General features: G+C 47.8%; 2 long non-coding RNA genes, 5 other non-coding genes and 1 pseudogene across 7 annotated transcripts; 5 read left to right on the top strand and 3 right to left on the bottom strand.

The window, feature by feature from the left end:
- The first annotated feature begins 13,286 nt into the window (after positions 1-13,286).
- On the top strand, positions 13,287-13,450 carry LOC144171217 (U1 spliceosomal RNA). The gene has a single exon (XR_013322891.1). It is a non-coding gene; the product is annotated as a U1 spliceosomal RNA (small nuclear RNA).
- Positions 13,451-13,967: 517 nt separating this feature from the next.
- Trnaf-gaa (transfer RNA phenylalanine (anticodon GAA)) lies at positions 13,968-14,040 on the top strand. The gene has a single exon. It is a non-coding gene; the product is annotated as a tRNA-Phe (tRNA).
- Positions 14,041-18,988: 4,948 nt separating this feature from the next.
- On the top strand, positions 18,989-19,128 carry LOC144171247 (U1 spliceosomal RNA; annotated as a pseudogene).
- Positions 19,129-29,622: 10,494 nt separating this feature from the next.
- Trnaf-gaa (transfer RNA phenylalanine (anticodon GAA)) lies at positions 29,623-29,695 on the top strand. Its single transcript has one exon. It is a non-coding gene; the product is annotated as a tRNA-Phe (tRNA).
- Positions 29,696-37,788: 8,093 nt separating this feature from the next.
- Positions 37,789-37,861, bottom strand: Trnaf-gaa (transfer RNA phenylalanine (anticodon GAA)). Its single transcript has one exon. It is a non-coding gene; the product is annotated as a tRNA-Phe (tRNA).
- Positions 37,862-38,331: 470 nt separating this feature from the next.
- LOC144171215 (U1 spliceosomal RNA) lies at positions 38,332-38,495 on the bottom strand. Its single transcript, XR_013322889.1, has one exon. It is a non-coding gene; the product is annotated as a U1 spliceosomal RNA (small nuclear RNA).
- Positions 38,496-40,374: 1,879 nt separating this feature from the next.
- Positions 40,375-49,870, bottom strand: LOC144169134 (uncharacterized). The gene is made up of 3 exons (XR_013322370.1): positions 49,755-49,870; positions 47,206-47,308; positions 40,375-40,868 (listed from the first exon to the last, which is right to left on the bottom strand). It is a non-coding gene; the product is annotated as an uncharacterized LOC144169134 (long non-coding RNA).
- A 204-nt stretch (positions 49,871-50,074) lies between these two features.
- Positions 50,075-59,914, top strand: LOC144169133 (uncharacterized). The gene is made up of 3 exons (XR_013322369.1): positions 50,075-50,185; positions 52,789-52,891; positions 59,785-59,914. It is a non-coding gene; the product is annotated as an uncharacterized LOC144169133 (long non-coding RNA).
- The last annotated feature ends 12,175 nt before the right edge of the window (positions 59,915-72,089 follow it).

The raw sequence follows: 72,089 nt of genomic DNA, 5'->3' as shown, positions 1-72,089 counted from the left end.
TAGACAATATTAAGTGTGCTTACAACCACCTGGCTGGCACACAGTGGAGATGTTGTAGGCAGAATGCACCTGCATGGACATCAATGTAATAAAATTAAATTCCGTGTAAACATTTCTGCACTGTCTTCACGGTCAGTGACCCTCCATTCATCCAGCTTCGACCGTAGCCTCACAGAAAAATTTAACAGTTTTGTCTGCTACTACACAGGCCCTTGGCTCTGGAGTATGCTAACAAGAGGCTTGAGGAGGCCTGTGCCAGTTTAAGTGAGCCGATTCCTCTGTGCAGGGGGCTGATGGTCATAAGCTCGCCAACAAAAGCTGTTGCAGCCAAAGGCCCTGGCCTTTGCAAAAAAAAAAAAAAAGCCGTCAAGTCACCAGGAACACCTTGCTTCTGACGACTAACCAAAAGCACTGCATTTGAATCGTGCTAAGATGAGGCGCAGGAAGAGGGGCAATACAGGCGCTTCTTAGCGCTGTTCAAAATGCAACCGTACCAATTTGCTCGGTTTTCTTTACAAAGGGGCACAGGTGTACAGTGCGCGTCAGGCTTGTCTAGGGCAAGCAAGAGCGCGGCTTCCGAACATGCTGGCGACACCTGCTGATAGTGGCTGGGTTGGAGATAGCTTGACATTGCGCGTGCGTGGATCTCTGACAGGCTCGGGTCGGTTGTAATCATGGGTCTCTCAAACTTAGCGACGCCACGCCCTACAAGGGGCGCTTTTATTCTGAAGTGCCAATCGTAGGCGGTGACACGGGGTAAGCGCGTAATTTTACGCCATGCATTATCAGTTCATTATTAATCGCAGAAAAGGTTTGACGGAAAGCGCTGCAGTGAGTTCTTGTTGCATGCTTTTCGTTTGCTAAACATAAGATTCAGAAGATTAGCGGAGGTCGTTTGCTAGCGTTGCGTAACCGCCTGATGATTTATTGCACCGCGTCGAACGACGCGTCTATCTGGCGTGTCAACGCTCCCGACTGCCACTGTGAGAGACAATCGCCACTCGAGGGTGGTGGCGCCTGCAAATTCGAGCGGCACATGCGAAACGAAGACCGGCCTCACCCTGTCCGAGAAAGGGCGCACGAGCAAGGGCAAGCTATCTCTAACCCAACCGCTATCAGCAGACGTCGCCCGCACGTTCCCAAGCCGCGCGCTCGCTTGCCAAGACTGACGCGCACTGTACAGAGGGCGTGCCGGGAAACGGTTTTCCCGTTTCCCTGCACGCACTCTACTTTTCCGTTTCCACGCACGCCCTCTAGTTCGCGTTTCCCGGGCGTGCCGGGAAACGGGAAACTAGAGCGCGTGCCGGGAAGAGGGCGTGCCGGGACATTGCAGCTGGCGATCACCAGGGCCGAGCCATGTTGAAAGACTGCTAAAATTAGGTTGCTGTGTGGTTCCTTCGAAGGCAGGTGACGCAGCAGCTTTGCTACGCTGAACAGGCGTGCTCAATCTCGAGTTTTGAACTCGGAGTTTTCCACATTTCTTTTCGCCTGAATGGATTTGGCTTTTCTGTAGTAGCACTCGGTGTGAGAAAATTCCTTTGTTAAATAAAACAGGGAATGAGTGGTCTGGTTGGCGGGAACCTTGATAGTTACTGAACTTCCGTGAATTGCATACATGTGTCACGACTGATATTAAAGCGGAGCTTTCTATCTGACTTGTGCCGTCCATCATCAAGCCAAAACGCAGCGCAGAAAAACCACCTTACACACTGAACGCCTCAAGAAAAAACGGCTGTGGCTTACCTGAGCTAACCTTCGATATGCAGTGTGAACGTTCGGCTTAGCTTGGTCTTGGTTTCACTTGGTTAACCTTTCATTTAGCTGGAACAATTATACTATTCGCCCGAAGCCTGCCTTTGTCTATGGTTGTGGTCCCGCTTCCGGCGATTTCCGAACCGAACGGTTCGCTGGGCGATATCCCCAGGGTAATCAGACGCCGCTTGCCGACGACGGCTCAAAGCCTCCAGCTTCCGCGCAAGGCTAGAAGAAGACGCCCTGGCCTCGCTCTCATCTATGACCAAGCTCACGTGAGCGCGGTGAGTCACGTGGTCAGGCAGCGACCCAGCTGCGGAGAGCTCATACGCCAAGCCGGTGGCGGCGGCGGCAAGCGAACGCGGCCGTCTGCGGAGCTCGGCCCGGCGAGTCACGTGGTGCGTTGCCAAGGGTGCGGCGCAGCTGCGTCAAATGAACCTGAAATAGGTGACCGGTAAAAAGCGCAAAGGCTCATGGGTGCTTTTTCTCCCGCGGAGAGCCGCCACTTGCGGTTCTGGAACTCTCCTGGCCTCCCGTACGCCGTCGGCTTTCACGCGCGTGCGTGCTTGTTTATCTTTTTCCAACGGGAAAAAAACGCTTATGAATCGGTAATTCCATAAATAACAACGATTGACCCTACTAGGGGTTTATCCGACAGGTAAGCACCCTGTGACGTTAAACAACACGCACACACGCGCCTGGCAGCCGCCGGCGCACGCAGGCGTACGGGAGGGCAGGAGAGATCTTGAACAGGAAGTGGCGGTAGCAGACGACTTACCCATGAGCCTTTGCGCTTTATACCGGTCACCTATTACCCGCGACGGCGAAATCGCTCGACGAGACTGAGTCCTCGTTATGAAGCCGACGTCTGTGCAATTGCGCCATTCCGGCAGGGTATTTGTATGCGAAGCGTTGGGGATGGCTAATATTGACTGGCGACCAGCTTCGCGCGCACCACTGTTCTCCTTAGGGGACGGGTTGTCACTTCTTGCGCGCTCCGTCGCAGGTGCGCACCCATCGTGTGCTGACGTTCGCGCTGTGCGGGTTCGCCAACGTGGGCTCACTGGGCGTGGTTTTTGCCGTGCTCAGCATCATGGCACCAAACCGCGCCTTCGACGTGGCCAGTATCGGTTTCAGTGCCATGGTCGCCGGCTGCGTGGCAAACTACCTCACCGCATGCACAGTGGGCAAGTACAATCATGACAGGAAACTTCTGCCTCGAAATCTCCCTCTCAGAGTTCATGCAGACTCTGGAGATCATATTGGGCAAAGGTTTCGAAGAAGGCTGTGAAGAAAGTTTGAATGAAGTGAGGCAGCGCTCTGGCCGCGAAGGAAATTTTTTTTGAAATACTTCGTTAACGCAAACTGAAACCCAGGAACACGTGGTTTTCATTGGTGTAAAAAAAATGAATAATCACATGAGCGTGGGCAGGATACCCATGTGCGCTAGCTATCACATTTTTCGCTCGACATTTTTGTTTTCGACGTGTGAATTTTACAAACTGCCCTAGTACTTATAACGTATAATTAGCAAGGCAAAGGACCTTTTCGTGCGCAGTGCGAACAGTAATACAAATGACCAGTTGTTCCAAGCAAGTGTACCTTAAAGTCCTGCGCACGGAGACCGTTTCCTTCCCTACTATGAAGGAGCCCCGATAGTAACAATAAAATGGCTGGTAATTAAGATGCTTCCTGATGCGAAATTAGGGCGAAACATGAACAGCAGTCTTCTCGGTGACGCCGCACAGCTGCTGCGTCTCAGGAAGTGATCGCGTCATCAGCGAACGCACGACGGCGCACGCTACTCTGGCGTTATCTCACAGCCTTGCCGCTGCCGAGCATGTTGTTATAAATTGTGTTTGAACCTACCGCGGAAATGTCGCGCGGTTGAGTTGAGCCACACGGTGAAGAAGAATACGCCGTACCGATGCACGCAGCGAGTGCTGAGCTTTTGTGCGTTTTGTGAAATCATTAGTGGCCAATGTGTCCGGGCTTGGCACTACCTCGGCCGCCATTATTGGTTGGTGTTTAATTGGGAAAGGTGACAAGCCAACAATTGCCCAAGCTCTGCAAGGCCAATATTGGGCTACTGCTTGGCAAAGCATATCTCATAAAATTGCCTATGCGTGGACCCCATGTCATTTTTGTCCACAAAGTTTCAAGCTTTCTGGCCAATCCTTATGGCCAATGCCTATTCTTAGTCGCCTTGCGGTCCGTTTTCTGCTTTATACATGCCATTATACAGAAAATTGTTTACTTCGAACCCATTAAAATATTTTTCATACAATGACATGTATAAAAAATAACTCAAGCCGGTTGCATCAACTTAAGGAAGCAATTACGTGACTTCCCAAAAACAATTGAGCACCATAACACAGCCGATCTCTCTGCTTACTATTTTATTATGCACATCAAATTTACAACGAAAAGCCTCACTTAACAGTGGCAAGAATACGAAATGTTTTTTCAAAACACGAAAGCAATAAGACCCAAACACAACAGTAGACAAACAATGAGAAAGCTCATGAAGCGCGAACCCATCCATTCTTCGTATAGCTGCTTCAGGTGCCTATACAAAACAGACATTCGGGTAAATGAAAACAAGGCCCTTCTCTTCGGTAATTCTCCGATCTGCCAGGATCACAATATGCAGTGCAACAGCACTTTTGTAGGATAGTCCAGCCTGGAAGACTTTTTCTCTCTTCTGCATCCGACACTTGTCCACGGGAAACACCTTTACGTTGTAGCGCTTGTAGTACGTGAAAAACAATCGTTCACTACAATGGTAAATGCACGCTGAATATTAAATACAGTACCTAGCACCATCTTTAACGCATGTACGTGTGAAAATGAATAGCCTTAACCTTTAACTCGTTAACACTCGCTCTCAAACATGAAACGTACTGCACTTAATGCTATTTATTTTTCAATACTGCGCTGTACAATAACAGTTACATAGCTCGCCCTTGAGAAGACAGTCCGCAATTGCACTGAAAATGTGCTTCACACTGCAGTCGCAGAAGTTAATTTAAAAAAGAAGCCCAAGAGACAAAGCATCACGCCAACGGTCCCGTATAACGGTCCCGTATAAGCTTACTAGGACAAGTATGGACAAATGCCATGCATTGGGTTCTCTTTGTCATGGAGAGGCTTGTACTGCCCACTTATGTTGCGATTACGCCAAACAAATAATTTTTATTTTATTGCCAAAGATGAAAGCAAAATACTCCACATTATTTGTATGCTCCATAATCGCTGTCTTGGAAGTAGTTGAAACTATAATTTGTTTCGGTAGGAAACATGCTTTAAACAGCGTGCATGCGAAGCTGCGGCTGCTGCGAATTGGCGGTCATTTCGCGGCTCCGAAAGCAGGGGCCCTATTCTCGACTGCACAAATTGCCGGCAATTTTGGCAATTTGCCGGAAGTCTTTTTTGATTGGCTTTCAATTTTGATCACGTGCTTCCGGTTGACAAAGCGGTTGTGTGTACTGTCGTCATTTTGACGCTTGATGTCGTTTACGGACACCAGTTCTAAAGTTTGCCTTATTTTTCGTTACTAAAGGCGCATAATTCTTGGCCGGCAATGAAAAACCAGACTAAATGCAGCGGACATGACAACGTAAGCCTGTCTTTACTATTCAACAACACTACTGCTTGTCATACACACCCCCTCTGTGATTGGCTGAGAAGGCGTGACGTAATAAAAACAGTTGGCGGGAACGATTACGTCATGCATTGGCAACTTCAGCCTGCGTAAAAGTGACGTAATGCTACGTAACAACTTGAAAATGGCGGCTGTTTTTGTCGCAAAATACAAGCAAAATAGGGCAAAAAATTGCCCCGGCTTACGGCGCCGCGAAATGTGCGGCAATTTGCAGCAGGCGTAGTTTCGCATGCGCGCTGTTTAAAGCATGTTTCCTACCGAAACAAATTATTGTTTAAACTGCTTTCAAGTCAGCGATCATGGAGCATACAAATAACGTGCAGTATTTTGCTATTATGTTTGGCAATAAAATAAAAATTATTTGTTTGGCGTAACCGCAACATAAGAGGGCAGTACAAGCCTCTCCATGACAAAGAGAACCTAATGCATGGCATTTGTCCATACTCATCCTAGTAAGCTGTTGGGTGACATGATCGAACTCAAGAGAAAAATAACAAAGAAAAGTGACTATTTGGTTCTTTACAGCGCTGATTGAAGTCTAGCTTGACGAATGAGTGAATCGGCGACATCGGTGCGCTCCGCGGTTATCAGGCGTAGCGCTTCGCTGCTCTTATGCGTCATAGAAGCGATGGTCGCGGCCGTCTTTTTCTGTGATCACGCCATAAACTTGTTATTAATATAGCAGCAGACGATGGCGTGGCGGCGGTGGCGGCAGGTAAGGTGATAACGCAACAAAGCTTGCATTGAAGCAGAGAGCCCAGCTATGTTACTAAAAGCAATTGAAAGAAATAAATAGATACGATAAAAAAATTGTGTGATGTTCTTTAGCTCGACATCCGCCTTTCGCTCGCTTTTGGAATCAACGTTAATCAATCGCCTTGTGGTGTTGACGCCAAATTTGACCTCCAGAAATGTGTTTTTCTTGTCAGCCTCAGCTACCGTCTTTATTTTTATAGTACATGCCAAGTGTTTTTATATCTTTCTTGCACAATATTTGATACCTTGGTAGCGATCTTTATGAGTGACTCGTCAAATTACACTGCATGTCGTCATAGCTATAGTGCAGCACGTCACTGATTGCTTACGTCGTGCTTACGCAAAAAAATATGGACGAATTGCCGGCAATTTGTGCAGTCGAGAATAGGGCCCCAGGGGCAATTTTTTGCCGTATTTTTCTTGTATTTTGCGACAAAAACAGCCGCCATTTTCAAGCTGTTACGTGGCATTACGTCACTTTTACGCAGGCTGAAGTTGCCAATGCATGACGTAATCGTTCCCGCCAACTGTTTAAATTAGCTTTCGTAATCGCTCGCGCCAACCTACTTCCACACCTCACCCAGCACCACCTATGATCACGTAATTCGTGAAATGAAAGCTCTGCGCGAAACAGTAATTCGCCTCCAACAAGAAAACGCCCGCTTGGTGCAGGAGAACCAATCGCTGCGCCAACGTCTTACCACCTCCCCCGCCATCCCTGCTACCCCCTCCGCAGCGCCCTCGCCTACTCAGTCATCCACTCCTCCTAATCCCGCCCAGCCACCCCCCTTGAAACGCAAAGCGGAAAGCGATACTCAGCCAGCCTCTACGGACGCGCCCCTTACTCCGCATGACCTCCGCGCTGAATATCAATCTATGTTCGCGTCGCTTCAGGGCCAGTTGACGGCACTACAACTGTCCACACAAGAATTACATTCGGAAATGCTAGAATGGATGCGCTCGTTCGCTCAGAACCCACCGCCCTCTGCGAACCTAACTCCTGCGGACGCCCCCATACCCATAGACGCCGACAATGACCTCTAAAGACGTTATAGCCTGGCAATGGAACTGCCGCAGCTTCAAGACGAAGCGGGCATCGCTTCAAGCTTTCATCACCACACTGTCTCACACGCCTACAGTCATCGCACTTCAGGAGACGGGCCCTAATGTCAAAATGTTAAATTACAAAGCATACCGACACTCCGATTTTCCTCAGCTGGCAACTCTAATACACCGCAACTACAGTGTAGAGCAGCGCAGCCTGCCTTTCGACATTCCACACATATTCACGACCATCCTCCCCAAACGTATAGGACACAGACAACTTAACGTACTTAATATCTACAGCTCTCCCCGAAACACGCAACACACATTCCATGACATCTTCCAATCGGCTCTCCAGCACGCAGGCCACCAACCCCTCCTCATTATGGGCGATTTTAATGCCCCGCATATTGCGTGGGGCTACTCCCGCACAACTCGTAAAGGGCGCCTGCTGTGGGAGGCGATCCAACAACTCCACCTCACCACTCACAACGACCCTGACCTCGCCACACGCATAGGAAATAGTGTACAGCGCGACACAGCCCCCGATATCACTTGCTCACATCGTCTCGGCCCTGCCACTTGGCATCCTCTTCCACATACCTTGGGCAGCGATCACTTCATTACCGAGTTGCACACCACGATACACATCTCTTCAGACGAGCACCCACAGCACACGCATATAACGGACTGGGATGCATTTCGCTTACACAGTCAACATATTGCTCCCCCTGACCCTGACAAAGACACTGACCTCGAGCAGTGGGTCGCCAACCTGTTGCACGCTAAACAACAACACGAGAAACTCGTAGACCCGAAAATCCCCTCCGCCTACGTGGACTCCAAAATGATGCATCTATGGGAGGCTTACAGTAGCCTCGAGCGACGGTGGCGCAAACACAAGCACCGCCGAGCCCTGCGCCGCCGACTCGAACTCCTCCGCACCGAAATTACACGACACGCCGAATACCTTAGGCGGGCCAACTGGCACCAACTCTGCGACGAAATGCGGGGTACCCTCAACATGCGTCGCACCTGGGCTCTATTACGACACCTGCTTGACCCTTCCAAATCCAAATCCAGCCAATCCTTACGTATCACACAGCTTCTCCACAAGCAAGATGGCACCAAGCAAGATATCATATCCCGCCTTAAAGCCCTATACATACCGACCTCTAATTCCTCCGAGCCACCAATTGCACGCTACGCCGGAGCTCCCAACCTCACCCTCGATGCTGAAATTTCCCGCGAGGAAATCATACAGGCCTTACGTTCCCTGCGCCGCCAAACCGCACCAGGCGCGGACGCCATAACTAACAAGCTACTCCGACATCTTGACGATACTTGTATTGATCACATCACCACTTTGTTTAACTACCACTGGGAGCACGGCACTCTTCCCAGCTCGTGGAAACACGCAAACATCTCTCTAATCCCTAAACCCAACAAAACTCTTGCACTTGAACATCTCCGGCCTATATCGCTCACTTCATGCCTAGGCAAGCTCTTAGAGCATGTCATCAACACCCGCCTTACTGCCTACCTCGAAGAGAATCAGCTCCTCCCACCCAATATGATTGGTTTTCGTCCTAGCCTTTCGACCCAGGATGCTATGCTCCAGATTCACGCTGACATCCTCGCCCAGCCACCTAAATCTGACAACGCCGCCATCCTCGCACTTGATCTACATAAAGCTTTCGATCATGTTTCCCACCACGCCATCCTCGACTCCGTCAACCACCACAATCTTGGCAGTCGCACACACACCTACATAACAAACTTCCTTTCTAACCGCACCGCTACACTGCGCCTCGGCTCACTCCACACCACAACTTTCCCTATGCCCTCTCGCGGCACGCCCCAGGGCGCCGTCCTTTCTCCGCTTCTCTTTAACCTGGCTATGACGCCTCTCGCTCGCGCACTTGAGCACACCCCCAACCTCCGATCTGTGATCTATGCTGACGACATCACATTATGGGTGCCCAGCGGTAGTGATGCCATGATCGAAGAGACCCTCAATCAGGGAGCCTCTATCGTACACCAGCATGCCCAAGCTGCCGGTCTCTCTTGCTCTGTCTCCAAATCAGAATTACTTAATTACCTCCACGGCGATCCCGGTCCACCTCCCTACACGGTGCCGCCGATTCCATCCAGGTCTCGCTCGATGGCACAATTATTCCCCATGTCTCACAAGTCCGCATCCTTGGCTTTATCATACAATCTACTCGCAGCAGCACACACACCATCGCCCAGCTTCGCACTTACACCACGCAGATCATTGCCCTCATTAAACGCATCACGACCCGTAAAAATGGCCTCGTTGAATCTGAGCGCCTTCGCCTCCTTCATAGCTTCCTCATCTCTCGCTTCTGCTACCACCTACCGTATGCCACCCTCACCCTCACTCAGAAGCAGTCCTTGGACGCTCTTTTAAGACGTGCCTATCGTGCAGCGCTTCTCTTGCCTACACACGCCCCTACCGAACGACTTCTAGCCCTAGGTCTACACAACACGGTGACGGAGCTACTCGAAGCGCACCGCACTGCCCAAATCACTCGCCTATCCCAAACGCCCACCGGCCGCTGCATTCTTGAACGAGCGCATCTCGACCCACCCATTCTACTCGATCCTATGGCTACCATCCCTCTCTCAATCCGCTCCAGCATCCACATCAAACCCCTTCCTCGCAATATGAATCCCGCCTTCCACATTGGTCGCCGTTTAGCCCGTGCCCGGGATCATCTCAGACGCTACTCCCCTTCCCCGAGCGTCGTATATGTAGACGCGGCTGAGTATCCGAGCAAGCCCGCTTTTGGCATTGCGGTCATAGGAACACCTGGTGCCGACCCGCAAGCTTCAGCCACGGTGCTCACCTCGACCTCAGTTACCGCGGAGGAGGCGGCAATTGCCCTCGCTCTTACCCAAACACCCACCCCTCTCATTATATTATCAGATTCGCAACCCGCCATCCGAAATTACCTCAAGGGCACCATTTCATCACTGGCCCTCCAAATTCTTCGCACTCGACCCCCTTCCGAACCCGTGACGCTGCTGTGGACCCCGGCCCACACCGGCATAGGTGGTAATGAGGCTGCCCACCACCAAGCCCGAGCTTTGACACACCGGGCAGGCGCTTCTTTTACACCTACACCCGGCGTTCCCGAGATGTCCCATTCGGTACTGCTCACATACCGGGACATCACCCAACATTACCGCCTCCTTCGCAGACAACTTCCCCCTCCCCACCCCTCCCTCACCGCCGAGGCTGCCCACATGTGGCGCCTTCTTCAGACTCACTCGTTTCCTCACCGCACTCTATTAATGCATACGCACCCTCACCTCTTTTCCTCTCCCAACTGCCCCTTGTGTGACGCACCGGACACGCTCTATCACTCGCTCTGCGAATGTCCGCGCGATCCTTTCCCACCTCTACCCTCCCCCACCCTCTGGGAACAGGCTCTGGGGTGCTCGGACCGCGACCTCCAAGAACTGGTCACCGGTCGTGCCCTCGACGTCGCGGCGGCCCTATGGGCCACCGCCACTCCCCCACCCTAAAACCAGAGTTTCAATAAAGTGGATTCTCTCTCTCTCTCTCTCTCTCTCTGTTTAAACCAGTATAGCCGCCTATACTGGCTCATATCAGGATTCTAACCTATCGACAGGTTTATCGAGCACGATACCAATAACGTAATCTGTTCAAGCTCAGAGGCTGTTTTCGTACACAGGGCACAGGTGTAAACCAAATCATAGAGAGTTAGTAATAAACACACACATTTTTCATTATTGCATCTCTGGCCTTACAGAAAGTCAGTACGAATACTGTAAAACGTCAGTACGGAGAGGAGCTAGAGCTGGTTTGTTTTCATCCTTTCTGCAAAAGCGCCGCCATAACATGTTTCTGCCGTGACACACACACGCACACACACACACGCAAGCAAGCGCGAACACACACACACACACACACACACGCACACACACACACACACACACACACACACACACACACACACACACACACACACACACACACACACACACACACACACACACATGCTAATCAAGTATACGGTAGAAATACAGTAACACTATTTGTTCAGACCTGGAGGGATATTTACGGTACATAATTTTCACAGCCATATATTCCCCGTATCCAGATATTCGGTATAGTAAAACTGCAATCAGAAGAGCAAGAGTAAGTTTCTTCAATTCGTGGAACGTTATCCGAGTAGCACAAGATTTGTTCTTTATGCCTGAAGGGGTTGTAGGGGGTTCCATGGACGTAGCTTCGATTCTTGTTATGCTCTAAACCGGCACATATATTCTTTATTGCGTTCGTTAGCGAGTATATACCAAGCCTTCACCACCGTAATCATGTCAAAACCTTTCAGGTTGAGGGTCAGTTCGTCATCGTAACGATGGTTATAATCTGCGCCATTTCGCGGTGGCATAGCACAAACGTTCTCATTGTATTTCCATGTGAATATACAACGCACGCTGCGGATATGCATCTTCTTGCACGCAGCCATAACGAAAGCCAGTTTGTGAAGGGAATGTATGCCATACAGCTTGATGAAAATATCCACACGAGCTTTGTGAGCCTCCCAACATCCCAAAACCTCCTCATAAGACGTTTGTGACAGTGCAGAAAAACTAAAACGTAGGGCACAGAACAAGATTCATCTGATACAAGTAAAAAACAACGAAAGAAATAAAAGACAGCAGTATTACTTCAATTCTGTGCGATGCATGTGTAAGGGCCTTCTGCTTGGTGTGTATCATTACAGAACCTTGACTGTTCATACAAACATCTCAAAAATACTCTAGGGAAGCCTACGCATTTTGAATACTTATCGAGAAGCTCTGAGCACTTTGCCACGCAAATAAGCTATAAAGGATGAGTTAGGTACGATATTCTGACTGATCGATGCTCTTAGGAAAATTGTTTTCTCTCTTCTCATGTGTTAAACTTGTGTGGGATGCAGCTCGAACTTATGGAGAGGTGATCGAAGCTGGAAAAATAACTTAATTATAGTAAACATGCTTTTTAATGCACTTTCCCAGTTGAAAATGATATTTTTAGCTGTATTATTGAACCACAAATTTCTTCTACCTAGAAATATTTATAGCTAGAAATAGGAAGAATGTCTAGCTACAAATTCAGTTTCTAGGTCATTTCTAGCTAGAATGAGATGTTGTTACAGCTGACAGCTATTACTTCCAGCTAGCGTTTGTCACTCCAGATGGAAGGAAAAAAAACAGTGAGCTGGAAATAATTATCTCTACCTAGGCTAAGAATTTTTCTAGTTAGAAACTGTCGATTCCAGCAAGAATCTACAAATCTAGTCAGAAATGAAGCTAGAAATTATGATTTCTTGCTCAGAATGCTCTTTCGACTTTCACGGGGGTTGCAGTAACATTTGTAGTGACCTTCATTGAGGCCTATTTTAGTTTTGTTCACGCCTGTCACACACCTTTTAACTTATTTTCTCCCGCTGTTGCAACGTTTTCTCATGATATGAGACGGCGCAGTCAGTATATAGCTTTTCTCTGCCTAGTAGATGTCCATTCTGTGCACTTCTGTTTACCTTTAAAAGCAGTCGCGGTAACTTATTGAGCATGAAACATATTATCTCTCAAAGGAAGCCCACAAACGTGCACCTGCGTCTAATAGATTTGGCTCACAGGTGTGGATGTCAGCCGGGTCCGAAACGTTACACGCACGTAAGCTTGGAGCTGTGAAATCTTACAATAGCAGGTTTTCCTGCCATTATGAGGGCGATGCGACGCCACGTGCTCTCGTCTTCAGTTGCAAAATGTCCCAGAAATGTCAACCAAGGTTGTGTGCGTTTCCTTTCCTGTGTCTTCTTTAAATATGGTCACTCACAAGTTACGGCAGAGGCCAGGATAGACTAAAAGTTATTGAGTAATTAGTTTATTAGTTTATACAAGTGTGAAAATTATTGTAATATAGTCAATATTGTAGCCATAGTTTGATGTGCTAGCCTTCAGTCACCGGTACCACACGCCATGTTGCCCTGGGTGGGGTAGCGAAGCGCGACATTTTCAAAGCATACTTACCTGGTGCCGGAGTATCCGTGATCATCGAGGCGGAGCTCCCAGGGCGAGACGCGGGCATTGCACTGCGCTCGTGTTGACCCCTGCCACTACCCCAAACTGGGGCAGATGGGGCATGCAATTTTTGGTAGTGGGGGACTGCGTTCGCGCTATCCCCTTTCCTGTTGAATTCCAAAATCAGATCATTGAACACCTCTCTCTTAATAGGTGGCACCTTCCCTGTGCGAGTGTAACTGGTGTGTGTAACCGTGAGAACCCGCTCCACTGTATGCACTTCGTTGAAATTCAGGTAGGCGTTTCGACCTCCACACCTGCGAGATACCATTTCCACAGGAAATGTTATACCAACCACACTGTGAAATTATTAATATTGGTCTTAATTGGTGTACATATTGTGCTAATTACAATATTATAATTCTAATTTACTTGTCACTTCAAACACTCGCCCGTGCAATACACCGTCGCTCGCAGCGCACTGACTCTTTGTACCCATTCGTATAGCCGTGGCGTGCAGCCCGCTGCAAAACTTTTTCAGAGCAGGCTCAGGCGACTGTGACTTATAGTGTCTGGAAGAATGCGTTCGTTGTCCGTGCAAATTGCGCAACCCGCGAGCGACGCCGGGCATGGCCCGCCCCCCGCCGAAATAGCTCAGTCAATAAAAAAAAAAAAAAGAAAAACCGAAATAGCTCAGTTGGGAGAGCGTTAGACTGAAGGTCTAAAGGTCCCTGGTTCGATCCCGGGTTTCGGCAAGCTTTTTTTTTTCTTCTTTTGGGCAATACAGCTTTGTCCTCTGCCGTCTCTTGTTTTGTCCCTCATAGCCCCCATAAATATAGCCAGAAACGATGTCCGGAATACCATTATAGTATCCGCAGAGTGGCAAGTGTCATAAGTATCTGCCTCATCCGGGCGCTAGCACCCTACGGCAAAGTCGTCAGTATCGAGCGCCCAACCACCGTCGACCGTCCTTCGGTCCGAAATGGCCACCGAGTCGTTTACATTGAAATGAGACCCGAAAAGCCTGTGCCGAATTTTATTCGTGTCCTGGAGCACCGTGTAATTTGCGACTACCCCGGAGTACTTCGTGTGTGCAGCCGCTGCAAAAAAGCGGGACACTACAGGAAGGACTGCAAGGAAGACTTCTGCGGCCGGTGCTCGACTTTCGGGCACACTACGGAAAGCTGCACGGCAAGATGTAGGCGGTGCCGCGGCGACCACTCCACGGCTGACTGCATCAAGCCACGAAGATTCGCTGACGTCTTGGCAGGACGCGAACGGTGGGAGCAAAGCGTCGCCATGGAGGAGGACAGCGGAAACCAGGAAGCGCCCCCTTCAACGCCCCCCTCAAGCACCACACCAGCGGAGGAATCTGCGGCGCCGTCTCAGAGCGAGACCAGCCGAGACGATTCCGAGGTAAGGGAACTGCCCCCATCGCCAGCGACTGACACGCTGCAGACACCTGCCACGGAAATGGAAGTTAGGACCAACGAGGACAGCTCGTGCGGCTCCCTGCAGCCCCTCGTCATCGATGAAGATGAATTTCCGATGGAAACGGAACAAGAGGACGGGCAGCTCCACGACTCTAAAGCTAACGCCAGTAGAGAAGAAAGCTGCCCGGATTCGGACTGCTCTGTGACAAGCGGCGACGTGAAAGCAGCGCGCGACGAACTTCGACGCACCAAGCACCGAGCCAAAAGACAAAAAAAAAAAGAAGAAGAAACGGACCCAAGCACGAGCGATGACGAAGTCAAGTAAGATAAAGGCATCGCCTGCTATTCTCTTACTTATGCTACTGAGACTAGGGACGCTTAATGTTAGAGGCTTCAAAGACAAAGACAAACAACGTGACGTCATACACTTTGCTCGCATGCACAATGTAGACATTTTATTATTACAGGAAACAAACCTCTCCAGAGCAGCAGAAGTGTATGAGCTGAAAAGGAAGTTTAGCGTGGACTGCTTCTTTAGCCTCGCGACGCGACAGTTTTGCGGCGCCGGCATCCTAATTCTTAAAAAAGATCTGCTTCACAAACACTTCTTTCATCAAGACTATTGCGGCATGATCTTAACCTTAGACTTAAAAGTTAAAGGCACAAACATACGGATAGCCAATATCTATGCCCCTGTAAAAGAGAGTGAGCAAAACCAGTTTTTTGAAACCCTCAACGCATACTTAACACACAGCATGCCAATAATTCTAGGGGGGGATTTTAACAATGTGCTCAACTTCGACTGAGACGCAAGAAGTCCGAAACGCGCGACCAGAGCGATGTGGCATACAAGAGAGTTGCGGAAACTGATAAGCAACTACGACATGACGGACGTGTGGGTTAAACTGCACGGCCAAACGTACGGCCCCACGTGGGAAAGGGGTCAGACTAGCTCCCACATTGACAGAATTTACGTTACACCCGACATAGCAGAGATGGTAACTTCCGCGTGCATCGAAAATCCTAGACCAAATGCTCAACCTTTATCAGATCACCGGTGCTTAAAAGTGGAACTAGTAATTCCCCAAGAGGATGTCGTAGATCGACCTTGGCGTTTGTCTACAAGCCTGTTAGTCGACGAGGAAACCAAAAAGAAAGTGGGTGATTTCCTTCATTTTGAACTACAGGAAATGGAACCAACGCTGAGTGCTTGGATAATGATAAAAAAGCGCTTAAAGCAAATCTTCCAATAATGCGGCCGCCGCGTTGCCCGCGAGCACACCGCACAGATAAACGCCATGGCGATGAAAATACGCATCCTCGATGATCGCGCACCGCAGAAAACCGCGCTCGTAGAAAACGAGTTAGCAATCTTGAGACAAAAGCACACCCAACTCATGAAAGAAACGTCACTTGACTCGAGACTTAAGGCCTATAAGATAAGCGCCACGGGAGGCCCCAACGCGTATGAATTCCTTCACCAGCGTCCAAGAACCCGAATCGGCAGCGCGGCAGACAACCACATTAGCTCTTTCACAGATTACTATCGTGAATTGTTCACTCGGGCAAGCAGCCATGAGCGAGCGCGGAGCGTGCGCGATCTGTTGCGACGTACCCAGTGTTGACCCGGAGCTGTATGAAAAGTTAGAGGCACCGCCGAGCGCAGCCGAATTGGACTCAATCGTGAACAAAGCGCGTCCTGACTCATCGCCGGGTCTGGACGACCTACCGTGGGCTTTCTACAAAGTCTTTTGGCCGCAACTTCGCAGTTTCTTCACCGAACTCGTGCACCATGCAGTAACAAACCGGGATTGGCCCCAATCGTTTACATCTAGTCTCCTAGTCCCTATTCCTAAAGATAACTCCGTAGCAGACGAACCAGGTACCTGGCGACCGATATTCCTTCTCAATGTGGATTATAAAATAATCATGTCACTCCTCGCTAACAGGCTGCAAGTCACGCTGGAAACGATCATTGACCGATCTCAGCATTGCAGTGTACCTAGCCGAAATATGTACAGTCATCTAAGCGCCACTCGCGACCTGATAAGTTACGTGAAGAAACGCAATGCAGCCGGATACATTGTATCCTTGGACCAGAAGAAAGCCTATGATAGGGTTGAACACGAATATATGTTCACCGTTCTCAGAGAATACCAATTCCCAGACACACTGATAGCAACGCTTCGAACAGCCTACGCCGGAAATGTGGCCAGAGTCTGCATGGCCAACATGCTAGGAGAACCCATACAACTAAAGCGAGGCATCCGGCAAGGGTGTCCTCTGGCGCCAATCCTTTTCATTATAGCCATCGATCCATACCTAAGAGCTATACAACAGGATAAACTCTTTCGAGGCATTCCTCTCCCGGGCAACTGCTGCCTGAAAGTACTCGCGTACGCAGATGACGTAACCCTATACGCACGGGATGAATTGATGTCAAAGAAGGCTTGGAACGTTTCTAAAGCTACGCGAGACTCTCAGGGGCAGAATTAAACATTGAAAAATCCAACACGATGGCACTAGGCTCTTTCCGGCAAAGGCCACCAGTACTAGGTCTTCCACTTAAAGACAACATAAAAATACTGGGCATTACCTTCAATGAACGCGGGGCAGCACCGAATAACTGGAACATTGTAAAAAACAAAATTGACAATGCCATAAAACAAACACCGGCGTATAACATGTACATGCTTGAGCGTGTGTACGTAGTAAACGCGGCACTTGGTGCGTGGCACTTGTCGCGCATACAGTTACCTTCCCCCAAACAAGTCAGGCAAATACATAAAACTATCTTCCGTTTCATTTGGTCAAGCGCTACGGAACGCGTTCCTAGGGACCAGCTATTCAACACCACGAGCACAGGAGGACTGTCAGTGCCGAACCTGTACATCGTCAGCCGTCAGCTTGCCCTGAGGACAGCGCTCCACACTTTAGAAGTCGACGACGAACCAGCCGCCACACTACTACGGTACTGGCTGGGTCCTCTCGGGAGGCACTTGGAAGACAAACACTGCAACCTTAAAATTAAGAGCGAGAGCCCAGGCCGACACCAAGCCGCCGTTGTAACATACCGAAAACAAGCCAGGCAGCACCTGCAAGACGCAGACCTCCGCGAGCTGTCTCCAAGTGAGGCGTCAGAGAAACTCCCTACAACACCGTTCGGCGTCATACGCCCACCGTCGGCTCAACTTCGACCCGAAAAGCGGTGGGGGAGAGCGTGCCCACCTTGGTTACCAGCGAACCTGAAGGAGCTCCAGTGGAAGGTGGAAGCAGGTGCCATGGCAACCCGAGACCGGCTACGCTGCTGAGCACGAGGTCGCGGGTTCGATTCCCGGCCGCGGCGGCCGCTTTTCTGATGGAGGCGAAAAGCAAAAACGCCCGTGTGTGCGAGATTTCGGCGCACGTTAAAGATCCCCAGGTGGTCAAAATTAATCCGGAGCCCTCCACTACGGCGCGCCTCATCGCCTGCGTTGCGTCGGTGTTAAACCCTACAATCAATCAATCATCAATCACCGAGACCGGCTAGCCAAGTGGCGCATCACGCGCGACTGGTGGTGCACCTTCTGCGGGAAACCTGAGACATCGGAGCACGTCTTCACTCAGTGCAGAGTTGCCAAGGCCTTCTGGAGACGGATGTCGTGGACCACGAACCTGCACCTGCCGCTGAGCTCCAAGTACGACGAAGAGACAAGTGCACGAGCGCGTGGGAAACTACGCCTCCTGTACACGGCGCTGGGACGGCAAGAGCTCTGGCAAAACAGGTGCTTCGTCGACTCCTTCCGCGGAAAGCGCGCACCACTCTTGCAAATGGTGAGCAATGTGAGTGCCAAGGCTAAACTTTTCCTTGAAACCCAGCTTGAACTCACGGACAAGGAATCCTTCGAGGAGTCGTGGCGCTTCCCCGGTGTCGTGTGGGTGCGAGGAACGCGTCTTGTTGTGCGCGGTATGCGTGTCGGCGATCAACCGTGAACAAATGGGCGCGACGAACCGTGAATGTGTTATGCATGTGCGCGAGGAACAAACAACAGTGTGGAATGGTGCTCGTGCGCGTGTGAAAGACACAATGTGCCTCTGGGGGATGGGACGTTTTAGTGTAGCCAAAGTATAGGCTGTCACGCGAATTCCCCCTGGATGTATCGCTGTAAATAGTCATTTCATGTAGCGGGGGCAGTACAGCCCTCTCGGTGCAACATGGACGCTTAAAGAGGTGCTAATATCACCCGCCCGGTCCCATAGTCATCAACCATCATGTATATATGTCATGAATAAATATCTCTGAAAAGGAGCTCCCAGGGCGAGACGCGGGCATTGCACTGCGCTCGTATTGACCCCTGCCACTACCCCAAACTGGGACAGATGGGGCATGCAATTTTTGGTAGTGGTGGACTGCGTTCGCGCTATCCCCCTTCATAATGAATTCCAAAATCAGATCTTTGCACACCTCTCTCTGCGTTGGTTGCACGTTCCCTCTGTACGAGTGTAACTGTGAGAACCCGCTCCACTCAACGTGCCGATTAGATTCGTTGAAATTCAGGTAGGTAATGCACTGCGTTTCGAACTCCACACCTGCGAGATATTTCAAAGTGAAGTGTTATGCCACATTGTTAAATTATTAATTTTGGTCTTAATTAGTGTATAATATTGTAGTAATTATATTGTCATAATTACAATATTATAATTCTAATTACTGGGCTGTTCGGTGGTCATGAATGATGGCTGGGCTGTTCGGTGGTCACAAGTTTGTTTTCTTAAGAAAGATCATGTCTCCCGCGGACAGCGCGGGCGGATAACCCCCTGGGCGACCGCCGGGCGGAGTGAAAACTTCGCCGTCTTTCCAACCGACAAAGGACCTCGTCTTCAATGTCACCGTGCCTGCCGACGCATCCGCGGTCTCTGTCATCGACGCCGTCGCCGACGTCGTCGGCCTCCCGAACGTGTACATGGTTCAACACCTTGGAGGTGTCAAGTTCCAATGTACCGTTTACACGTCTGCCGCCATGAAGCAACTATTGCGACATGGTGGCCTGTCTATCTGCGGCAAGACCGTCGCCATTGAAGCACTCGCGCCGCGTCTCACCCGCGTGGCTTGTCTCTCCCTCCCTGGGTACGTTGCCGACGAGCATCTCCTAAGGGCAATGGCGCCCTATGGCAAAGTCGTCGCAGTCGAACGGGCTGCCACCGTCGACCGTCCTACAGTACGCAATGGCCACCGCATCGTTCAAATCGAGATGAAACCGGAAAAGCCCGTGCCAAACTTTATCCGAGTCCTAGAACATCGCGTCATTTGTGACTACCCCGGAGTGCTACGAGTCTGCAGCCGTTGCAAAAAAGCAGGCCATTACCGGAAAGACTGCAAAGAAGATTTCTACGACCGGTGCTCGACCTTCGGACACACAACAGCAAGCTGCACGGCAAAATGCAGGCGGTGCCGAGGCGACCACGCCACGGCTGACTGCGTCAAGCCACGAAGCTTCGCTGAAGTTCTCGCCGGTCACGAGCGACGGCAGCGAAGCGTCGCCATGGAAGAAGATGGCGGGAATGACGGAAGCACGCCCCCTTCAAGCACGGTGTCAGCAGAGGAACCTGCGGCACCGTCTCACAACGAGGCTAACCCGGTCGAACCCGAAGCGCAAGCGTCCCCACCTCCTCTACACGTGACAGCCACTGATTCACCGCAGGCAACCCCCACGGCAACCGAACACCCCAGCGAGAGCAGCTCGTGCAGCTATCCTCAGCCCCTCGTCATCGTGGAAGATGAGTCCTCCATGGAGACCAACGAAGAAGAGGAGCAGCTCCACCATTCCAAGGCCGACGATGGCAAGAACGACGAAGCCATGGACTCGGACTCTTCCGTGTCAAGCAGTGAAGTGAAAGTAGCGCGAGCCGAACTTCGACGCGCACACCAAACAAAAAGGATGAAAAAAGAACTTCCACAGCTCAGCGATGACGAAGACAAGTAAGCTGAAGGCTCCGCTTCCAACCCTTCTAATCATGCTGCTTAGAATAGGAACGCTTAACGTTCGGGGATTTAAAGACGAAAGTAAGCAGAATGACGTCATACATTTCGCTCGCCGTCAAAATATAGATATTTTATTGTTACAAGAAACGAACTCATCAAGAGCGGCAGAAGTTTACGACCTGAAAAGAAAGTTTGGAGTAGATGGGTTTTTCAGCCTTACGACACGTCAGTTTTGTGGCACTGGTATCTTAATCCTTAGAAAGCATTTGCTTCATAAGCATTTCTTCCATCAAGACTATTGCGGCAGAATACTAGCCTTAGACCTGAAAGTAAAAGGCACGAGCCTACGCATAGTAAACATCTACGCCCCCGTTAAAGAGAGCGAACAAAACCCTTTCTATGAAAACCTTAACGCGTACATGACATACAATATGCCAGTTATACTAGGAGGAGATGTTAACAATGTCGTCAATTCTGCGCGAGACGCAAAGAGCCCGAGACAAGCACCGCGACCAATGTGGCACACGAGAGAGCTAAGGAAGCTGATCAGTAATTACAACATGGTGGACGTGTGGGTCAAACTGCACGGGCAAACGTACGGCCCCACGTGGGAAAGGGGTCCGGCTAGCTCCCGCATCGACAGGTTTTACGTAACACCCGATATAGCGGACATCGTAACCTTTTCGTCAGTGGAAAACCCTAGACCGAACGCACCGCCGGTATCGGATCACCAGTGCCTAAAAATGAAAATCGCCATCCCCCAGACCGATGTTACGGATCGCCCTTGGCGCCTGTCTAGTAGCTTGTTAATCGATGGAAACACGAAAGAGAAAGTGGGAGAGTTTCTTCAAAACGAGCTACCAAGAACGGAACCCACTTTAGCCGCCTGGATGACAATTAAAGAAAACTTAAAAGAGACGCTCAAAAAATGCGGACGCCGCGTCACACGCGAACACACCACACACATGAACGCTGTAGCGACGAAAATACGCATTTTGGACGCGCGCCACAGAAAACCGCCCTTGTAGGACAGGAGATTGCAATCTTAAAGCAAAAACGCACGGAACTTATGCGGGAAACGTCGCTTGACGCGAGACTTAAAGCTTTCAAGATAAACGCCACGGGAGGCCCCAACGCGTATCAGTACTTTCACCAGCGCCCGAAAGCGCCGATCGGCAACATGACAGATATCGACGCGTTCACAGACTATTATCGCGAATTATTTGCTCGAGCCACCGACGACGAGCAAATCTGCAACCTCGGCGATCTTTAGCGCGATGTGCCGACTGTTGACCCAGACATGCGCGAAGCGTTAGAGGGTACCTTTTAGCACAGTCGAATTAGACGATGTTGTCAACAAAGCGCGCTCTGATTCATCCTCAGGTCCAGACGGCCTACCATGGGCCTTTTACAAAGTTTTTTGGCCACAACTTCGTGCCTTTTTCACAAAACTTGTGCACCACGCAGCATCAGACCGAAACTGGCCCCAACCGTTCACATCGAGTCTTTTAGTCCCGATTCCGAAAGACAACTCTCGAGCAGACGATCCAAGTACATGGCGACCAATCTCTCTGCTAAATGTTGACTATAAAATCATAATGTCACTGATATCGAAAAGGCTCCAGGGGGCGCTGGAAACGATCATTGACAGATCACAGCATTGCAGCGTGCCGTACCGAAACATGTACAGCCATTTAAGCGCGACCCGTGACAAACTAAGCTACGTCACAAAGCGCAATGCAGCTGGGTACATAGTATCACTAGACCAGAAAAAAGCCTATGACAAGTTCAAGCATGAGTACCTTGTTGTGACTTTGCCGACAGCGGAACACGTGCGCGTACGGCGACCCCACTTTGAGAGGGGGGGAATGGAGAGTGCACTTCGACTTCGTATTCAAAGGTGCCGAAGCATCCGGAGAGGGCCGCGGCCGCATCTGTGTTCTGCGACGGACCCTTCTATTCAGTCGGCGTCGTCTCTTCCCGCGCGACGACACCGGGGTGGCCCCGGCAACTATTAGTGGCAATGCGGCGCCGCCGGCCGTGCGTCTCTCTAAGCCACTTTGGGGAGGGGGACCTCCGCGACCGACTCGTTCGGCTTCGAGCCTGCGGCCATGTGTTTGTGTGGTCCGAGTGTGTGTTTCCCCGCGTTTTCTCCTCTCTCATGTCTATATAACCGAACCCCATTTCGTACATAGGAGCGCATTTTACCTCTGCACTGAAAATAAACGGCTGTGTCTCCCGTTCTTCGGAGTCTTCCGCTTCTTGTGGAGGCCCCGGCGCTTGGAATGCCCGGCCACCCGTCCTAGCCGAGGAGCCGCTACCACGGAGATCGCAAGAACCTTTTCACCACTCTCAGAGAGTATAAAATCCCGAGCACATGAATAGCAGTACTCCAAACAGCCTACACCGGAAATGTGGCTAGGGTCTGCATGGCCAGCATACTAGGAGAGCCTGTTCAACTCGAGAGAGGAGTTCGACAGGGGTGCCCCCTTGCCCCCATACTTTTCATTATCGCCATCGACCCGTACTTGCGAGCAGTACAACAGGATAGGGTTTTCCGGGGAATTCCCCTCCCAGGTAGCTCCTGCGTGAAGGTACTTGCATACGATGACGATGTGACACTGTATGCGCGAGATGAAGTGGATGTGACGGAAGGTCTGAAATGTTTCCAGAGTTACGCGAGTCTTTCGGGCGCATAATTAAACATTCAAAAATCGAACACTATGGCACTTGGACATTTCCGACAACAGCCACCAATATTAGGTCTTCCACTCAACGACAGGCTAAAAATATTAGGTGTCACGTTCAATGAACACGGGCCAATCCAAGAGAACTGGAACACCATAAGGGACAACATCGAGAAAGCTATAAACCAAACACCAACAACCAACATGTCCATGCACGAACGTGTACATGTAGTTAAAGCAACACTTTGCGCGAAAGCATGGCACTTATCCCGCCTACAATTACCTTCATCACAACAGGCCAAGAAAATCCACAAAATTCTCTTCCGATATATATGGGCAAGCCCCAGGGAACGCGTGCCTCGAGAACAGTTACACAGCACCGTGAACACGGGAGGACTGTCAGTACCGAACCTGTACATTGCCGCCCGGCAGCTCGCGTTGAGAACAATGTTCGACATTCTAGAAGTGAACGACGAACCAGCCGCCACCCTCCTCCGGTAACGGGGTTGGCCCCCAAGGAAAGCACATAGAGGACATAAACTGGAACCAGGTTGCCAAAAGCGAGATTCCAGGCCGCCACCAAACCACCGTGGTAACCTACCTGAAAAAAGCCAGGCAAAATCTCCAAGACGAAAACCTACGCTTGGTTGATTGGTTGGTTGAACTTTATTTGAGCCCATAAAGGGGTCACCATCAAGGCGGCCGATGGGGCGGTCCCCTATTCTCGGGGCCCGTATGCTTCCAGCACCTCCACGCCCCGAGCCACGAGGGCTATGTGGGTCGGCACGGTAGGGCTGGACCGCAAGATCTCTACGAACTATCCCCCATTGAGGCATCAGAAAAGCTCCCCACCACGCCGTTTGGCGTCATACGCCCACCGACTACCCGTCGCCGACCGGAGAAGCGGTGGAAAAGAGCGTGTCCCCCGTGGTTGCCACCGAACCTACGAGAGCTACAGTGGAAGATCGAGGCAAGTGCCATGGCGACCCGCAACCGGCTAGCCAGGTGGCGCATTACGCGCGACTGGTGGTGCACTTACTGCGGGCAGCCAGAGACGACCGACCACGTCTTCGCCCAGTGCAGAGTCCCGAAGGCCTTCTGGCGACGCCCGTCGTGGATCACGAATCCTCACCTCCCACTGAACCCCAAAAACGACCAAGATAGAAATGCAGGAGCACGTGAGAAACTGCGGATCCTGTACACCGCTCTAGGTCGGCAAGAACTGTGGCGGAACAGGTGTTTCGTTGACTCGTTCCGCGGGAAGCATGCACCGATCATCCTCATGGTGAACAATGTGTCCGGTAAAGCCAAACTCTTCCTCCAAGGCCAGCTCGACCTAACCAACCAGGAATCCTTCCAACAGTCGTGGTGCTTCAGCGGTGTTGTGTGGTTGCGGGGGACGGATCTGGTGGTGCGCGGCACGCGTGCCGGGGATCAACCGTGAACGACTCATCCCGACGAACCGTGCACGTGCTGTGCAAGTGTGAGGCACGCGTGTTAGTGAATTGAGAACGAGCCAACCCAACTAAAAGTGTGTGCGTCGTGTAGGTGCCCGAAACACCAACCAGAGTGCAAATGCATACAGAACTATGAGTGTGCGCGCGCGAAGCACCCTGGAGGAGATGAGACACTTTTGTGCCTCCAGGGGGGCGACTGTCGTGTGAAATCCCCAAAGAGGATATAATTTTGTAAATAGTCATTTCTTCTAGCGGGGCAATCCAGCCCCTCGATGCAACATGGACGCTCAAGGAGGCGCTAACGCCGTCCCGTGTCTCTCCATACCCATCGTGTATACAAGTGTCACAAATAAATATTTCTTCCCAGCTCCCAGGGCGAGACGCGGGCATTGCTCTGCGCTCGTGTTGACCCCTGCCACTACCCCAAACTGGGGCAGATGGGGCATGCAATTTTAAATGCAGAGCATTTAAGTAACTCACGATGTCACCCGCGTTGGCGTCCGTAGTCCGCATTGCTCCCCGTTGGTAGAGTGAACTAGAAGTTTTAGAGTGGCCCGACCGGCCGCCCGGAGAGGTGCTCGTTTCGCGCAGAAAATAGCGGCGGCGCTGTAGTCAACGACCATTGAAAGCGAAAGAGGCGGCTGGCCGCGCGCACGGCCGCGCGCCCAGCCGGGCCAGGAAACGCTTTACGCGTGGAGCGCTGGAAATTTTTTCTGCGGGTCGTCCAATTGCTGAAATGTACTGTAGGTACAGTGGACTGTGGGTAACGAAATGAAAAATAAACGCTGCAGCTCATTTTGCGTTAGTTTTGCCTTTCCCGCTCGACAACAAGGAAAATTACGGATTTTCCTTCAGTGCAGCATTCGTAACGGATTCTAAATAAAGTAATTGCAGCGACATTTTCGCTATTCCAATGTCCTATAAAAACGTATTTTGCGTTGAATTGACGAATATGAACCAGTTTATCATTGCTTTATGATTGTGTCCTTATTGGGCTGCTTGATGGACATGACACGAAAAAATATGAGGACTGGGATGATAGCTTCTCAGAAAAATTTCTTAGTTATTGTCTTGCAATTTACGCTCGGACTGCAGTTATATGGGTTACTATCGTAAGTTGTTGCGTTTGTTTTTTATTGCGTGAGTTGTTACTATAGCAGTTTTTAAGCAGTGGCCCGCTTGGGATAATTACGGGTCACCGTGGTGGCCGAACAGAAAATGACACGCGCAAGCGAGAGATCTTTTTAGAGTGGTTGTTAGCTCAGTTGTCCCAATGACCGTCTTTCATAGAACTGTTCCCGCAACGTTCTATTAATGGCACCACCTTTCACCTGATTCGATCAAGAAAGGAGTTGAATCAGATAACACAAATTGAATTCGCAAGTATGCTGAGAGTACAATTACACGCACATAAAACAAATGCAAAACATAGATCTGAAGATATATTGACCGCGACAAAAATGAAATATAACACGTCTACTATAGAGGTAAAGGTTCAAGAAGGCTAACATGGAGGTTCAAACAAACGGAACTGGAATTCAAATACACATTTTGTTTTCATTTTCAATAGCCCAGCAAATGAAATGTAACGCGGTAAATCATGCACAAAGTGTACACATGCAAAGGTTTAGGAATAACGGTAACATGGAGATTTAAATTGACATTTTTGGTCAACGCATTTTCATAACTCGCCCTCGATCATTAGCGACGGCTAAGTTTAAGGTGTTGCTCCCACCTCCGCATGTAATCACGGAACTTGTTTAAACATTTTATGTAGAAATGAATCCGTGTCGAAATGTATACAGAACCAAACCAAATTTGCGGTCAAGGTCTCACGTGCTGGTCGCAACCAACGCCGTTAAGGTGTTTGTTGTGAATAAGGGCTGCAGCACATCCATAACGCTGTCATGGTGGAGCTCCTTGTCGCTGAAGTAACCGGTAAAAACGTCCTAGAGATCGCTAATAAACTTCAAAAAATGCGCGGAAGGATTCAGAAGTCCCCCCAAATTACAAGAGGTAGTAAACACAGCGGCATCGTCCCCTAGCATGCAGGAAGCAGTAGTTGGTCCCGCAGACATGGCACTTCGTTTTCAGTACACACTTTCTTACCAAGTGCCTGCGACAAAGTAGGTTAATAAAATAAGCCCACTAACGACAGTACACGCATCAACGGTAGGGGTATCCCAGAAGAAGGCTTTTGGTATTTTCGTTCCAAATAGGAACGTAAAAAACAGTAAACTTTTTGCAGCATAGAATGTGCGCCCCGCCGCTTTTGCTTCATGCGCAGTCAAGAAGGGGAAGGGAAGAACATTCCTGGTGCCTGTCCGTCAAATTAATCCCTCGTTAACTCGAACTCTGCTATATCTCAAAATATCTTCTCGAAACTTTTTCTCACCGTGTGTTTACCTCCCATAGGCGGTACGCATTTGCCCGCTTTATCTCAAAACGTTTTTTCGGAGGACCACGGATGTCTCGAAATACTGGCAGAGAGGACACAAGGCAAAGTCCGCTGCAGGCAGCTGATAAGGTCCCCGTTCGTATGATTACTCCCACTACTCGCCGAACGCGGTCGTGAAGTGCAAGTTTACGCGGACTACGCGTCCCCGTTACCGGAATTAATGCTGTTTGGCGCATAAGATAGCTGTGGACGACGCAGCTGATCATGCGGACGAGGAGGAGCCTCCAGAAGTGCCTACAACGGCAGAAACAACATACATGCTGCGTCTGCTTTGTAACAAGGTAGAATGTAGCGGTGGCGACCACCAATTCATGCGATGCGTTGAGAATTCTCGGGTACGCTTTTCTGGGATGCAGATGCGAACGCGAATCAGCCGAGCGCAACACAGCAAGTTTCTTTTTCTTGCAAATTATTTTGCCTTTATTACGAAATCTCCCCTGTGCAATAGTGCTTTTGTTAGCAGCACTATATATATAGCTGTTATTTCAGGGACCTGGCTACAAATTTTCTGCATTTGATTTAACTCGAAACTCCGCGCTTATCTGAAAATTTTCAGCTAATTTTACGACTTTGAGTTAACGAGAGATTACTGTATATCAACATCGTTGGGGGGGGGGGGGAGGGAGGAGGGGAGGTCGATAATTTTATGGCGGGTCGTACTAGTTTAAAGTTTGCTCAAGCGGAGTCATAACGTTTCTGCGTCTACTTTCTAAGCCAGCTGACCAAAGGCGCAGGATCGATTCCCGGCCACGGCGGCTGCTTTTGTGATGGAGGATAAAAGCGAAAAACGCCCGTGTCTTCGAGATTTCGGCGCACGTTAAAGATCCCCAGGTGGTCAAAATTAATCCGGAGCCCTCCAGTAGCGCTTGCCTCATCGCCTGTGTACCGCCGGCGCGTTAAACCTCATAATCCAAAATAAATCAGCTTCGCAAGCGCAAAACACCGCAGCGAGCAACGCAAATATTGCCGCGCGCAGGCTGGGAGCTGGTGCCGTGGAGCGCCGGCTGTTCAGTTGTTGACGACAGCAGCGCCGCCGCTATACCGGTTTTATTTTCTGCGCGAAAGTCGACCCGGCGGAGCAATGGGAGAGGCCGCCGCTCGGGCCACTCTAAAACTTCTAGTACACTCTACCGTTGGTCTGGCATTGGATTGGATTCGATTGGATTGGATTGGATTGGATTGGATTGGATTGGCTTGGCTTGGATTGGTTTGGATTGGATTGGATTAAAGTAAATTGTGTTGGATTGTGTTGGATTGTGTTGCGTCATAGCCGCGCCACGTTGCGTCATAGCCGCTCCACGTTGCGTCATAGCCGCGGCAGGGGGTTCACGGCACGTTTCACGTTTCACCATCGACTTCATCGACAATGTCTACGCGGGAAGAGAAGGCGGCGCGGCGGCGTGCTGCGGATGCTGAGCGCAAGCGCCGCAAGCGAGCCGCCGACGCCGAACTTCGCCAGCGAGAAGCCGCAGCCATTCGTGAACGTCGGGCGGCGATGCGGGAGGGAAAACAAGCACAAAAAGAACAGAACTCCTGCTGGCGCAGTTTCCGGCAGGGGGCGCGCGAGCACTGCGAAGGCGGGAAATTTGAAATGCGTCGGGTGGTAGCAGTGAGCGGATAACGGCGCTACAGCCCATTATGGCGAATCAGTGCTCTGCATTTCCAACAGTTTTCACGTAGAGTGGACCGGCTGTAACTTTTGTGATGTACTTCGTAATCGTTACGTCACAGCATGACAGGCTCCTCCCCCTGGCCGAACTCTTGTAATATAGAAGGTTCTGGATAGAACTAGGGTGTCTGGATGTTTGGTAGTGGGGGACTGCGTTCGCGCTATCCCCCTTCCTGTGCAAATCCAAAGTCAGATCAGTGCACACTGGTGCCACTTTCCCTCATTGCGATTCTAACCATGAGAACCCGCTCCCCTAAACGTGCCGATTGAACTTTGTTGAAATTCAGGTCTACCCTAAGAGTATAGGTAATGGACTGCGTGTTGAACCCAGACCTGCGAGGTACCATTTCGAAGTGAAATGTTATACCGCATTGTAAATTATTAATATTGGTCTAATTAGTGTATCTTATTGTAGTAATTATGTTGCCATAATTATAATTCTAATTACTTGTCACTTCAAACACTCGCCCGTGCAAATACACCTTCGCTCGCAGCTCACTGACTCTTTGTACCCACTCGTACAGCCGTGGCATGCAGCCCGCTGCAAAACTTCTGCAGAGCAGGCTCAGGCGACTGTGACTCATAGTGTGGAAGAATGCGTTCGTTGTCTGTGCAATTAATCAACTCGCGAGCGACGCGGGGCAGGGTATGTAACGTGCCGCCCTCGCCCCGCCGAAATAGCTCAGTTGGGAGAGCGTTAGACTGAAGATCTAAAGGTCCCTGGTTCGATCCCGGGTTTCGGCAAGCTTTTTTTTCTTCTTTTAGGCAATACAGCTTTGTCCTCTGCCGTCTCTTGTTTTGTTCCTCATAGCCCCCATAAATATAGCCAGAAACGATGTCCGAAATACCAGTATAGTATCTGCAGAGTGGCACGTTCATTGCACACCCCATCCGTCAGGCCTAACGCTTGTCGGATCCATGACATCCCGTTGTAAGGCATACCAGTTCTTACTTGTTGATGAACGGGCTTGGCGTTTGTTTGTTTGTTTTAAAGAATTATGCGTAAATTATTATTTACTGTACTGATCGAATATTTGCCATGTTTCGAAAGTTTGCATTTAGAATTTACGCCTTTTCACGTTCTTGTTTAGTATCTATTTCAGGGAATCCCTTTCCTGTATGCCATTGATTTCATTATTTGCACCAACTTGCCAGTACTTGTTTTTTGCGGTTTATAGGGTTCTTTCGATTCGTTTTTTTATTTATGTGGGTTTTTATAGAAGGTATATTAGACACTATTAAGATTAGCGTCTTGTCGCTGGTGACGTCTCGGGACTAATAAAGGTTATCTTGTTTATTCTAGTTATGTCATTGGTATTTTCAATGCAATCTTAGTGGATATGCGGAATACATGGAATGCATGGGCACAGACGTTCAGCCTATGCCGCGTAGAATGTGGTTTGTAAACGGCGGCACAAACCGCAATAAAGGCGTAATGATAAGCCGAAATTTTATATTCGAAGCCGAAAACAGCGTCCAGAAGCTTTCAAGAGAGCTTAGTGCCTTCGTATTTTGGGGACCGGTACACTACGTGCTGCAGCAGCTGGAGGCTTCAAGTGAAGTCACGTGATTTTCTGGTGAAGGGGTCATATGTCTGCCCATGTAAGGGTGTTACAAGAATAACTGGAACACTTTACATTTTTAAAGCAAAGCTTTCTACCTCTACGAGCCAAGGGTTCCTTCGTGGCGTGCGCGACATGAAACTCCCAACGCGACTGGGAAGGGGAGGACGGTTTTCACTCACGGAGCACAAGGTAGAGGGCGCGGCGAATGGTTACCCAGCTTTCCCCGCGCGCTGTCGACACCGGCGGGTGCGTAGGCGAGATGGCCTTGTTGTCCGTTTTAGCGACGGTTGTTTTGGGATTGTTTTGGCGCAGCTTCATGTCCATTGCGTGCTTCCTTCACACGGCTTGATTAACTTGTTCGACAGCACCTCCTGGGTTAATTACCCGGACCCGACGGAATTTAGTGGTCGTACGACAAAGATACGTTAAGGATTCGTTTGCAGGGCAGGAAAACAAAATCTAGAGACCACGTACAGACATCTGGCCGGTGAAAACGCCATCTTTTGCGCACTGCTTGCCACGAGTGGTAGTGTTTTCTGTATTAGAGAATACCGATTCCGTTGTGCTTTAATAGGTATTACAAAAGGCGAAAGGTGCAACTGGTTCTGATAAATAGCGATTATAAAAGTTCCCTCAGCTTTCTCGCAATTCTCAAACTATCTAAACTAACTATTTTAAGTCGGTATAAATGGAAATCACTGAGCTCACATGCCGAATCATTTCGGCGTCTGCGCTTGTGACGCGCGGTGGTGTAGCCCCCCAGCTAGCACGTTAGGATGGTTAGGTCCTGCTGTCTCCCCCTTCCAAAGACGCCCCTCCGTTTTCTTTCAGCTGACGCACGGCCGGGCTACAGCGGCGGCGTACGCCGCTCTAGCGCGGCCGTGGCCGACCTGCTGCGGTCAGGATCCCGCTCCCGCAAATTGCAGGTAACGGCTGGCAGAATCTGATTTTACTGTTTGTAGAGCCACATGTGTGAACTCAAGTGACGTCGCATGGGCAATTGTTGTGGGTGAATTGTTTAATGCTTTGCTTTCCAACCACCTTCACAGCGTGGAGTGGAGCCATTTTTTCCCCTGAGCGAACCGCTGCTCGGTTCGCGTTTAAACTTCACACAAAGGTCGCGTTCTGTGGTTTTTGTTTGACACCGGAAGCAACGACAGTGCTTACCTGCTTATTCTGAAAATAAATACAAGTCATTTTCGCGTATGGGAAAATGGCGCACCATTAGGACGTGCGAGCCAGTGCAAGCTGATCTTGGAACGACGGCGCCACCTGAGATATGCAGAGAGAAACGGACGACGGGGACCGTGGCCTCCGCGATCGGCTGCCGACGGCGCGCCGCCGGCAGCCGATCGCGGAGGCCACGCGGGGACTCACTGCAGGAAGGAGCCAAATGAGGTAGCAGATATGAGAGAGAGAGAGAGAGAGAGAGAGAGAGAGAGAGAGAGAGAGAGAGAGAGAGAGAGAGAGAGAGAGAGAGAGAGAGAGAGAGAGAGAGAGAGAGAAATATCTTTATTGGGGGAGGCTGGTGATCCCAGGCGTAGGCCAACAGCCCTTGCTTGGGCTCTAGCAGCGTCCTCGGCCAGCTGGATGGCCCAGACTTGATCCGCTGGGTCAGAGTTAAACAACTCGGTCTCCCATTGCTCCGCCTGAGTCATTATGCGCGCGGTTATAGCCACCTGCGGGCAAGCCCATAACATATGTGTTAGGTCTGCCCTTTCTTTACATTTGTAGCATTTGCCTGAATATAGAATTTCGGTTTATCATTACGGCTTTATTTCGGTTTGTGCCGCCGTTTACAAACCAGATTGTACGCGGCGTAGGCTGAATTCCGAAAAGGGAATGCATTTGCAACGCCAGGAATGCCTGTGCCCATGCATTCCATGTATTCCGCATATCCAATAAAATTGCATTGAAAAGTGACGGGACTTCACCTGCGGCAAGAGGCTGACCTTTATAGTGTTTAATGGACCTTCTATAAATACCAACACAAATAAAAAAAGGAATCGAAAGAACCCTATCAACCGAAAAAAAAAAAAACAAGTACTGGCAAGTTGGTGCAAATAATGAAATCAATGGCATACAGGAAAGGTATTCCTGAAAGGGTAAGTCTCGTGCCCCGCGCGGGGTACGAGATCTAGCCCCCTCGCGGTGGCTCCTGCCCCGCAGAAGTGACGTCAAACTAAACTAGTCACGTGACTTCCTGTGACGTCACTATTTTTTTTTTTGCACATTTGAAGACGTTTTTGACGGCGTGTGTGCGCCATGTGGGATTCCGGCCTTGGCTCCAACCGCAAGCCTGCGCAACGTTACGTCCTTATCCTCCCTGTTCTGTGTTATCGCCTTGCACAGCGGCTGCCTCGCGGCGCTTTTTTCTTGTTCGGAGGGTTGTTTGAAATGATTTATTGACTATTTTTCGTGAACTTGCTGCTGCTAGTCTTGGTAAGCCTAACGCATCCTATTTTGGCAAGCTGCTTCGCCCTGCTTTTTTCCGTGCTCCTTTTGTTGCCGTTAAATATGTTGCTAGCTTCATATTGTCTTGGTGTTCGCGTGCCATCGGCTTTATGCTCCTGCATTCGTTGTCTACTTGTTCCGATCGCTACTTGCATTCCAAGCCTTGTATTTTGATTCTGGCGTAAAACGTGCGGATCAGTTTTCCAGCGCTTTGCGCCGTGGCTAACGAGGTAGCTGACTTTGATGACGTGATAGCGCGAGCGACGCAGTGTCAGCGGCGTCAGTGTGCACGAATCAAGTATCGTCAGGTAACGCAGGGCATCGTCGAACGCAATCCGTCCTGGCATGTAGCCTGTTCTGCAATTTTTCTCGCGGGGTACTGCGAGAAACCTTACTACCCCGCGGAAACGATCCGTGCACGCTGCATGCAGGGAGCGCAGCTCCACTTTCGCGGGTGGCCTGGTGAATGGGAGAGCCCAGCAGCCGCCCGTCCATGGGCAGCATAGGTACTCAGCTATCGCTGAAACCAACCGCCCACTGGCTGGCTTCTTGTGCAAGGAGGCTCAAGCTCCAAATGTGCAAGTTCGGGAGAAGTCAAGCCGATAAGATCGCCGTTTGTGACAAGCTTGACACTTGTGTTAAATAGTGCTTTCAAGTTTGGTGTGCTCAAGGTAAACAAGTGACTTGTTGTTCATCTGTGTTTTTCGAATTTGTTCCTTCGAATAATACTATTGTGCTTTCATGATATGCAAGACTTCAAATGAGCTGCGAATTCTAAGCAATCTCTAGGCAGCTATTATTGAATGCACAGGAAACAATGTTTTGTCTACCTTGAAATTTTCTACATAGGGTACGTGGAACTGCCAGCTAGCAAGTTTAATGAAAGATTTTTATCTGCTCAATTATAGTAAAGAGGTAGCAAGGGATAGATAGGATAGCCCTCCCTCCTTACCAGCTGATCGTCTGGCCGCGTCTCATAACTTCGTTCACAATTACCGCATGGATTTTATTTCCCCAACCTTTGCCCCAGTGCCTTCTGCCTTCTTCAACCCGGTTAGCCAACAAAACGTCATCCTGCATCTGTTCTGATTATGTATTTTGGTACGCTAGTTTGTTGTTTACTCGTGTTTGGCTTGGAAGTCAACATAACCAACTACAATACTTTCATGCCCACTCAGTTGGATGGCCAGTAATGGTGAGAGCTTCTCTCGAAGGCTTACAGTGGATTCACGAATTCTGATTTACTGTGACATCAATGTACCCATCCGGAGCACCCTGTGGAATTCAACTTGACGTAAATACTTGTGTTCACAGCTGGTAATTGTCTGCTCTGTGTTTCGGGGAGGGGGTGAACAGTAAAAGTTTCTAATTGCAAGGAGATATTTCATGATCTTTTGCTTTTTGACTCTGTGCTGTGTAAAAAACTGTTTCGGATAATTGCTTAAGTGACTATGCTTAGTCGTAAGGGCCATAATACAGTGTCCCATATTTTGTTTGCAACGATGCATACCCAGCAGAGCCCAGCTGCTAGAAAGCACATTCTCTGGTGGTGGTAATTAGCTTGAAAAAAAAAGGGGCACTGAAACTATTTTTTAAGCTAACAAGCCTAAAAAACAATTTATGGAACACATCTACGAGGGAATGGCTCTTGTACAGCTTGACATTACCCTCTCCCGAGAGTACTTAATACCTTGTGCAGGAACTGGAGCCAAGGACACCTATGTGGATGTGAATGTCTTTATTGTTGTTTGTGAATATTGCAGTACAGCTGAAAGCTGTAAGTATCCTGGAAGGCTTCAACAATAAAATGACTCCAATGAACGTACTTCTGCTTTGGTGTCAACGGGCAGCATGTGAGCATTGATAAGTGCTTCGCTGTTGACATTTTTGTTACACAAAAACAGGCTTTATCAGGCACTGTAGCAAGTCCATGAAAAAACACGGGAAAGAAACTGGACAAAAAAGCTGCGAACACATGGACACTGTTCATCACAGCACCTGTCCTTGTACTTCAGTACTGTTATTGTCGCTGTATTTTTCCCCAAAATATAAATCAACTCTCCCAGATTCACACCTTCAGACAGAAAGCAAACATGGTGTTTGTCAATGACAAGTGATTCTACCAAACTTCCGTGGCTGTGAAAAAAGTCAGTAGCTCTACTTTCTCTGCACGGTCTGTGGTGTGAAGTTCCTTTTCCAAATAAAACGCAAGGGTTTCTTGGCACAATACACAGAAAAAGTGCCAAATAAGCAAGTGATGCCTTCTAGCACTACACTACAGTCCTGCAGGAAAGCCAAACAAACAAGTGATCTTTTTGCTTGAGTGCAAAGCTCTGCAGAGAAGCCAAGAAAGATTCCTTTTTTGTTGACACCAGTCTAGCTGGCCAGTATCTGGCTGGCAAGTGGGCATTTATTTAGTGACCACTGCTTAGGGGCACAGTAGGCAGGCTGTTGCAGAGGCTACGAAGAAAAAATACAAGGTTCGTTCATTAAAAAGACTTCTTAAAAAGACATCAATTTTATTGTAAACTTCAAACAAATAAGATAGTACAGAAAATGTGTAGAGCAGTGGAAGTTCCATACACATTTACCAGCTATTTATGACATCACAGAATCTTGTTTGTGCAATTGACAGCCACCAACCGAACCCACCGTAAAAAAAGCATAACTGGGCAATCGCAGTGGGGCCTCCATTCCGTTTGATCGTATCACTTGAGTGCTAACGTACAGTTAACACAGATAACTGCATTTACAGTGCACGTCCATATGACGTCACTCGTGCCCATATTACACCAATGCAGTTTGAAATTGGGATGTTTTTCACCATTTTTTTTTGTTAAACTCCCACCATTACAGCCTTGACCTTTACCTATCAATTACATTTGCAGTGTGTTCGCTGCATATACCCATGGACACAAACAATCCGCTGAGGCTTTCACGTTCCAGGCACATCTTAAGATTCTCTTTGACGTAGACTATTGAGCGTGCATAGAACCCATGGGTTTTCATATGGTGGAGACATGATGGTTGGCCAAGTGTATACCCTTCCTGTTACCGTCTGTACAGCTTCTTCTCTGACCCTATCGGCTGGGTGTCCTGAATTAAGTCCTTTGCATGAGGGGGCTCGGTAAAATATGGCCAACATAGCATATACTGACACATACAGAGACGTGAAGGTTATGCCAATGCAGCAGCTATGGCATGAAGCGCCTAGCTAGTGTACCTTTTGGAGGACCCAGTTCCTAATTTGTCGTAGCATCATGTGTGTGCCAATGTGAGGAGCTGAATGCATGATGGAAACTACCCAGCCACAATCTGGGCCACGGGATACGAGACTGCCAATGTTCTCACTCTTTCACAGACTTTGTATCGCAGATGTATTTCTGCCACATTTTACTGTAGTGAAATGGCTCACCACTACAGCTGCAATAATTTCTTCTGAAAAATCTTTTCAAGCGCTGAATACCATGCATTTATGATGCAAGAAGCCCATGATCACCAGACTTTTCCGCGCACAAAACTTATTTCGGGTAAACAATTCTAAGCCACAATTCAGTCCACTCGAAAATACATACAAAAAACGCGACAAACTGCAGATTTTCGGGTCTTCTTTGCTAATCTCCTTAAAGGGGAAACTACTGTGCTGGGTTGTACGCGGTACATGTGTGGGAACACCAATGATTACCTTTTCTAGCTATCCGTGGTTTGCACTTCTAATGCGCACATGCGACCAGTAAAATATCAGTGGCCGCGTCCAGCCTACGTCCTGAGCACTGTACGTTCTGCGCTGCTGTCATTTTGAAAACACACCGCGATTTCAGGCCACCCATTTAAGCATTCTGAACTTGCCGTGGGGCAAACTGTTGATAGCAGATGCCGCCGCGCGGACACGCCGCAGCAGGCTCACATAATCACGCTCGGACGGTGTCTTTTCTTGCGTGGGACGTGGGTTGTTCGAACGGGGCCACTCGGCTGCGCGATGTCGTAGATCTAACGCAGGTACCATCGGCATACAGCAGGCGGTCACAGGTCAGCATTACTCGAGAGGATTTCGCTACCGTGTGGAAAGGCTGGCTTGGTCCCCGCATACGGCAACGTTCTCGCACATTCTGATAGTGCTTCTAACTCTATCAACTCTGCTTCATCTACGTTGTCGACCCAAGAAATTCAGGCATTCAGGGCTTTCGGCACTTTCGGATACGCCATACCGCCAGCAGCGGCAGCATCGGCGGCTTCCGCAAGAACGAACAAAAAAATTATTTTATAAAACTTCTAGCAAATGAGTGGCTTCCTAATTTTTTATTAAAATGTAAAAAAATGTGCTTTTTGTATTCTACTACGCAAACTAATAACAATTGCTGTTAATATGACGTCACTATGACGTATATATGACGTCACGCGGGGCAGGAGCCGTTGCGAGGGGGCTAGATCTCGTGCCCCGCGCGGGGTTCCAGACGCTGCCATTCCTGAAATAGGTACTAAACAAGAACGTGAAAAGGCGTAAATTCTAAATGCAAACTTTCGAAACATGGCAAATATTCGATCAGTACAGTAAATAATAATTTACGCATAATTCTTTAAAACAAACAAACAAACGCCAAGCCCGTTCATCAACAAGTAAGAACTGGTATGTCTTACAACGGGATGTCATGGATCCGACAAGCACTCTGCCGACACTTATCAGATACTTGCCACTCTGCAGATACTATACTGGTATTTCGGACATCGTTTCTGGCTATATTTATGGGGGCTATGAGGGACAAAACAAGAGACGGCAGAGGACAAAGCTGTATTGCCCAAAAGAAGAAAAAAAAAGCTTGCCGAAACCCGGGATCGAACCAGGGACCTTTAGATCTTCAGTCTAACGCTCTCCCAACTGAGCTATTTCGGCGGGGCGAGGGCGGTACGTTACATACCCTGCCCGGCGTCGCTCGCGAGTTGATTAATTTGCACAGACGACGAACGCATTCTTCCACACTATGAGTCACAGTCGCCTGAGCCTGCTCTGCAGAAGTTTTGCAGCGGGCTGCACGCCACGGCTGTACGAGTGGGTACAAAGAGTCAGTGAGCTGCGAGCGAAGGTGTATTTGCACGGGCGAGTGTTTGAAGTGACAAGTAATTAGAATTATAATTATGGCAACATAATTACTACAATAAGATACACTAATTAAGACCAATATTAATAATTTAACAATGCGGTATAACATTTCACTTCGAAATGGTACCTCGCAGGTCTGGGTTGTAGACCTATTTCAACAAAGTTCAATCGGCACGTTTAGGGGAGCGGGTTCTCACGGTTAGAATCGCAATGAGGGAAAGTGGCACCAGTGTGCACTGATCTGATTTTGGAATTCAATAGGAAGGGGGATAGCGCGAACGCAGTCCCCCACTACCAAAAATTGCATGCCCCATCTGCCCCAGTTTGGGGTAGTGGCAGGGGTCAACACGAGCGCAGTGCAATGCCCGCGTCTCGCCCTGGGAGCTCCGCCTCGATGATCACGGATACTCCGGCACCAGGTAAGTATGCTGAGGAATCGTCCCGCTTCGCTACCGTACCCAGGGCAACATGGCGTATGTACCGGTGGCCTGAGACCAACACATCAAACTATGGCTATAATATTTATCATATTACAATAATTTTTCACTTGTTTAAACCAATGAACTAATTACTCAATAACTTTTAGTCTATCCTGCCCCTTGCCGTAACTTGTGAGTGACCATATTTAAAGAAGACACAGGAAAGGAAACGCACACAACCTTGGTTGACATTTTTGGGACATTTTGCAACTGAAGACGAGAGCACGTGGCGTCGCAGCGTATTCCGATTTCGGCGATGCATCACCCACGAAAGGGAGAAAAGGAGGAGTGCGAGAGGGAAAGGCGAAGGGTTGCGGGGCTGTTCTGCCGGCGCACACACTCCCCGCTCTTGGCCCGGCGGCCGGCAGGCAGTGAATACCCATTTCTTTCCTCCATGTGAAGCGGCAAGTGTTTCATTCGCGCGTTGGATTTCGCTTTCTGGGACGGATGCGCTGTTATTCAACCACACTCCTAGTTCTGTATATTTTAACGAAGTTAGAAGTGCTTCAACTGTGTCTGTGTTGGATTTCGCGTCCGCTTGTGATACCCACCGCTGTGCGTTTCGAAGTGCTTCAACCGGGTCGTTTGATTAAGTTTTACGCTGCAACAGTGTTCTAGGTAACATTACCTAAATACTTTGTAATCCGTGCTGTTTTGCAATCGCAGTGTAGCATTCGCAAATCGTCGCGTGAACGGTTGCTACGCAAGCGTGCATCCACAGTTCACCCTGTGATCGGCCGCCGCTGTGAAAGTCAACCTTTATTATGAATGAATTCCTGGAGTGTGACAAATAGAAATTTAGCCTAATGCCCCATAAAGTTGGGCCTAAGTCACGCTGGGAATACGCGATAAGTATAATCACTTGTAGCCCACCTCGAACATTTTGGTACTCAGATTTTCTGACGATTGCTTTCAACCTTGTCACGATGGTTGCACTTTCTGCCCTGCTGCTTTTTATGCGGTCGCACAAACAACCGGGTTGCTTGTTTTGTTTTTTTCTTTATCGTATCTAGCGCTCCGCCCAGACGAAATGGCAGTTGGCACTAAAGTTTCGCCCAGGCAGAATTAGAACTGTCAAATACTCCTGCTCTGATCTTCGCCTCTTAGATTAGACACGCAGGACTACCTTTGCACCGCCTCCTCTTCGCGATCGTGTGTTCATGGGTCTTTTTCTTTTTTGCTTGCAAGCCCCAATGGTGCTAGCACCCACATTTATTTGCGAGTTGGAATATGAAGCCTCCACTGATGACTTACGTTTGTCCACACACACTGACCAAAACAAGCTACAAGGGGCTTTGGTATCCAGTATTCTTACGCTGGAGCATGCTTCAAGGCATGTGATCACAAAAGCACTTAAGTTTACAGCAAATACAGGTTCTCAAATTGACTGAAAAACTGAAACATAACATTAAGCCTTATAAATATTTACCTAGTATGTGTGCTAGTTCTGCATCAATTGCTAAAAAAAAAAAAAAACCCGCAACACATGCTAATGAACTGATCATGAAAAAGTGACGTAGTGAATAGTAAATCTGTCTGCTGAAACCAATTATTTAATAAAACTACAGATTTTAATATAGATTACATGTTGCAATGTATGGGCATATGAAACAGCAGAAACCAAGTCCCAAAGCTCGAAAATTCTTTATTAAATGCTTTATAACCTCAAATATACAGTGTGTTGCGACGATAACTGGAACACTTTAAAAATTTTTCCTGAGCGATCCGCCGCTCTGTTCACGCTCAAACTTCACACAAAGGTTGCATTTTGTGGTCTATTTTGTTTGACACCGGGAACAACAACGGTAGTTACCTGTTTATTCTGAAAATAAATAAAAACGATTTTCGCCTATGGGAAAATGGCGGCGATTTGGACGTGCGAGCCCGAAAACCGGGTTTTCTGATCGTCTGTTAGCTCATTTCTAGGTGCATTTTCTGATCGTCTGCTGCACCATTTGGCTCTGTACGTGAATCCCAAACATGCGTTTCACTCTGCAGGTGGTTCCGTCGTTCCAACATCAACTTGCGCTGGCTCGCACGTCCATATCAGCGGCCATTTTCCCATAGGCGAAAATCGTTATTATTTATTTTCAGAATAAACAGGTAAGTACCGTTGTTGTTCTCGGTGTCAAACAAAATAGACCACAAAATGCGACCTTTGTGTGAAGTTTGAGCGCGAACAGAGCGGCGGATCGCTCAGGAAAAATTTTTTAAGTGTTCCAGTTATCGTCGCAACACCCTGTACAATATTTTACGTGCCCATCACGGTTTAGGCCAGGAACATCTTGGCTCAAAACTTTCCACAATTTCTCAGTCAGCACCTGCAACACCAAAAGAAACAAATAAACGCTTCCTTTTACAACCACACCGCAAATGCCAAGTGAATCTAAATTCACAATTGATGGTGTATTTTGTCCCGTATAGGGCTACATTAATATGTACACAAAAGTTAGTTTAGCCTGCTTTTGAACTATTCTAACTGCTTATTCTGAATTTTTTTTCTACGTGACACCAGAGATCCTTTGCCGATGCAGTCTTGTGTCTAAAACCTGCTTTAGTCCCTTCACACCAAATGGTATTTTTGACTTTTTTGAGAATTTGTACAAGGCCAAATCATGGCTTACACTAGTAGGATTAAAGTTCTGAGCTAGACTGCTTTGATCTCTGATCTCGTTAACAAACTGCACTGCCTTTCCCAATAGCTAAGCAGGTGCTTACAGTGTATCTGACAGAACAGCTGTCACACAATGGCCATACAGGACAACTGGGTCGGTTTATCAGTCAGGAATTACATGAGGGGGCACTAGGCTGAGCCCAACTCATCGCACCACTGCTGCAAAAACAAAGTGGAAAAAGATTCTATTTCGGGGGTTGTAGTTGCCAAGGCCACTCTCGGGCTATGAAGCATGACACAGTGCTAGGTTCGATCCACGTTAATCCTGACATTTGGGTATCTTAACACGCACTGAAATCTCCACACACGGGCGTTTTCGATTTTTTTCTTTTTGCCTTCACTAAAAAAAAAAAAGGAAAAGAAAAAGTCCTTGGGCTCAGCTGCACAATGCTTTAGGAACTGCGGCTGCTGCTCAGGCACAAGTTGGAGCCATTACTTGACTAGGCACAAATCCTCAAGAGTTGAAAACTGATTTCAGCGCAAAGCGGCAAAACAGCACTTTATTAAAAACAAGAGAAGTGGGAAAGACCTTATAACAACACGCGCTAAAGAATGACCTTTTTGAATAAACACAGTGTCACTTTGTAAATCGTCAATGCCTGGATAGCATATCCTTCATGCACAAGTATACTTAGTTGCTCCTTTAGACCGACAACGATGGCCAGAAGAAGTCAGGCTGCTGCCTTGCACGCCTTGTACTTGCTGCTTCGCCTTAATACTATTACCATAAGTTAGGAGCCAAGTATCTGAAATACCCATCTGTTCGATGCTTTGAACGTGCCGTGTAGGTGTTGTCGTGCAGTAATCCTCATTGGACGACGAGAACGAATGCAAATTAAATGACTCGCGAGCGAAAAATGACGTTACCAAAGTTGATCAGTTCACAAATCTTGCACCGCTTTACCATTGAGCCAATGCTGTCGACTTGTTTGTAAACAACCTGTAATTTCTCCGCGCCACGTAACGTCATTGATAGTGGTTGCGGACTGAAGTAGCGTAGAAAACCGGGCTAGTTGGTGTAGATTCATCTTCGCAGCGCACAAATAACGGGACAAAAAGGAGGATAACACTGGACAACCACTGAACCAAAACCGAATTTTTATTGAAGAGACAAATATAAAGCCATCGAAGGTATAAAACATAAAAACATGACACATGAACCCACTATAAGCAACTGTACAGACAAACGCTCTCAAGTACTGCTCTCTTCAAGATACGCCAATTCTGCATCTAAAAGTGCTAAAGACGAGCGCTAACACACGAGTCAGACATTTTTCGAATTTTATGTGCTTCCACTATACTTCCCTCACCTTTTGTTCATCGTGCGAGAACAGTACCGTTGTATCATGAAGGAAAAGCGTACAACCACAATCTTTGCAATGGGTGGGAAGAGGGCCAGAAGGCACTCAGTGAACTGGCCAACATCAAAGCGACCACAATTGAAAGGAATGCAATAAACCACGTTTAATCTCTAAGGAACAACCTGTTTCTCATATTTCACACCACAGCTGTTTGCTCGGCCCTTATTACTAATATTCTTTTCGATGGCGGGACAGCAGCAGTTTAACTTAATTTTGGCTGAAAACACCACATTGATGTTATATCTGCACCCCACTTCTTTCAAGCGGTGAGATACATCGTGCAGGTACGAGATTACAACTATCTTTTCCTTCACAACATCACAAGCAGAAGACAAGTTTTCTTCACCAAATCCAACAACTAAAGACAGGCCGACCCAATGACTCCGTCACCGTAGCCAGCATTTTTGGGTCCAACTAACTGTTCACCAAAGCTAGACTCAATTAGGTGAAAACAAGACTGAAAACAAAACAAGATGGCTGACCTGAGGCAGTTGACAACAATCCCATATTTTGCAATCCTAGAACGTGCTGATGAAGAGTTCAGTAAAGGCTTCTTCGATTGCCGGCTATAGAGCCAACATACATGATTCTGCTCGAATTTTAACAACAGGTCCAAAAACTGGATTGTTCTTTCGTTTAGCGCCTTGGACATAAAGGTCAGCCTAAATGCGTGACGTTTGAATGCTTTTAAAATGTCTACCACTTTTCTTGTAGGGCCATAGTTTCCACAAAGTACTAGGTAATCGTCAACATACATGAAAATTTTATTTGCCAAACCCTTCAAGTCACGTTCCAATACACGGTCAACATGAGCCAAGAAAATGTCACTAACAAGGTGAGGAACTTTAGAACGTCTACAGATTCCAGATCTCTGCACAAAGACACTGTCACACCATCCTACAATAGTTGATGCTAAGTCCCATGCCAAAACCTCGATGGAGTCATCCGTCGCCTATATTCAGGATGGTGTTGCTCTGTGTCACAAGATAGATGCCGACACGTCAGAAACTGGCAAAGTAGGCCATGTGCAGAAAGGAATTGCTGATGGCGCTTTCAACCTGCTTGTTTATAAGGACTGCACCAGCACAGACGGCATCATTACAGAGTGCAGACCGTTTAAACATCTTGAAAAGGGCTTCGCAGCCTCTGGAAAATGTTTCTTTGGTTATCAACGTAACTAGTTGATGCATTTATTTTTGTTATTCCCCCCACTGTAATGCCAACAGGCGCTGTGGGTACCAAATAAAGTAAGAAAGAAACAAGCGAAAGCTCACTGTATTGCCCCACAGTTCACTCGAATGCCTAACACGGCTCCCACATCCTATTACGAGTATACCACTCCACTGGAATTTGCCCTTCTTTGTTCGACGACTTAATGAAAATAGTACGCCGTGAGCTGGAGGCTACGGCTATGGCTGGCCTACTAGCCCTGACCCGTGAATGAACGTCACCTTCCATCTCCCTAATCCATGCGATATACAGCAAGAGCTCGCAAGCCACACCATTCCACGCATTTGCTCTGTAGCTCACCCGAAAAACGCTTTCACTGTTCCTCGTGTCTTAACTGGTCCCCACCAATATGCCCCACGCCATTTTCAGACACAAAATTCCGAAGAGTGGAGTACTCCTGAAAACAACCCAATATGCTTCCACTGCTGTCACGGTGGGCATGTGGCCCGCTACAGCTTTCGACATTGCCACGCTAAGCCTTCGCCTCACCAGAAGACTAATCAATGCAGCTCAAGGAGGTAATACTGCATCTGTGACCTGGACGACAGATCCTCTATTAACCAAGGAGTCTAAGCCCAATTTACTAGACGTTACTGTTGATGGTGTTGCACCCCAGGCTCTCACTGACACAAATGCTCACATCTCTGTAAACAGCTTAACCCTCCGCTGGCATCTCCGCAAAGTTCTGACGCCACCCATGCAAACATTTGTTCGAGTTGCCAATGAGAGCACACCTTCAATTGCCGGAATGCGTACCGCCTGAATATGGATTGCCGACCACGATAGTGTTGCTCTCTTCACCGTCCTTGAAAAATGCCCCCATGACATTATCCTCGGCGTCGATTTTTTCTCGAACCGCTCTCATTGACTGTTCTGCGGGACTTCTCTCTTTTGAATTTTCTTCTGCCAAAAATGCTCAAAAGCACCGTTCTCGTTCCACAGATTATGTCCATTTGCTGTCAAATGCTGTAACATACATGCCCCTGTGATAAAGCCCACCCGTTTCTCACAGTTATTTCTCACCAGATTGTTCGACAAGCCGAGCGGAAGCTACTACAAGCACGTATCCTTGAGTGCCGCCAGAAGCTACGAGCTTTGGAGAAGCAAACCTTCTTTGCACGCCGGCAACTTGAGTATCTTATTCCTGAGGACTTCCCAGATGTGCAGCTGCACACAAACTTCACTGCTAGCATGGCAGAAGGCCGTCATAGAACGTCGCAAGAGAGGAAACTGCAAGCACTCCAGCCGGACGTGCCACAATGCACCCAAGAGGTCATCAACCTATCTCCGTACACACCGGACGAAGAGGAGGCTGAGGTTTTGTCCCGTGGTTTGAATTTTAACACAGAAGCACCCCCGGAGCCAGGAAAGGTGATTTGTGCGGGCGAACGCGTGGTCGGCCAGCTTCCCTCTGAAGTACGGCAAGAAGCGCACACCCGTGCTATTTGTGTGCTCTCTGGTTTACGAAGACATTGTGCAAGACTGCACTTATCGGTAGCAGAGAGGCAAGCCATCAGGAGCCTGCGGAATAACAGCAGTATCGCAATCCTTCCTGCTGACAAAGGCAATGCCACGGTCTTGCTAGATAGCAGTGACTACCACACGAAGATGTTGGCCCTTCTTGAAGACCAGCAGACATACGGTCCTCTAGCCCGTGACCCAACTAGCAGGTTACAGTCGAAGCTCCAAGAACTGCTAACCAGGCTTTTCAAGCTAGTCCCTCCGCACCACAAGGGCCTCTACTACAGGTTACTGTGCACGAACGGTTCAGCCCCGGCCATCTACGGTCTGCCTAAAATCCACAAGCCTGGCATTCCTCTTTGGCCTATCGTCGACTTCTCGAGGTCACCGCTCTACCGACTATCAGGCTACCTTCACCAAGTGTTGAGCCCTCTAGCCGGTAAGACGCCCACGCACGTCGGAAACTCATCCTCTTTTGTTTCGAAGCTGAAAGACGTAACTCTACCTGAAGACGACGTCATGGTTTCGTTCGACGTCAAGTCTCTTTTCACTAGTGTCCCAGTGGATCTGGCAGTAGCCATGTGCGAAGAAGCACTAAACGCGGACATTAGTCTTCCCGATCGCACTCCCTTTGACGTCCCCGAGCTCTGTGAGTTGCTTATGTTTTGTCTGCGCAACACCTATTTTTCTTACGGGGGAAGCCCCTATCAGCAGACCCATGGCACCGCGATGGGTGCGTCCATATCAGTTACTACGGCCAATCTAGTTATGGAGGCTTTAGAGGGGAAGGTATTGGCAACCTTCACACCGGCACCGAGGTTTTTCTGCCGCTATGTCGACGACTGTTTTTGTATTTTAAAAAAGCAAGATGTCCCATGTCTTCTGGACAGCCTCAACGCCCAGAATGTGGATATACAGTTCACCGTGGAGTTCGAGCAAGACAACATGCTTCCCTTTTTTGGATGTTCTTGTTCGCCGCGATGTGGGCGCTCTCTCCTTCTCAGTGTACAGGAAGCCCACACACACGGGTCGTTACCCCAGTTTTGAATCTTGCCACCCTCTCGGCCACAAGACATCCGTTGTGTCGTCCTTGATAAAGCGCGCCGTACGCATCTGCTCAGATGACAGTGCACTGAAACGTGAATTAGGAACGATTCGCCGCAAACTAATCGCCAATGGCTATCCTAAGCGACTTATTTGCCGAACCAAGAATAAGGTACTACAGCGAAGAATGGCCAACAACAGGACATTACGAGCACGCGCAGCCATCCCCTACGTCCCAGGAATAAGCGATGCATTGTCGCACGTCTTTTCAAAATACGACTTGCGCATTGCCCATGTACCGACCAGCGAGCTCCGCGACGACTGAAAGAGCACCAACGTGATGTAAGAAATCATAATCACATGACGAATGCCATTGCCATTGCGGAGCACGCGCACAATCATTCCCACAAGATTGACTGGGAGAACACCGCAATTTTAGCTAAGGAAAAGAACACATCATCTTGGCGTCTGCTAGAGTCACTTTTTATCCAATCAACGCCAGCCGCAATGAACCGGACGGATGGGACTTTGCCTCCCGTCTGCGCATGCTCTCTACGTCATGTGCTGCCTATATAATTGATGACGACGGCTTGTCTTACGTAGTGAACAAGGAACCCGTATGTGGTTCCGAAACGTCAATATATTTTTATTCTTGGTCAGTGTTCGCTTTTCTTTTGCAAGTTATTATATGGTCTTCCCTATTACAGACGTGCTGCTTCTGTGAAACGTCACTCTGCCGCACATCATCATTACTGTGGTAGAGAACCGAACCTGCCTTCCCTTTCAGTTTTTCAATTTCAGTTTCACACCTCAAGTCCTTCCCAAGGGGATTTCGCTTGCAATGCTGTGCCCTTTCTGCCATGAATGCTAGCACCCCTGCAGATTTACCTCCTGCAGTGCAGGCGTCCCATCAAGCACCATCAATCAAGGCAGTGGCTGCTTCAGACCTCCCACCGGATCATACCGCCGATCTCCCTCGTCTTCTGGATTCCTGCAAGGACATCTTCGACTTAGACAACCATTCACCAACCCAAACTTCTGCAGTCACCCATCATATCAACACCAACGATGCTTCACTAGTGTACAGGTGGCCCTATTGCGTATCACTTGCTGTACGACTCGTCATCCAAAAGGTAAAAAAAAAAAAATGCTCAGTAAGGATACAGTTGAACCATCTTCCAGTCTGCGGGTGTCTCCAGTCGTGTTGGTCAGAGAAAAAGATGGGACATAGTGCTTCTAGATGGATTATGCAAACTTTACTATTATGAAGGAAGGCCTTATACAGTGGGATCTCATTGATACAATTCTGCATAATACGTTTTTCTTTTCATTCCAAGCCAAAATCCCTTAGAAATAATGCATTTTCGTGCATTTGATACGATCACATTTTTGCTAAAAATTGGATAGCACGACCACGAAAGTGAACCTTGACCATTTTTAGAAACCTTACATTTATTCTTCGGTATACTAGCTCAAACCCCATGTCAACAACCCATGACCTGCATGGCAGCGCCGGTTCTGCGACAAAAACACTGCTGCCGGGCGTGGGCGCTCTGTTCAATGAGGATGATATGTGAGGCGAGGCAATGTGCCATCTAGTGAAACATATCATAATCACAGAGTTTCTCAGTTTGATCATAATCGAGGAAGAAGGTTCCAATGCTCTTGGCAGTCGACCACTTCCCTCCCCAACTTCTCGCCATGCTCTGTGCTTCCTGCTCCGTTCTTTGTTCTCTTTCTGCGCTGTTCCTGTGTTCGGTGGTGTTGCTTATGAGGCTATTTTTGTTCTTGTTCTATTTGACTAGTCTTGTTCTCCTTAGGCTGCCTTGTTGCTGTGCGGGGTGTGCTGCCAGGCTTGTGGCAATGTCGAGGAAACGGAAGGCACTCAGTATAAAAAGAAAAAGTGGAAATTGTACAGAAATTGGAAGAAAACCCGAAGAGGAAATGCGTGGATTTGGCACACAAGCTCGGTTTGCCAGTGTCAAGGCTCAACACTATTGCCGGTCAGCAAGAGGAACTTCAAAAGAATCTGCAAGTTTCCGGCCCTGATGCGAAACAAGCACAAGGTGCGAAGCATGACCAAATGGAAGACATCCTGCTCACATGGTGGGAGGAAGTTAGAGCGGCAGGATGAACGCCGATAGGTCAGTACTACGCGAAAAAGTTGACAACACTGCGCTCTCCTTGGGCATTGAGGACTCCAAAGCGTCTGGTGGCTGGCTTCACCAATTCAAGGCGCAACGTGAAGTGTCATACAGAACAGCGTCCGCCCAAGTGAAAAATACCAGCAGCTTTTTTTTATTTTTACATTTCCGGAGAATTTTGTCCCAGACTTCGAAAAGAAAGTGCAGCACAAATTTACCAGCTACTCCACTGTTGCTCAATAAAATTGAGTTGCTGACGGAGAATGCAGCTAGATTTTTCTCCTTTTTTTTTAACAAGCTCTTTGGATAATACGATTTTCACATAATGCTTTTTATTTCCCGGTTCCCCTGAAAAACTTATCAACGAGATTTCACTGTACATGATACATAGACAAGATGTGGCTGGCAACTTGTGAAGGGAGGTAACTTCGTGCAACCAAAGCCTGATTAGTCATGCTAATTCCTCCTATATTTCAATATGGTCTAACACCAGCTACCCCACTTCGGCAGAGCTAGTGGGGAACATTTCAACACTACTGTCACTGTGTACTGCAGAACGAACATCCATCCCGCATTTAAAAACCCTGCATACGAAGCTGCATCGCGCAAAGTTGTTCTATGGCCACTGAATGTCCTCGCTGAATGTCAAGGAAGCGTCCTCACCGACGCGCTTTGGCGTCGTCTATCAGCGGATTCGTATGTATACAAGCGTTTACAGCAAGAACGGTAAATATATTACTACGCCCTTCAAGCACATATCGGCAAAATGCGATTACTTCGCCGCGTTCGCAGGAATGAGCCGCACAGTAGAGAACACAGTCGTAGCATACTAGCAGGAATGAACGCATCGTACGGCTTCTTCCACGTTTCGTCACCCCGTGACTACAGTTTACCTCAACACCAATTTATAACGCACGCCCTTAAAGAGCTTACACTCTAAAAAGCGCTACAACCTTTCTGGTAACCTTGAGTGAATGTAAAAGCGTAGCCACCGCGCACATCACGTCGTAGCTAGCGCCGACTTCAATGCGAATGCGGTCGTCGACGCGGCTACGCGAACGTACCGCTGACAGCCTCAAGGAAAGTGTATTTGGGCGCTCTAGAACAACGTATTTAAATTTAGCCCATGTTTGCGAATAACAAATGATTCCTTGAGTGCTTTAGTTACATTGTCATTCAGAATGTGCCTAGCCAGTTATGTCCAACATACGGAGAGCGCACGGCATTTGCAGTACACGGACAGGTATATGATTACCCGTCCCTCTTGATACCAGCGCTTAAAAAATATCTTACCTTTCGTTTATGACGCAAAAAGATGCCGAGGAGAAAGCAGCAGGTTTCGTTATCTACAAGAAATCGATGCTGGCTTGCGCTTTGAAACTCGTACACAATAGGCAAGTGGCTTCGGCTTGACATGGCTTGACCAGTGTTGCTTTTGCCTTGCGCAAACTTAATTTAACTAAAAAACTCTGTCACACAACCGGCTAAATATGGCCGCTCGTTATTTGTTATTTGCAAAGGTAACAGAGTATAAAAGTCGTGTAACAGAAAACTTTAGTTGAATTAAGTTTGCGCATGGCAAAAGCAACACTGGTCAAGCCATGTCAAGCCGAAGCCATTTGCCTGTTGTGTACGAGTTTCAAAGCGCAAGCCAGCATCGATTTCTTGTAGATAACGAAACCTGCTGCTTTCTCCTCGGCATCTTTTTGCGTCATGAACGAAAGGTAAGATATTTTTTAAGGGCTGGTGTCAAGAGGGACGGGTAATTATATACCTGTCCGTGTACTGCAAACGCCGTGCGCTCTCCGTATGTTGGACATAACTGGCTAGGCACATTCTGAATGACAATGTAACTAAAGCACTCAAGGAATCATTTGTTATTCGCAAACATGGGCTAAATTTAAATACGTTGCTCTAGAGCCCCCAAATACACTTTCCTTGAGTCTGTCAGCGGCACGGTCACGTAGCCGCGTCGACGACCGCGTTCGCATTGAAGACGGCGCTAGCTGCGACGTGATGTGCGCGGTGGCTACGCTTTTACACTCACTCAAGGTTACCAGAAAGGTTGTAGCGCTTTTTAGAGTGTAAGCTCTTTAAGGGCGTGCGTTATAAATTGGTGTTGAGGTAAACTGTAGTCACGGGGTGACGAAACGTGGAAGAAGCCGTACGATGCGTTCATTCCTGCTAGTATGCTACGACTGTGTTCTCTACTGCGCGGCGCAATCCTGCGAACGCGGCGAAGTAATCGCATTTTGCCGACATGCGCTTGAAGAGCGTAGAAATATATTTACCGTTCTTGCTGTAAACACTTGTATACATACGAATCCGCTGATAGACAACGCCAAAGCGCGTCGGTGAGGACGCTTCCTTGACATTCAGCGAAGACATTCAGTGGCCATAGAACAACTTTGCGCGATGCAGCTTCGTATGCAGGGTTTTTAAATGCGGGATGGATGTTCGTTCTGCAGTACACAGTGGGGCTCTTCGATTTACAGTGTCGGACTCACCGCGGACTCCCCGAGAAGCAGTCGGGCGTTCGATTTTCCCATGTATCCCTATGGCTTCGGCGAATCCTCGGACTACCTGCGGACTATCCGCGGTGAGCCCGGGACTATAAATCGAAGAGCCCCAGTGACAGTAGTGTTGAAATGTTCCCCACTGGGTCTGCCGAAGTGGAGTAGCTGGTGTTAGACCATATTGAAATATAGGAGAAATTAGAATGAATAATCAGGCTTTGGTTTCACGAGGTTACCTCCCTTCACAAGTTGCCTGCCGCATCTTGTCTATGTATCATGTACAGTGAAATCTCGTTGATACGTTTTTCAGGGGAACCGGGAAATAAAAAGTATTATGTGAAAATCGTATTATCCAAAGAGTTTGTTAAAAAAAAGGGAAAAAATCTGCATTCTCCGTCAGCAACTCAATTTTATTGAGCAACAGTGGAGTAGCTGGTAAATTTGTGCTGCACTTTCTTTTCGAAGTGGGGGAGAAAATTCTCCGGAAATGTAAAAATAAAAAAAAAAAGCTGCTGGTATTTTTCACTTGGGCGGACGCTGTTCTGTATGACACTTCGCGTTGTGCCTTGAATTGGTGAAGCCAGCCACCAGACGCTTTGGAGTCCTCAATGCCCAAGGAGAGCGCAGTGTTGTCAACTTTTTCGCGTAGTACTGACCTATCGGCGTTCATCCTGCCGCTCTAACTTCCTCCAACCATGTGAGCAGGATGTCTTCCATTTGGTCATGCTTCGCACCTTGTGCTTGTTTCGCATCGGGGCCGTAAACTTGCGGATTCTTTTGAAGTTCCTCTTGCTGACCGGCAATAGTGTTGAGCGTTGACACTGGCAAACCGAGCTTGTGTGCCAAATCCACGCATTTCCTCTTCGGGTTTTCTTCCAATTTCTGTACAATTTCCACTTTTTCTTTTTATACTGAGTGCCTTCCGTTTCCTCGACATTGCCACAAGCCTGGCAGCACACCCCGCACAGCAACAAGGCAGCCTAAGGAGAACAAGACTAGTCAAATAGAACAAGAACAAAAATAGCCTCATAAGCAACACCACCGAACACAGGAACAGCGCAGAAAGAGAACAAAGAACGGAGCAGGAAGCACAGAGCATGGCGAGAAGTTGGGGAGGGAAGTGGTCGACTGCCAAGAGCATTGGAACCTTCTTCCTCGATTATGATCAAACTGAGAAACTCTGTGATTATGATATGTTTCACTAGATGGCACAGTGCCTCGCCTCACATATCATCCTCATTGAACAGAGCGCCCACGCCCGGCAGCAGTGTTTTTGTCGCAGAACTGGCGCTGCCATGCAGGTCATGGGTTGTTGACATGGGGTTTGAGCTAGTATACCGAAGAATAAATGTAAGGTTTCTAAAAATGGTCAAGGTTCACTTTCGTGGTCGTGCTATCCAATTTTTAGCAAAAATGTGATCGTATCAAATGCACGAAAATGCATTATTTCTAAGGGATTTTAGCTTGGAATGAAAAGAAAAACGTATTATGCAGAATTGTATCAATGACATCCCACTGTATGGGGCCTTCCTTCATAATAGTTAAGTTTGCATGATCCATCTAGAAGCACTACGTTCCATCTTTTTCTCTGACCAACATGACTGGAGACACCCACAGACTGGACGATGGTTCGACTGTATCCTTACTGAGCATTTTTTTTTTTTTTTACCTTTTGGATGACGAGTCGTTCAGCAAGTGATACGCAATAGGGCCACCTGTACACTAGTGAAGCATCGTTGGTGTTGATATGATGAGTGACTGCAGAAGTTTGGGTTGGTGGATGGTTGTCTAAGTCGAAGATGTCCTTGCAGGAATCCAGAAGACGAGGGAGATCGGCGGTATGATCCGGTGGGAGGTCTGAAGCAGCCGCTGCCTTGATTGATGGTGCTTGATGGGACGCCTGCACTGCAGGAGGTAAATCTGCAGGGGTGCTAGCATTCATGGCAGAAAGGGCACAGCATTGCAAGCGAAATCCCCTTCGGAAAGACTTGAGGTGTGAAACTGAAGTTGAAAAACTGAAAGGGAAGGCAGGTTTGGTTCTCTACCACAGTAATGATGATGTGCGGCAGAGTGACGTTTCACAGAAGCAGCGCGTCTGTAATAGGGAAGACCATATAATAACTTGCAAAAGAAAAGCGAACACTGACCAAGAATAAAAATATATTGACGTTTCGGAACCACATACGGGTCCCTTGTTCACTACGTATGACAAGCCGTCGTCGTCAATTATATAGGCAGCACATGACGTAGAGAGCATGCGTAGACGGGAGGCAAAGTCCCATCCGTCCGGTTCATTGTGGCTGGCGTTGATTGGATAAAAAGTGACTCTAGCAGACGCCGAGATGATGTGTTCTTTTCCTTAGCTAAAATTGCGGTGTTCTCCCAGTCAATCTTGTGGGAATGTTTGTGCGCGTGCTCCGCAATGGCATTCGTCATGTGATTATGATTTCTTACATCACGTTGGTGCTCTTTCAGTCGTCGCGGAGCTCGCTGGTCGGTACATGGGCAATGCGCATGTCGTATTTTGAAAAGACGCGCGACAATGCTTTGCTTATTCCTGGGACGTAGGGGATGGCTGCGCGTGCTCGTAATGTCCTGTTGTTGGCCATTCTTGGCTGTAGTATCTTATACTTGGTCAGGCAAATAAGTCGCTTAGGATAGCCATTGGCGCTTAGTTTGCGGCGAATCGTTCCTAATTCACGTTTCAGTGCACTGTCATCTGAGCAGATGCGTACGGCGCGCTTTATCAAGGACGACACAACGGATGTCTTGTGGCCGAGAGGGTGGCAAGATTCTAAACTGGGGTAACGACCCGTGTGTGTGGGCTTCCTGTACACTGAGAAGGAGAGAGCGCCCACATCGCGGCGAACAAGAACATCCAAAAAAGGGAAGCATGTTGTCTTGCTCGAACTCCACGGTGAACTGTATATCCACATTCTGGGCGTTGAGGCTGTCCAGAAGACATGGGACATCTTGCTTTTTTAAAATACAAAAACAGTCGTCGACATAGCGGCAGAAAAACCTCGGTGCCGGTGTGAAGGTTGCCAATACCTTCCCCTCTAAAGCCTCCATAACTAGATTGGCTGTAGTAACTGATATGGACGCACCCATCGCCGTGCCATGGGTCTGCTGATAGGGGCTTCCCCCGTAAGAAAAATAGGTGTTGCGCAGACAAAACATAAGCAACTCACAGAGCTCGGGGACGTCAAAGGGAGTGCGATCGGGAAGGCTAATGTCCGCGTTTAGTGCTTCTTCGCACATGGCTACTGCCAGATCCACTGGGACACTAGTGAAAAGAGACTTGACGTCGAACGAAACCATGACGTCGTCTTCAGTTAGAGTTACGTCCTTCAGCTTCGAAACAAAAGAGGATGAGTTTCCGACGTGCGTGGGCGTCTTACCGGCTAGAGGGCTCAACACTTGGTGAAGGTAGCCTGATAGTCGGTAGAGCGGTGACCTCGAGAAGTCGACGATAGGCCAAAGAGGAACGCCAGGCTTGTGGATTTTAGGCAGACCGTAGATTGCCGGGGCTGAACCGTTCGTGCACAGTAACCTGTAGTAGAGGCCCTTGTGGTGCGGAGGGACTAGCTTGAAAAGCCTGGTTAGCAGTTCTTGGAGCTTCGACTGTAACCTGCTAGTTGGGTCACGGGCTAGAGGAGCGTATGTCTGCTGGTCTTCGAGAAGGGCCAACATCTTCGTGTGGTAGTCACTGCTATCTAGCAAGACCGTGGCATTGCCTTTGTCAGCAGGAAGGATTGCGATACTGCTGTTATTCCGCAGGCTCCTGATGGCTTGCCTCTCCGCTACCGATAAGTGCAGTCTTGCACAATGTCTTCGCAAACCAGAGAGCACACCAATAGCACGGGTGCGCGCTTCTTGCCGTACTTCAGAGGGAAGCTGGCCGACCGCGCGTTCGACCGCACAAATCACCTTTCCTGGCTCCGGGGGTGCTTCTGTGTTAAAATTTAAACCACGGGACAAAACCTTAGCCTCCTCTTCGTCCGGTGTGTACGGAGATAGGTTGATGACCTCTTGGGTGCATTGTGGCACGTCCGGCTGGAGTGCTTGCAGTTTCCTCTCTTGCGACGTTCTATGACGGCCTTCTGCCATGCTAGCAGTGAAGTTTGTGTGCAGCTGCACATCTGGGAAGTCCTCAGGAATAAGATACTCAAGTTGGCGGCGTGCAAAGAAGGTTTGCTTCTCCAAAGCTCGTAGCTTCTGGCGGCACTCAAGGATACGTGCTTGTAGTAGCTTCCGCTCGGCTTGTCGAACAATCTGGTGAGAAATAACTGTGAGAAACGGGTGGGCTTTATCACAGGGGCATGTATGTTACAGCATTTGACAGCAAATGGACATAATCTGTGGAACGAGAACGGTGCTTTTGAGCATTTTTGGCAGAAGAAAATTCAAAAGAGAGAAGTCCCGCAGAACAGTCAATGAGAGCGGTTCGAAAAAAAATGGACGTTGAGGATAATGTCATGGGGGCATTTTTCAAGGATGGTGAAGAGAACGACACTATCGTGGTCGGCAATCCATATTCAGGCGGTACGCATTCCGGCAATTGAAGGTGTGCTCTCATTGGCAACTCGAACAAATGTTTGCATGGGTGGCGTCAGAACTTTGCGGAGATGCCAGCGGAGGGTTAAGCTCATTACAGAGATGTGAGCATTTGTGTCAGTTTGAGCCTGGGCTGCAACACCATCAACAGTAACGTCTAGTAAATTGGGCTTAGACTCCTTGGTTAATAGAGGATCTGTCGTCCAGGTCACAGATGCAGTATTACCTCCTTGAGCTGCATTGATTAGTCTTCTGGTGAGGCGAAGGCTTAGCGTGGCAATGTCGAAAGCTGTAGCGGGCCACATGCCCACCGTGACAGCAGTGGAAGCATATTGGGTTGTTTTCAGGAGTACTCCACTCTTCGGAATTTTGTGTCTGAAAATGGCGTGGGGCATATTGGTGGGGACCAGTTAAGACACGAGGAACAGTGAAAGCGTTTTTCGGGTGAGCTACAGAGCAAATGCGTGGAATGGTGTGGCTTGCGAGCTCTTGCTGTATATCGCATGGATTAGGGAGATGGAAGGTGACGTTCATTCACGGGTCGGGGCTAGTAGGCCAGCCATAGCCGTAGCCTCCAGCTCAAGGCATACTATTTTCATTAAGTCGTCGAACAAAGAAGGCAAATTCCAGTGGAGTAGTATACTCGTAATAGGATGTGGGAGCCGTGTTAGGCAGTCGAGTGAACTGTGGGGCAATACAGTGAGCTTTCGCTTGTTTCTTTCTTACTTTATTTGGTACCCACAGCGCCTGTTGGCATTACAGTGGGGGGAATAACAAAAATAAATGCATCAACTAGTTACGTTGATAACCAAAGAAACATTTTCCAGAGGCTGCGAAGCCCTTTTCAAGATGTTTAAACGGTCTGCACTCTGTAAGGATGCCGTCTGTGCTGGTGCGGTCCTTAAAAACAAGCAGGTTGAAAGCGCCATCAGCAATTCCTTTCTGCACATGGCCTACTTTGCCAGTTTCTGACGTGTCGGCATCTATCTTGTGACACAGAGCAACACCATCCTGAATATAGGCGATGGATGACTCCATCGAGGTTTTGGCATGGGAAGAAAGTTCCTTCGCGGCTAGTTGGTGGCCAACAAACTTTCCGAACAGCTCACGTAATATCAATTTGCAGGTTTCCCAGCTTGTCAGGTCTGCTTCGTGTGTCTCAAACCAACAATAGTCTGGCTGGGCCCTTGAGGTAAAATATTACGTTGGCCAGCCCCAAGGTTGCATCCCATCTGTTATGAGCGCTCGCACTCTCGTAGGTGCTTGTCCAGTCATCAACGTCAGTGCCGCAGAAGGTGCTGCGGTCGCAGGGATGGGAGATGACCATAAGTGGCATAGTCGGCCAGAGGGCTCCATCGAGTGCCAAAATTTCTGTGCCGACCTGGCGTCCACTGCGCAGCTCCGTGTTTGAGGTAGCAGATGTTGCAGTGCAGGAGGACCAGGATAGGGCACGCTGCGCAAGCCCCTTCATCTTCGAAGCGCGCAAATGAGGTTACTGCGCGCGCAGTAATCCAGGCTGGTGCTCTGCTTTCAGCATTGACACTGGAAACCTTTTCTACTCCCTTCCGTATGACCAAGTTTTGGTCTCTGTGAAAGAGTGTATCACTGTCTACAACGGCGAGGTTAAGTTTATGCAAAGTTGCGGGATTTCCGTGGAATCCTTTTTGGAGCTTCTGCGTTTCTACTTAGCATCAACTATTGTAGGATGGTGTGACGGTGTCTTTGTGCAGAGATCTGGAATCTGTAGACGTTCTAAAGTTCCTCACCTTGTTAGTGACATTTCCTTGGCTCATGTTGACCGTGTATTGTAACGTGACTTGGAGGGTTTGGCAATTAAAATTTTCATGTATGTTGACGATTACCTAGTACTTTGTGGAAACTATGACCCTACAAGAAAAATGGTAGACATTTTAAAAGCATTCAAACGTCACGCATTTAGGCTGACCTTTATGTCCAAGGCGCTAAACAAAAGAACAATCCAGTTTTTGGACCTGTTGTTAAAATTCGAGCAGAATCATGTATGTTGGCTCTATAGCCGGCAATCGAAGAAGCCTTTACTGAACTCTTCATCAGCACGTTCTAGGATTGCAAAATATGGGATTGTTGTCAACTGCCTCAGGTCAGCCATCTTGTTTTGTTTTCAGTCTTGTTTTCACCTAATTGAGTCTAGCTTTGGTGAACAGTTAGTTGGACCCAAAAATGCTGGCTACGGTGACGGAGTCATTGGGTCGGCCTGTCTTCAGTTGTTGGATTTGGTGAAGAAAACTTGTCTCCTGCTTGTGATGTTGTGAAGGAAGAGATAGTTGTAATCTCGTACCTGCACGATGTATCTCACCGCTTGAAAGAAGTGGGGAGCAGATATAACATCAATGTGGTGTTTTCAGCCAAAATTAAGTTAAACTGCAGCTGTCCCGCCATCGAAAAGAATATTAGTAATAAGGGCCGAGCAAACAGCTGTGGTGTGAAACATGAGAAACAGGTTGTTCCTTACAGATTAAATGTGGTTTATTGCATTCCTTTCAATGGTGGTCGCTTTGATGTTGGCCAGTTCACTGAGTGCCTTCTGGCCCTCTTCCCACCCATTGCAAAGATTATGGTTGCACGCTTTTCCTTCATGATACAACGGTACTGTTCTTGCACGATGAACAAAAGGTGAGGGAAGTATAGTGGAAGCACATAAAATTCGAAAAATGTCTGACTCGTGTGTTAGCGCTCGTCTTTAGCACTTTTAGATGCAGAATTGGCGTATCTTGAAGAGAGCAGTACTTGAGAGCGTTTGTCTCTCAACGAACAAAAATTCAGTTTTGGTTCGTTGGTTGTCCACTGTTATCCTCCTTTTTGTCCCGTTATTTGTGCACTGCGAAGATGAATCTGCACCAACTAGCCCGGTTTTCTACGCTACTTCAGTCCGCAACCACTATCAATGATGTTACGTGGCGCGGAGAAATTACAGGTTGTTTACAAACAAGTCGACAGCATTGGCTCAATGGTAAAGCGGTGCCAGAGTCGCCAACTGATCAACTTTGGTAACGTCATTTTTCGCTCGCGAGTCATTTAATTTGCATTCGTTCTCGTCGTCCAATGAGGATTACTGCACGACAACACCTACACGGCACGTTCAAAGCATCGAACAGATGGGTATTTCAGATACTTGGCTCCTAACTTATGGTAATAGTATTAAGGCGAAGCAGCAAGTACAAGGCGTGCAAGGCAGCAGCCTGACTTCTTCTGGCCATCGTTGTCGGTCTAAAGGAGCAACTAAGTATACTTGTGCATGAAGGATATGCTATCCAGGCATTGACGATTTACAAAGTGACACTGTGTTTATTCAAAAAGGTCATTCTTTAGCGCGTGTTGTTATAAGGTCTTTCCCACTTCTCTTGTTTTTAATAAAGTGCTGTTTTGCCGCTTTGCGCTGAAATCAGTTTTCAACTCTTGAGGATTTGTGCCTAGTCAAGTAATGGCTCCAACTTGTGCCTGAGCAGCAGCCGCAGTTCCTAAAGCATTGTGCAGCTGAGCCCAAGGACTTTTTCTTTTCCTTTTTTTTTTTTTTTTAGTGAAGGCAAAAAGAAAAAAATCGAAAACGCCCGTGTGTGCAAATTTCAGTGCGTGTTAAGATACCCAAATGTCAGGATTAACGTGGATCGAACCTAGCACTGTGTCACGCTTCATAGCCCAAGAGTGGCCTTGGCAACTACAACCCCCGAAATAGAATCTTTTTCCACTTTGTTTTTGCAGCAGTGGTGCGATGAGTTGGGCTCAGCCTAGTGCCCCCTCATGTAATTCCTGACTGATAAACCGACCCAGTTGTCCTGTATGGCCATTGTGTGACAGCTGTTCTGTCAGATACACTGTAAGCACCTGCTTAGCTATTGGGTAAGGCAGTGCAGTTTGTTAATGAGATCAGAGATAAAAGCAGTCTAGCTCAGAACTTTAATCCTACTAGTGTAAGCCATTATTTGGCCTTGTACAAATTCTCAAAAAAGTCAAAAACACCGTTTGGTGTGAAGGGACTAAAGCAGGTTTTAGACACAAGACTGCATCAGCAAAGGATCTCTGGTGTCACGTAGAAAAAAAATTCAGAATAAGCAGTTAGAATAGTTCAAAAGCAGGCTAAACTAACTTTTGTGTACATATTAATGTAGCCATATATGGGACAAAATACACCATCAATTGTGAATTTAGATTCACTTGACGTTTGCGGTGTGGTTGTAAAAGGAAGCGTTTATTTGTTTCTTTTGGTGTTGCAGGTGCTGACTGAGAAATTGTGGAAAGTTTTGAGCCCAGATGTTCCTGGCATAAACCGTGATGGGCACGTAAAATGTTGTATGTATATTTGAGGTTATAAAGCATTTAATAAAGAATTTTCGAGCTTTGGGACTTGGTTTCTGCTGTTTCATATACCCATACGTTGCAACATGTAATCTATATTCAAATCTGTAGTTTTATTAAAAAATTGTTTTCAGCAGACAGATTTACTATTCACTACGTCACTTTTTCATGATCAGTTCATTAGCATGTGTTGCGTTTTTTTTTTAGCAATTGATGCAGAACTAGCACACATACTAGGTAAAGATTTATAAGGCTTAATGTTATGTTTCAGTTTTTCAGTCAATTTGAGAACCTGTATTTGCTGTAAACTTAAGTGCTTTTGTGATCACATGCCTTGAAGCATGCTCCAGCGTAAGAATACTGGATACCAAAGCCCCTTGTAGCTTGTTTTGGTCAGTGTGTGTGGACAAACGTAAGTCATCAGTGGAGGCTTCATAGTCCAACTCGTAAATAAATGTGGGTGCTAGCACCATTGGGGCTTGCAAGCAAAAAAAAAAAAGACCCGTGAACACACGATCGCGAAGAGGAGCCGGTGCAAATAGGTAGTCCTGCGTGTCTAAATCTAAGAGGCGAAGATCAGAGCAGGAGTATTTGACAGTTTTAATTGTGGCTGGGCAAAACTTTAGTGCCAACTGCCGTTTCGTTTGGGCGGAGCGCTAGATATACGATAAAGAAAAAAACAAAACAAGCAACCCGGTTGTTTGTGCCATCGCATAAAAAGCAGCAGGCCACAAAGTGCCAACCATCGTGACAAGGTTGAAAGCAATCGTAAGAAAATCTGAGTACAACATGTTCAAGGTGGGCGACAAGTGATTATACTTATCGCGTATTCCTAGCGTGACTTCGGCCCAACTTTATGGGGCATTAGGCTAAATTTATATTTGTCACACTCCAGGAATTCATTCATAATAAAGGTTGACGATTTTCACAGCGGCGGCCGATCACAGGGTGAACTGTGGATGCACGCTTGCGTAGCAACCGTTTACGCGACGATTTGCGAACGCTACACTGCGATTGCAAAACAGCACGGATGTCAAAGTATTTAGGTAATATTACCTAGAACACTGTTGCAGCGTAAAACTTAATCAAACGACCCGGTTGAAGCACTTCGAAATGCACAGCTGCACAGCGGTGGGCACCACAAGGGGACGCGAAATCCAACACAGGCACAGTTGAAGCACTTTTAACTTCGTTAAAATATCCAGATCTAGGAGTGTGGTTGAATCACAGCGCAGCCGTCCCAGAAGGCGAAATCCAACGCGCGATTGAAACACTTGCCGGTTCGCGCAAGTGAAAAGGGCGCACGCTTCGGTATTCACTGCCGGCCGGCCGCCGGGCCAAGAGCGGGGAGTGTGCACACCGGCAGAACAGCCCCGCAACCCTTCGCCTTTCCCTCTCGCACTCCTCCTTTTCTCCCTTTCGTGGGTGATGCATCGCCGAAACCGGAATACGCGGCGTGCGTGTCGCATCGCCCTCATAATGGCAGGAAAACCTGCTATTGTAAGATTTAACAGCTCCAAGCCTACGTGCGTGTAACGTTTCGGACCCGGCTGACATCCACACCTGTGAGCCAAATCTATTAGACGCAGGTGCACGTTTGTGGGCTTCCTTTGAGAGAAAAATATGTTTCATGCTCAATAAGTTACCGAGACTGCTTTTAAAGGTGAACAGAAGCGCACAGAATGGACATCTACTAGGCAGAGAAAAGCTATATACTGACTGCGCCGTCTCATATCATGAGAGAAAACGTTGCAACAGCGGGAGAAAATAAGACGAATTTAAAAGGTGTGTGTGACAGGCGTGAACAAAACTAAAATAGGCCTCAATGAAGGTCACTACATATGTTACTGCAACCCCCGTGAAAGTCGAAAGAGCATTCAGAGCAAGAAATCATAATTTCTATCTTCATTTCTGACTAGTTTTGTAGATTCTAGCTAAAATCGACAGCTTCTAACTAGAAAAATTCTTAGCCTAGCTAGAGAGAATTATTTCCAGTTTACAGGTTTTTTTTTCTTCCAGCTGGAGTGACAAACGCTAGCTGGAAGACTTGCGGAAGTAGCTAGCTGCCAGCTGGAACAACATCTTATTCCAGCTAGAAATGACCTAGAAACTGAATATGTAGCTAGAAATTCTTCCTGTTTCTAGCTATATATATTTCTAGGTAGAAGAAATTTCTGGTTCAGTAATCCAGCTAGAAAAAATATCATTTTCACCTGGATGAGAGTCAAAAAGGGCAATTCCTAGCTCAGGCAATGCTGCCCCTCACAAGCGGTGTGTAGCAGACGATAGCAACACGATGTCCCAAGGTGACATCAGGACTCGAGCAAGCATTTCACCAATAAACGCAAGGCGCGGTTTATCCACATGTCTCACGCGACCTCAGCATACCGCCTTTCCCCTCACACTTTGTCCATACTTTCCTCCTCCACTTTCTGGCTCGCTTTATCTCGCATATCTTCGGTGTCCTCTTCGTTCGATCAATTTAAACGAGGCCGGTTGCGACGCGAAACCAAAAGAGCGGGCGCTTAAATTAAGAGCTAGCTGTGCTCTAAAATTAAACCCAGTTCCGTTCAGTGTGAAATCGGAAGAAATAGCGGAGCTGTGGGTTGTCCTTACAGATGTTCAGTTTAATTTCGGCTTCTCTTACACGTAATAATAGTCATATAAATTGTTTCTGGACAGTTCCAGCAAAACAACTTCTCTTTTGTTGTTGCAGGCACCATAATAGCGACGACGGCGGCAAATCCACCTCTAGGAAAGTTCAATGCCACTGACTTCCTCGAAGATGACTGTGCGCTATCAAGCATACAAGGCTGCAAGCTCACGGACAACTCTACTACCGCGGCTCCATGAAACCTACCATAGCCTCAACACACCTTATTATTTTTTAACGAATCGATAAGTTTTTTGCAAGAAATCATTTATTTTAATGGCCTATTACCCCGCATGAGGCCTTCCATGGTGAACGAAAAATCCTGTTCAATGCTTCTTACTGCTCAAGGGCATGGCATGGTTTTGTTTTCAAAACTAATTCAGCACAAATTTGCTTTGTGCCATAAACCATAATCACTTGAACGTAAATTACAGAATTCAATTAGTGTTCTTCAATTGCATGTGTACCTATATAACTAAAGCCCCGTGCTTTCAAATAAGTCCAAAAAACACTCGCTGGTAAAAATTTTTACGACTCAGATTTGTCCGATAAACACCGGTCTGAGGGGTCACAGAGACAAAAAAAAATGAATGTCGAAGTAGAATGTCTGGTTTACATTTTGGGCACTCTGGCTATCTTGCCAGGTAAGGGCACCTCTGCTGTCTTTCAGGACCTGCACCTTTGAAAAATAGGGTTATCTTATCTTCCCTATTCTCGCACAGAATTGAATTTGTGTTTAAACGAGAAGCTTGAGTTGGCCCTCACGCATTGTATCCTACGTGCCCGTTTTCAAGATAGTGTTTCAAGCTCACAATAGAAGCCAGCTCAAGAGGGATTTTGTGAACTATATCAGAGTTACGCAATCAGTGACATTGCCGAACCCCCCCCCCCCCTTCCCCCCCTCCGTTTTGGAGATGCACACGACCCAGTGCTTCCTTGCAGCATTCCGACACTTCCAGCTCTCGCAGTTTGTAGCACAAATGTTGAAAAGGCATGTTTAATGCTGACAGCCATTAATCGAAAGGAGCGCGTTTCCATGAACCATAGTAACATCCTAAATTATCTGTGCGTCTATTACAACAAGCTTCAATGATGCAATACACATGCACGTAGACGTTGTGCGTCAAAGTACGAGTGCTTGTGTGCGTCGGCGTTCAGACCTTCCGACAACAAAATACAATTCATGTGTTGCGTGTGTTCATGTGTCATTCAATGACTTATTTTAAAGTACTGAGAATAAAGCAGAATTAAGCCCCACATATCGAAGGTTTTCGAGAAATAAACTCTGATAAACACCAAATTTTTGCTAAAACATGCTCATCAAAGCTCATGAGGCTCCACATGAAGCGCACGGCATTCGATAATGTTCACGTAACCTCAGAGCTAAAACAGGTTAGTGCAGTGTTGTAGCTGAAGACCATAGTGCTCTGATGAGTATGGCGGCCTGACGTGTGAGCTCACTCTGTGGAATCTAGGTCAGAACAGCCCAGTGCTGCTTCCCACTTGTTGAGGGAGGTGATCTGGATAAGTGGTGCTGGGTGCAGTGGGGTAAGTATGATGAAGTATGACTATAAGTATGTCTGTATGAGGGAAGGATTCAGTTCGAAGATGACGCCAAAGGCGTTTCTCTTCTGCAGATAGGGATGGATGGGCAGTAGGGGGGTGTGCTTGTGTCAGGAGAGGTGGAAATGTTCCTGTCTGTATACGTGTACTATCACTGTCTGTTCTGGCTCTATGGGAGGCAGTGCTGGCCTCACAATCCCGGGAGATGAGAGCTCGGGCTGCAATGTGTGCCACTTACTTCAACCAATACTCATGTCGGCTAGTAAGCAGATCAACTCTGCGGGTTCAGTAGGTAACTCTTGATTAAGCATACGATGGGCCCGAGGCGAGATCTGGCCACTAGCACATTTTAGAACGGCCGCTTTTGAACCTGAGAACATTGAATTGGACGGTTGGCCTGTGTGTGAGTGCAAGTGCCATCAGTGCCTCTTCTGCCACTTGAGTGTGTTGGGTTCACATGGTGAGGGCTGTGAGGGGGGAATCAGAGGGAACTGCCAAGTCAAAAGCGCTCACCTGGTAGTGTTCTGCTGCACGCCCCAATGTACAGCACGTCTGGTTCAATGGGGTGGAAGGGCTTGTTGCATACTTCTCTCAAACTAATACTGAATTTCGAATCTTTTAATTTTCAGTTTGTGTAGACAAGAATGTTTGCAGCACAAGGTTGCAGACAGACGTTCCAGAGTCATGAAGGGAGACCAGCGCTGTAAATTCCTTATTGCGAGGGAGGTCTGATAGAGCACTGTAGTATAAGGTTCTCTCTTGTCACGGTTCTGATCAGTGATTTTGGCTCAGGTTTTCTTGTAGGTGGCCAATAGTTAGGTCGTCGTCCGTGATGGTTCTGCCAGCCACACTGCGTGTTAGGTGGTGAAGCTGTACCATGCAGTCTCCTTCAATAAATGCTTCCTCGATACAGCCGCAGAACTTTCACTTTTCTTTTCAATTCAAAAATAGTTTCTGTAAGTCACAAAAAAGGTGAAACTTTTCTCTTTCTTTTTTGATGTTCAAAAGTAATAAAATAATAATGCAACAGCTTCCTTGCAAAGGAAGTACCTTTCTGTTCACACTGACATGAAAATGTAACGGTAAAGTTTTTGCGTACTTAGTTAATAATTCTAGATACAACTATGCTAGGGTAATCTTGTGTAGTAATTAGTCTTGTAGCTTACATGCTATAAAATATATCCTTAAATCAATTCCAGCTTCTGCTTAACTATATAAATTCTCCTAATTTGGATAAATTAGATTCATAAAAAAACAATATTGTACTTACCGCATCCAACCCTAACAATATATCTGGCAAGCTATAACCATGGCTTTGCTTAAGAGGCTGCATGTCAAATTATGTGCAGTGAAATAAAGTCAAGCCTGAAGACACGTTTGTGTTCTCGCACGCTAGAGCACAAACTATGCAATAATAAACCAATTTAAAAGAGACCGTCACATGTGGAGCTACAAAAACCCCAGGTCGCTACATTCAGCTACACATAAGCCCCAAATTAGACTGCATGTACTTAGTTTGCTTGTCTCCCACCCTTGGTCTGTATTTGGCACAAGCTAGATTACACACAAGCAGAGTAGTCCCCACTTCACCTACCTTGGACGAGCCTCGCACACTGTGGCGAGTAGTGGGTGCACGACCGGCTATATTTAGCCGGTCGTGAGTGGGTGAATGGTTGGTGATGATGGCGCTGCCTTTCGTGTGCTCCTAGCTGTCGTGTCCTCTTGCACAGAACTGTGGACACATTAGATTTGCCCCTTAGACTCACTAGACTCGCAGAAACCACTCTGTGCCTTTCTGCATTGACGTGTTTCGCTGGCTTCAGACTAGTCAGAGTGAGAAGAAATGGCTGTCTGTCATCTCCCGCTCCTGAGAGAAAGGCAGTGCTGAATTGTGGTTAGATGTCAAGAATGAGCTCGGTGTTTCATGAACGTTCGGAGGACAGCGACACTGTCGATGGATCCACACTTCCCGTGTCTGGCTGTTGGTGGGTTCACACAGACGCCTTGGTCGCGGAGGTCTTCCGAGCCCACTTCTCGAGATGTGGCATGGACAGCTTTTTTTTTATTTTTGCTCTTTCGCAAATTCACTTTCAATTCAGCATTCTTGCTCACAGCACTTCCATAGCACCTTCGTTATCTCGGTGCGCTGTACCGCACAACACAGGTGTAGTGCAACGAAGCCAACCTTCTCCTCGTATACATTGAAAACTTTTTACAAGGATTATCAAAATAGAAAATTTCGTTACCACTTCATAATAAAGCGACCCCACGTAAACCTTCCTAGAAATATAGGCACAATTTGGGTCATTCCTAGGAGTAGGTAGATGTCCTTTTACGGCGGTCAGTTAAACATCAGCCAACAATGTTTCTTTCACTCATTCTCTAAACAATGTCTCTTTACTTCTTACTCATTCTCTAAACAATGTCTCTTTACTTCTTTCTTCTTTGTTTCTTTCAATGCTTTTTTATTAACCCATTTTGACCATCAGAAGGCAGCCTGACATTAAAGCAGAGTCGATACTTATCATGTGTGTTAAGTTGCTGACAAAAAAAAAAGTGAACAGCACTGTGGGGCAAGTTGCTTGTCTAATTCCGTCTGAAAGAGGCTAGGTGGGATTTTGCTCCTTTACAGAATGGAAGGGAAAATCGGCAATGACTGGAGTAGTAGGGGGGAAAAAAGGAGGCTAGAAGACAGTTCCCTACTGTGATGCAAGATTCCGCTCCCCTCTGGGTACAAGCCCACCACTTTTTCAGAACCAGCGCCAACAACTGGTTCACTACGAACACTCCTCCTGATTCTTAACCAGTGCTAAAAGAACCTTGCAGTCACGTTTTTCTTCGGGTTCGTGACAACCCGTGAGGAAACACTGGGACTCGTTGCAGGATGGAAGGCTGTTTCGCTGTTTATTCTACAACCACACACTCGCTTTCTCTACCACACACAGCAAAAGTTGCACACCTCACTTGCAACACTTTCGGCCACATGCCGGTTGCTCCGTCCCAAACGCCGGACCACCTCACTCGTCGACGTCTGGCCCCGGCGCCCCCAGCCCGCCGCTTTTTCCCCACCCCACAAGAACAAACAAAACACTGCTCCGTACAATAACACCATGAGCGGTGGCAAGGCTGCGTGAAACAGTTCCGAAGAATTTGGGTGCCTCGACCTTGCCCCCGCAGGCCAAGGCCGGCACGTGAAGCTTTGCCATTGTTCAGTACGGAAGCCCCTCAGTTATTTCGCTCCCCGTCTCCCGGGACAACTTCTCCGCCCGCGCCCCTGTTGCCATGGTGTCCTGGCAGGTGAAACCTCGACACTTGCTATTCAACCTCAGAAGCTTAACGGTAGAACACCCTTTTGGTGATAGCCTGGCTTCGAGCCCAGCAGTGTGAAAAGTTTCGCAAGAGCCATGTTTTTTTTTCGTGAAAAATGTCCCCTAAGCTCAGTTCTATGCATTATTTTCACAAATTAGGGTGGTTTGGTATTTTTAGGTCAGTTTGAGGTTGGGGCATGGCACATCAACACGTTTAATTGACATTCAACTTTGCACTGGAAGTGCCAAGCTGGTACCTGTCTCGAAACAGAGTATCGCTACTGTAATAGCTGGGGCAAGAGTCCTGTCATCCACCCTAGAGAACAGTTACAAAACTACCACACAATGAAGAAGTTCTGCTGAAGACCCATGAACTAGGATAAATGCCGCCCAATATTACCTATAATTGATCGTCCACCCACTATTCGCTTTTTTGGTGAGGCACTGCTATGCGAAGAAAACTAGGGAGCCATCCCATGCAACTGAACTGGTGGCGAAAAAAGCTGTGAGGGTTCCTGTGTCTTCCGTTCCATTTATGTGCTAACCCTGCAGCGTCTTGCTAGTTTACGTGATCGGCAGGGGATCATTTGTTCCAGTCAGGGACAACTTGGCACTTCTGGTGCGATGCTTAACGTCAAATGTGTTGGTACACCGCGCCTTACCTTTGCACCTACCTGAATCGTACCAAACCACCCTTACTTACAAAAATAGCGCATAGAATTGAGCTAAGAGAACATTGTAGAGTACAAAAAAAATGACTTGTGTTACTAAGAGAAAAATCCCGGGCCATCTCCACTAACGTGAAACCTGGGGTGGGGCGAAGCATGCAGTGTGCAAGTGTATTCTTGGTGCCTTGCACTTTTTTTAACGGAGATGAAACCGTTGGGGCGTAGAGGTATACAGCTTTGCTGTAAAAGTCTCGTGTCTTTGAAGCATGAAGCTCTCTAGCACAAGGCGTAAACGAGTGTCTTGGTGTGTTTTTAGTACGTGTTAAGTTACATCGCGAGGCGTAAACGAGTCACCCGGGGTTTTTGTACTGTGACTACATGAGGCGATTACGACGACAGGAGACACCAACAGCCCCAGCCCCTATGGGGCTTCGTTCCTAAAAAATTAGCCCAGCTGGGGCTCGAACCCAGGCCGTTCACGCCTAGCCCATGATTCTACCCCTGGGCTACTGAGCCGGAACAATGGAATTCTTTCAGCAGTTGAACAACAACAAAAAAAAAAACGCATTTCAAGCAAACCTATAAGTTGCACCAGATGCATACAGGAAGTGCCGAGATTGCACCCACAGAAGGATGGAATTTTATGATCAGCAGTTGCCTGTGTACGTGCTTGAGGTGCAGTCTTGAAGACTTCCGTGTTCGTGTGGTCTTCTGATGGCGGGTCAGTTGGGAGGGGTGCCCTTTTTGGCTTTCAATGGCGCATGAGCGGATGAGTCATGGTCATTCTCTCCTTTGCGTGCTCCCGTCATCTTATGGCTTGCTTCCACCACTTTTATGCAAACTGGCAGAGTGGAAAATCTTGACAAACAACGGGCTGCTTCACTGTAAAGCTCTGACTGGAAGAGCAGGCAGATAACCGTGCTTAACCATTGAGGGCTAATGCCATAGACAACCCACACAAACACATACTACAACACAGGTGTGAAAACAGTAAAGTAACAGCTGAAACCAAACTATGTATTCCTAACCCAAAAATGTCCTGTCTGCCTTGATGTTTAGTATAACGAATTGCTTCGTGCATACCAATGCGAATGTGTTAGGATTTCAAACGTAATGTCAGCACCTAGGGTTTCTTTCTCGCACATCAAAAGGGAAACAGCTCGTGTGTTGTGCACAAGCAGTTAATAGGATTCTCTCGCCATTTTGTTATTGGGAAGAGGTGAATGTTTTGCTAAGCTTTTGTGTTGTTTGAATTGTGGAATACATCGAGCCAAAAAGTATTGCTGTAGGGAAAGAGAAATAGAGACGCTTTAATCAGAGTGAGACAGCTGAAACTTTGCTCCTGCAAAGACGAAAAAGTTAGTGTGAATGCAACCAACACTTGTACGGCACCAGAGACCATTCGACAATGGTATTATATCCCCAGCACGCCCCCCGATGTCCCTACTGCCACTACTCCGTCGGAGCCGATCTCCACCACGCCATCTGGCACTGCCCCAAGTTTTCTCGATTTCGTACATCCACTCCCCCTCACCACAACACCTCAACCTACATTGACCCAACATCCCTCTCACACGACACACTCTTCGAAATCGCCATTTATGCCACAAAAAGCGGCCTAGTACGGGCAATTTAGCAGTGGTCTGCACGACTTCTGAAGAGAACCCTTGAAGCCGGCATCATAAGAACAGTGCTCCGTCTTCCCCCCCCCCAAACTGGGCTTTGGCCTTCCTTTCTAATAAAGTTTACAACAACAACATTAGAAGAGAACACTAAGAAACAACAGCTATCGGACGTGTTCTGCCTGCGATCTCATGTAAATAGAGTTCCTTCAATGGAGGTGTTGTAGTCACGAGACAGGGGTGTCGAAACCCGGTATGAACGAACGACAGTATGCACTTAATGGTCGCAACCAATGCCTGAGAAGAACTGAAACTGCCTTCACCATGATTTAACCATGACCGGAACCTACTGGAGATTGACTACATTGCAAACGAAGTGTTCAATGCAGAATTATAACGAGACTGATCTCCGAAACGAAGGCTGCCTGTCTGAGGACGAAGACATTGAACGAGGAGATATGCATCTTTACCGTTCTACATGACCACCATTCCAGCAAACTCCCCTAGACTGACGGTGACATCGAACCATTTCCAATTGGTATTGACGCTGAATGACAGTGAACCATTTCCAACTGGTATTGTTTTGATGCTGAACAAGAGTTTATGGACACCGCTAAGTTCTGTGCCTACATTGTAACATGGCAGTCCATCTTAATTAAAGCAAGCGATGCAGTTCCTACAAAAAGATCACCATGCCATTTGTCTGAGGTATGAACGAGTCCCATTTTATAATATCCTTACAACCGACCAAAGAAATGTCACATGGCATGGTGACGCTTCTTCAGTCTGAAAGAGGCTAGATGGTATTTTGCTCTTTTGTCGAATGGAAGGGCCAATCAGCCAGGGAAACAAAAAAACGCTGTAGTACAGTTCTCTACTGTGATGCAAGATTCTGTTCCCCTCCGAGTACAAGCCCACCACTTCCTCAAAACCAGCGCCACCAACTGGCTCACTACAAACTCTCCTACTGGTTTTGAACCACTGCTAAAAGAACCTTGCTGTTTGACCTCCTCCCAGCAAAGCAGCAACGACGCCTACGTCCATGAAGCTACACCGACAGGTAACGTACAACCAAAACTGAATGCGCAAGGTAAGCCTGTGGAGAGGGATGCATATTCTCACGTTATACTTCACCTCGCTGGACCAACCCAGCACGAGATAACCAGCAGCAAGCGTGGGAGGAAGGCCTCCACAGCGAAATTAATATTCTGCCTTTCTGACAGCAAGAACAATAAAGTTGCCCACATGGAAGAGAATGACTTGTCTAGTCAACATTTGTTACTGAGCCACACACGAAATAGGTGAAATCGTAGCTCTAACGACTTGCCCTCAACACAGTTAAAGTATTTACTTGCCGGGAATTTAACTGCATTGGCAGTAGAATTAACTAAAAGAAGGTCGGCGAACCGGATAGGAAGAAAGAGGCCGAGAAATAAAACCACCATGTACTACAATCGGACACACCGGCTCCAAGAAATTTCAAAACCGGCAGCTTTATTCAGCTGACGTCGGGGTCATCGCCACGACCGTGACAGCGTTCACTCGTAAAAGGAAGAGCACATAAATGACCACCGAAGAAATGGTTTCCCAGCTATTTCTCACTCTTGGAAGTGCAGTTCTTCTGCCTAATGAGGGTGTTGTAGTTGCGATATCAGCCTAAAAGCTGTACCTCTACAACGAAGACCCTGGCTAGCAGGTTCACGACTGCCAATCAAGTCACCAGTCATGATAACATGTGAGAGTGCTCGTGTTTCGCCTTTCTGCGTGTATCAGTACACGGGGTAACAGGCATAAGGAACTACATTCCAACTGCCTGTATTTTTCACCCTTTGGCTTTGACATTTTGAAAGACTACAAGACTTTCACTAGTTATGTGCCTCCGCACAGTTTCTTTTTTTTTGTATGCTTTTTTGCACTCATCTCACCATGCCATCCCAGTCAGTGTTTCTACCACAGGTTTAAGGAAAGGAAAAACTTGCAGCAACAATTACACGCACAGTATATACACCCATGGCTTCATTCATACCTACGAGTTAACTTGTAAAATGGCTGAAACTATTTTTACAACTTTCCCAAGTGTCTCCACTTTTACAAAATATTATTGTCTCCACTGGAACTGTGGGGTGCTGATATGCATTCCATATAATGATCATAAAATGGTCACTATCATAGGAATTTCATATAAATGGGCCAATGAGCCTTGAACGAAAACGATGATGTGTTGTACTGTAATATGTCAAGCGTTTTTTCCTGAATAAAAAGCACCCGAAAGAAAAAATTTTTCCGGCAGTTTCCAACGGAGATCAACATGCACTGGCCCCTGCGAGCTGACGATGAGCTTTGGAATGTCCTCGTAGTATGAAAGCTGAAACCCTTGCTACCTGAACAGGAGGGGGCACAGCTTAGTTA

This window comes from Haemaphysalis longicornis, unplaced genomic scaffold, assembly GCF_048455015.1.
Source record: "Haemaphysalis longicornis isolate Haplotype H1 unplaced genomic scaffold, Haemaphysalis longicornis Haplotype H1 scaffold_2, whole genome shotgun sequence".
NCBI classification, from domain to species: Eukaryota; Metazoa; Arthropoda; class Arachnida; order Ixodida; family Ixodidae; genus Haemaphysalis; species Haemaphysalis longicornis.
The sequence above is the reverse complement of the archived record's forward strand: the minus strand, read 5'-3'. Positions and strand labels throughout refer to the sequence as shown.